Genomic DNA, 70,751 nt, shown 5'->3' with positions numbered 1-70,751 from the left:
CAGGCACGATGGCTCCTGCCTGTCATCCCAGCACTTTGGGAGGCTGAGGCAGGAAGATTGAGCTCAGGAGTTCAAGACCAGCCTGGTCAACATGGTGAAACCCTGTCTCTACAAAAAATACAAAAATTAGCCAGGTGTGGCGGCACGTGCTTGTGTGTAGTCCCAGCTACTCGGGAGGCTGAAGTGGGAGGACTGCCTGAGCCTGGGAGATCAAGGCTGCAATGAGTCAAGATTGCACCACTGCACTCCAGCCTGGGCAACAGAGTGAGACCCTGTTTGAAAAAAAAAAAAAAGACTGATAGAACAGACTCTTTAAGTCTGATAAGAAACATTTTCCATGGATTCTCTCTGAAGCCTGCTACCTGGCCTCCACAACCCCTTATCACAACCCAGACATTCCCTTCTATTGATTCTCAGATAATAACTTTTTCAACCACCTGCCAATCAGAAAATCTGTAAATCCAGCTTTGACCAGGAAGTCCCCCCTTTCAGTGGTCTTGCCTTTCTGGACTGAACCAAGGTACGTCTTACACATATTGATTGATGCCGTATTTCTCCCTAAATGTATAAAGCTGAGCTGCACCCTGACCCCCTTGGGTACATGTTCTCAGGACCTCCTGAGGACTGTGTCACGGGGTCACTGGTCACTCATATTTGGCTCAGAATAAATCTCTCCAAATATTTTACAGCATTTGACTCTTTTGGTCAACTCCAAGATACCACCAATACAAAACACAGAATGAACAGACACCACCAAGAGGTTGCCGATGGGCATGCTTTTTTAAACATCGTGCCGTGTGTGTGTGTCACATAATAAAGATGTTGGGGAGAGGGAAATGGTGAGACTCAGTGATGACAGAACCCCGTCTATGTAGGAGGAAGCAGGGCTGTCACTAGCATCTATGGGCATTGGCATCTTGGAGGTTGATGGCTCAGCAGTGCAAAGGATGCCCTGCAAACCAAGCAATTGCTCTATCCCTGGAGGCCACTGGTCACTGAAAGTCAAAATGATATAAACCGCATGGTCATCTGTAGCTCTGAAAATGCAGACTTTGAAGACTGCTGTAAACTGAAAAGTATCTGAGGCAGCTCTCAATCGATTTAGAAAGTTTATTTTGCCAAGGTTAAGAATGCACCCAAGACACAGCCTCAGGAGGCCCTGATGACATGTGCCCACTGTGGTTGGGGCAAAGCTTGGTTTTGTATACTTTAGGGAGACATGAGACATCCATCACTATATGTAAGATGTACATTGGTTTGAGCTGGAAAGGTGGAACAACTGGAAGTGGGGAATTTAAACATATTCCGATTGGTAATTGATTGAAAGAGTTATCAGCAGAAAGGAATGTCTGGGTTATGATAAGTTGTGGAGACCAAGGTTTTATTACGCAGATGAAGTCTCCAGGTAGCAGGCTTCAGAGAGAATAGACTGTAAATGGATCTTATCAGAGTTAAGGTCTGTGTGGATGTTCATGTTGGAGGGGTAGAATGAGGCAAGCCCAATCCCCTCTTCCCATCATGGCATGATCCAGTCTCTCGGGTTAAATTTTAGGGTACCCTGGCAAAGGAGGGAATCCATTCAGATGGTTGTGGGGGGCCTTTGAATTTATTTTTGGCTTACACTGTGAACCAATCCCGCCCTATCACTGTGCTTGTCTCAGGAGATACGTTCAGATTCTGCAAGGATTTTAACATCTACACTCTCTTAAGAATCTGCAGCCTCGTCGGTCCTCTCCAGGGTTTCTTCAAGGCCATAGACGGAAGGTGACGTCTCTGCATGGTCCCAAACTTTATTGCTTTAGTCTCTGTAACTTCTAATGAGGACGTTAAGTCGTTGACTGTGTAGAAGGTTGACAATATGGTTTGGATGTCTGTCCCCACCCAAATCTCATGTGAAATTGTCATCCTCAGTGTTGGCACCGGGGCCTGGGGGGAGGTGACTGAATGATGGGGGCAGAGTTCTCATGAATGGTTGAGCACCATCCCCCGCTTGGTGCTGCAAAGTGAGTAACTTCTCTTGAGATCTGGTTGTTGAAAAGTGTGCGGCTCCTCCCCTCCTCTCTTGGTCTTGCTCCTGCCACAAGACACCTGCTTCCCCTTCGCCTTCCACCATGAGCAAAAGCTTCCCGAGGTCTCCCCAGAAGCAGACACCGCCATGCTTCCTGTGCAGCCTGCAGAACCGTGAGCCAATCCAACCGCTTTTCTTTATAAACTACCCAGTCTCAGGTATTTCTTTGCAAGAATGGACTAATACAGTTGATTTTGTGCAAAATTAGACTAAGTAATCAGAAATACTGAAGGACCAAATAAATGATATGAGAGAAGTTTTTCTCCCTATACTTCGTCTTTTATTTCTTTTTATTTTGGAGACAGGGTCTTGCTATGTTGCCCAGCCTGGAGTTCAGTGGTGCAATAATTATAGCTCATTGCAGCCTCAACCTCCTGGGCTCAAACAATCTTCCCACCTCAACCTCTGGAGTATTTGGGACCACAGGTGCACACCACCACGCCTGTCTAATTTTTAAAATTTTTTCTAGAAATGGGGGAGTCTCACTATGTTGCCCAGGCTGGTCTTGAACTCTGGCCTCAAGCCAATTCCCTGCCTCAGCCTCCCAAAATGCTGGGATTAAAGGCATGAGCCACCTTGTCCCACCTGAAAATGCAGACTTTTAAGACTGTGAACTCTATCACTATGCTTGTCTCAGGAGACACATTCAGATTCTGCAAGACTTTTAATGTCTACGCTCTTTTAAGAATCTGCAGCCTCACTGGTCCTCTCCAGGGTTTCTTGAAGGCCACAGAAGGAAGACAGTCCTTCCAGATCATTGTCCTGAACGTTAACTTTATTGCTTCACTTTCGGTAACTTCTGATGATGACATGAAGTCACTGGCTGTGTAGAAGGTTGATTTTGTGCAGAATTAGACCAAGTACTTGGGAATACTGAAGGAGCAAATAAATGATATGGGAGTGCGTTCTGCCCCCATTCTTCGTACTATTATTATTATTAAAGAGACAGGGTCTCACTCTGTTGCCCAGCCTGGAGTATAGTGGTGCAATCTCAGCTCACTGCAGCCTTGACTTCCCAGGCTCAAGCGATCCTCCTGCCTCAGCCTCCTGAGTACCTGGGACTACAGGCATGTGCCAGCATGCCTGGCTAAGCGTTTATTTTTGTAGAGATGGAGTCTCACTATGTTGTGCAAGCTGGTTTTGAATTCCTGACCTCAAGTGATCTGTCCACCTGGGCCTCCCAAAGTGCTAAGAGTAACTCCTATTCTTTTTTTGTTTGTTTGTTTGTTTTTTGAGATGGAGTCTTGATCTTTCACCCAGGCTGGAGTGCAGTGGTACGATCTCAGCTCACTGCAACCTCTGCCTCCTGTGTTCGAGTGATTCTTGTACCTTAACCTCCTGAGTAGCCGGGACTACAGGTGCGCACCACCACGCTGGGTTAATTTTTGTATTTTTAGTAGAGACAGGGTTTTACCACGTTGCCCAAGCTGGTCTCAAACTCCTGACCTCAGGTGATCCACCTGCCTTGGCCTCCCAAAGTGCTGGGATTACAGGCGTGAGCCACTGCCCTTATTCTTTATTGCAACCTGGTTCATATTCAGATGGCCAGTCTGTTACGCCCCATGTTCAAACCTGAGGCCGAGGGTGGAGTGAGGATCTGTGGTACCTTGACTTACCTATGAGCCAGTCCATCTCCTCCACATGATCACCGTATAAGCCATGCTGACTTTTCCCCAGGAAGGCACTTGTGGTCACAAGGGGAATGTGCACATGCAGCAAAGAAAGGAAGAGGAGAAATGGCCCATGCTTGTGTCTGAAACATGAAAACCTCCTTGAGAATACACAGAATACACAGTACATCAAAGGGACCCCTGCACCCATATGTTCACTCCAGCACTATTCACAAGAGCCAAGGCAGGGGATCACCTTCTGAGTCCATCAGTGGGTGAACACAGAAAAAATAGATGGTGGGCCAGGCGTGGTGGCTCGTGCCTGTAATCCCAACACTTTGGGAGGCTGAGGCGGGAGGATCACTTGAGGCCAGGAGTTCAAGACCAGCCTGGGCAACACGGTGAAATGCCATCTCTACCAAAAATAGAAAAATTAGCTGGGCATGGTGGCTTGAGCCTGTGGTCCCAGCTACTTGGGAAGCTGAGGTGGGAGATGGCCTGAGCCTGGGAGGTGGAGCTTGCAGTCAGCCGTGATCACACCACTGCACTCCAGCATGACCCTGTCTCAAAAAAAAAAAAAAAAAAAAGAATATATTGTATATGTCCACAATGGAATACTATTCAGCCATAAAACAGAATGGAGGCTGGGCACGGTGGCTCACGTGTGTAATTCCAGCACTTTGGGAGGCTGAGTCTGGCAGATCAGTTGAGGTCAGGAATTCAAGACCAGCCTGGCCAACATGGTGAAATGGTGAAACCCTGTCTCTACTAAAAATAAAAAAATTAACAGGTTGTGGTGGCAGGTGCCTATAATCCCAGCCACTCAAGAGATGGAGGCATGAGAATTGCTTGAGCCTGGAAGACAGAGGTTGCAGTGAGCCGTGATCACACCACTGCTCTCCAGCATGGGAGACAGAGCCAACCTTGTCTCAGAAAAAAAGGGAATACCTGGTATATGTACATGATGGAATACTATTCAGCCATCAAAAAGAATGAAATCCTGTCGTTTACAGATGAAACAGGACGTCGCTATGTTAACTAAAATAAGCCAGGCAGAGAATGACCAATACTGCATGTTGTCACTCACATGTGGGAGCTAAAATAATTGATCACATGAAGATAGAGAATAGAATGATAGAGACCTGGGAAGGGTGAAGGACAAAGAGAAGTGGTTTAAAGAGTACAAACATAGAGTAAGCTTAAAGGAGTACATTCAATGTCTGACAGCAGAGTACGGTGACCAAGGCTAACGAAATGTATTGTACTCAGGAGATGGATATTGTAAGTATGCTGACTTGCTCGCTATTCAGTGTATATACATAACAAAATTTCACACATACCCCATACATTTGTACAAATTTAAAAGTAAGGGCCAGGCACGGTGGCTCACGCTTATAATCCCAGCACTTTGGAAGGCAGAGGTGGGAGGATGGCTTGAGCCCAGGAATTCAAGACCAGCTTGGGCCATATAGTGAGACCTTGCCTCAAAAACAAAAACAAACAAAAAAAAAAACCAAAATGAGACATTAGAAAAAGGCCAGGCACAGTGGCTCACTTCTGTAATCCTAGCCCTTTGGGAGGCCAAGATGGGAGGATTGTTTGAGCCCAGAAGTTTGAGACCAGACTGGGCAACATAGTGAGACCCCATCTCTACAAAGAATGCAAAAAAAGAAGTTTAAAAAACTGTCAATAAAAATGTACAGAATCCAATGGCGTGTATGTCAATGCTATTTGAGCCATCACATGACATCCACAACGAGACTCTCATATGGGAAACCCAGTCATATGAAAAGGTTGGCTTCTGCATACCCATCTTCTCTGAGGGTTTGTGTCTGAGATCCCAAAGATAATAACGAGACTCTCAGATGCTCTGAGCAGTTACCGCCTTTTTTTAAAAATTAAATTTTATTTTTATTTTTTTAGCGACAGGGTCTCACTCTGTCACCCAGGCTGAAGTACAGTGGTGTGATCATTGCTTACTGCAGCCTCGACATCCAAGGCTGAAGCGAACCTCCCACCTTAGCCTCCTGAGTAGCTGGTATTGCAGGCACACACCACCATGCACGGCTAATGATTTTATTTATTGTAGAACCAGTCTTCCTATGTTGCCCAAGCTAGTCTAAAGCACCTGGGCTAAAAGATCCTCCCATCTTGGCCTCCCAAAGTGCTGGGTTGACGGGCATGAGCCATCGCGCCCAGCCCCATCTCCTCTTTAAGATGCGATGGTTGCTTACCTTTCAATATAGGAAACAGCTTCCTTTAGCATAAGACTCGTTGTTTTCTCCAGAACCATGGGTTGCTCCGTGACGTCGTGGTTTCTCATCAGGATACAGTTCCAGCGTCTCACAAACCCGAAGCTGGAGTACCAGGAGATGAAAAACAGGAAGAGCACGCAGGCCATGCCAGTGACCGCTCTCCCGGAGACAGAGATGAAACCGCAGGTCTTGCCGGCAGCCACGGTGAGAATCCCCAGCGCCAGGAACTGGGTGTAACCCCAGAGCTGCGCCCTCAGGGCGGCGTCCACTTCGGGGGGCCTGCCTGGGTCACAGTCGTTTGTGAGCGTGAAGGGCATGCCGTAGAAATAGTCGAATCCGTGGTTCAGGGGGTGGTGGCAGTGATCCCCGCGGGACGCACAATTCACGCCCTGGTGCCATTTTCCTAAAAGAAACGCAAAACGCTCAACAGAGACCCGCTTTGAAGCCGCCCTGTCTGCCGCAAAGAACCCTGGAATCATTCCGCGTCGGCAGCGAAAGAAAAGTCTGCAAAGAACAAAACTGGAAATGGAAAGGCAATGAATGGACTGGATACGGGTGTTTAAATGAACGCATTCTAACCCGTGGAGACGAATGAATGTATCCATGTCAGAACCGTTGGCAAATGATTAAAGGTTTAAGACTTTCCCCGTTGCGGTGGCTCACGCCTGTCATCTCAGCCCTCTGGGAGGCCGAGGCGGGCGGATCACGAGGTCAGGAGATCGAGACCATCCTGGCTAACACGGTGAAACCCCGTCTCTACTAAAAAAAATACGATACAGGTGACGGGAACCTGTAGTCCCAGCTACTCGGGAGGCTGAGGCAAGAGAATGGCGTGAACCCGGGAGGCAGAGCTTGCAGTGAGCCGAGATCGCGCCACTGCACTCCAGCCTGGGAGCCAGAGTAAGACTCCGTCTCAAAAAAATAAATAAATATATACAAACAAATAAAAAATAAAATAAAAAAGGTTTAAGACTTTCCAGAATGTTGCTCTTACAGGCTTGCAACCCTAGACCATTTTGCTATTAAATAATTTACAAAATATCATTTATATATATGTAATACATGTATTTATATTATAGGATATATATTACTTATAATATAGGTTTTATATATCTTATATATGTAATATATATCCTATATAAATATAAATATTTATAATGTGATAAATATAAATATTTAAAATGTGATCGTTACGTACCTTTCAATATAACAGTTGCATACATTTGAAAATATTTATATTTATATATAAATACAAATATGTATTATATACATTACAAATATACATTGTTATATATTACATAACATGTATTACATATTATATTATACTGAAAAAAGAAAATCTTTATAATGTAAGAATACACAATACATCAAAGGGGCCCTACACATACATTTATATAAATATATACAGAAATACAAATAGATAAAATATATTATATATAACCTGTATTCATATCTCAAAAAAGAGAAAATTATTTACCTGTATATATAGGTTATATATATTTATACATTACCTATGTATATATAAATATAATATAAATAAACTATATTAATATTTATACATAGGTAACATATATTATATATATAACCTGTATATATATAACCTGTATAACTATTAATATTTATATATACATAGTTAATATATAAATATATATAACCTGTATATACAGGTAAATAATTTTCTTTTTTTTGAGATGGAGTCTCGCTCTGTCACCCAGGCTGGTGTTCTGTGGCACGATCTTGGCTCACTGCAACCTCTGCCTCCCAGGTTCAGGAGATTCTCCTACCTCAGCCTTCTGAATAGCTGGGATTGGAGGCATGTGCCACCATCCCTGGTTAATTTTTTGTATTTTTAGTAGAAATGGGGTTTCTCCATGTTGGTCAGGCTGGTCTCAAACTCTTGACCTCAGGTGATCTGCCCGCCTCGGCCTCCCAAAGTGCTGGGATTATAGGCGTGAGCCACCGCGCCTGGCCACAAGTAAATAATTTGAAGTAACATATATATTACCTAAAATATATAAGTATATATTACATATATCATATAAAATATATACTTATATATTTTATAAGGTTATATAAGTTATATACAAGTAATATGTTACATATATAAGTAAATATAAGTATTATAAGTTATATATAAGTATTAAAGTATATAAAGTATATAAATACATATTAAGTGTATAAAAATATAATTATGTTTTGTATGTGTATAAATATATGTTGCTTAAAAGGTAACCAGTTACTAATGATAGTCGACTCCTGAATAATTCTGTAACATAGTAGCAGAAACTGGCTCTCTCCACCAACTTGTAATCAAAATGCCCTTATACAACGTTTCCTAAGGCAGTAACTGTTAGAACAATATCATAGAGGTAGTACGTGGGGAAGCCCACACCTCAAATTTCAGGAGAGTGTCCAAGAACTGGGCTGTCCATGTGGACCTTCTGTCCATCTCACGTCCAGACCATCCACCAACTCAAATTGAGGTACAGAACAGATGGGAAAGGCTTCAAGGCCCTATTTGCCCCACTTGAAACTAGAGGAGATCAGGCCAGGTGCGGTGGCTCTCGCCTGTAATCCTAGCACTTTAGGAGGCAGAGGCGGGTGGATGGCTTGAGTCCAGGAGTTCGAGACCAGCCTGGGCAACATGGCAAAACCCCATCTCTACTAAAAGTACAAAATTAGCTGGGCATGGTGGCAGGCACCTCCTCAGCTACTCAGGAGGCTGAAGTAGGAGGACTGCTTGAGCCTGGGAGGTAGAGGTTGCAGTGAGCCGAGATCATGCCACTGTACTCCAGCCTGGGAGACCCTGTCTCCAAAAAAAAAAAAAAAAAAAAAAAAAAGTGGAGGAGTTCAAGCTGGTTTCTCCCCACTTCCTCCTGACCACTCCTCACAAACTGTCCTCAGAACTCCAGAAGCTGTAAAAATGTATCTTTTTCCCAAACCCAGACACACTCCTATTCCCCCTTCTTATGTTTAAAGGAAAAAAGATGCTTGGATGTGGTGAGGAGTGTCTCTGGAACATGAACAGACTTTCCCCAAAACAGACTGAGTGTGTGAACCACAAAATGAAGACTCTTAGAAGAAATGCTAATGTTTACCAAGATGCAGAGGTCTGCAAGGTCTGCAATCTTGGTAAAGAAAAGTAAATCCACTTATATAGTTAACAAAAGAAAGAAAAATTGGCTGAGTGCAGTGACTGACACCTGTAATCTCATCACTTTTGGAGGCTAAGGTGGGAGACTCTCTTGAGGCCAGGAGTTCAAGACCAGCCTGGGCAACATAGCAAGACCCCATCTCTACAAAAACAAGAAATAAAATTAGCTGGGCATGGTGGCGCGTGCCTGTGGTTCCAGCTAGTTAGGAAGCTGAGGTGAGAGGATCACCTGAGAAGACCTTATCTCAAGAAGAAAGAAGGAAGGAAGGAAGGAAGGAAGGAAGGAAGGAAGGAAGGAAGGAAGGAAGGATCCACCCTCAGAATAGGAGATACACAGAGTTCTACAGTATAAAGCACTGGCCCTGTAATCCCAGCACTTTGGGAAGCCAAAGTAGGTGGATCACTTGAGGTCAGGAGTTCAAGACCAGCCTGGCCAACATGCTGAAACCCTGGCTCTACTAAAAATGCAAAAAAAAAAAAAATTAGCCGAGCATGGTGGCACATGTCTGTGGTCCCAGCTACTTGGGAGACTGAGGCAGGAGAATCGCTTGAACCCAGGAGGTGGAGGCTGCAGTGAGTTGCAATCACGCCACTGCACTCCAGTCTAGGGGACAGAGCAAGCCTCTGTCTCAAAAAAATAAAATAAAAAATAAAAGAAGAAAAAACTTTTAAAAAATTTAAAAATAAAAATAAAGTGGCAGGAACAATGGTTGTCCTCCTTTAGAAAACCACAGCTTTGACAAGTTGGGATGTTGCAGCTCCTGTGAATGGGACAGTGGCTTTGAGTGTGAGAAAAGCACAGAGAGGAACTGGGGACCCTGCACAGAGATCTCACCACCAGGTCAGGGCGGTGACCTCACCACACCATTGAGCTCCCATGTTCTCATGTATATGACGGGGACAGCACCTCTAAACCCACAGGCTGGGCAAGGAATGAAGGAGGTAACCAGCAGAGTGCCTGGGGCTTGGCGGCATAAACCAACATCTCCCTCCTTTCCTCTCCATGCAGAAAGGAGTCTAAGGGGCAGGCCTGAGCTAGTGCCCCTTACAAAGGCCAGCTTGTAAGATTCCCCGTGGCTGGTGTTTGAGATCTGGATTTCCAATGGAGAATTCACACTATTAAAATAATCAGCTGACTGTGCCTAAACTATATGCAAAAGCAGCATGGTTCATGCTAAGCACCTCTTTCGGTTCTGGGAGTCTGGAATTCGGGTAGCTGCCAGGCAGTGAGTGCCTGCAGAACCAGCCCCCAACAGAAACCCCTGGGCGCTGAGTCTCCGGGAGCTCCCCTAACGGACAGCATTCCATGCGTGCTGTTCAAACTCATTTCCGGGGGAATATGGTGCATCCTGTGTGATCCCACGGGGGGAGGATTCTTGGGAGCTTGTGTCTGGTCTGCCCTGGGCTTCATTCCATGTAATTCCCATCACTGATTCTGCCTCACCTCCTTTGACTGCCATCACTCACTCATGAGCACAACTGCATGCCAAACCCTCCTAGCAACTGTCTGAACTTAAGGGTGCTCTCGGAGGCCCCTGGCATGCTGTCTCTTATACTGGGTGCTCTCGGAGGCCCCTGACATGCTGTCTCTTATACTGGGTGCTCTCGGAGGCCCCTGACACACTGTCTCTTATACTGGGTGCTCTCGGAGGCCCCTGACACACTGTCTCTTATACTGGGTGCTCTCGGAGGCCCCTGACACGTTGTCTCTTATACTGGGTGCTCTCGGAGGCCCCTGACACACTGTCTCTTATACTGGGTGCTCTCGGAGGCCCCTGACACACTGTCTCTTATACTGGGTGCTCTCGGAGGCCCCTGACACACTGTCTGTTATACTGGGTGCTCTCGGAGGCCCCTGACACACTGTCTGTTATACTGGGTGCTCTCGGAGGCCCCTGACACATTGTCTCTTATACTGGGTGCTCTCGGAGGCCCCTGACACACTGTCTGTTATACTGGGTGCTCTCGGAGGCCCCTGGCATGCTGTGTGTTATAAAGAGGGTGTTCTGCCCTGCCAGGGCTTGTTGTCTAAAGGAAGGCAGTGTTTGTTAACTCTGGGGGTTTTGAGATGGTGAGTGGCCATGCAGAGAAAGATAATATCTGAAGAAGGTCGTGATAAATGGGGACAAGCTGAAGACTGATAGGTCCAGAGAAGAAAAGAGGGCAATCTCCTAGGATTTTGAATTTAAAAAGAAAAAAAAAACTCATCAAAAACTGGGGACAATCCGATAGGCCTGAGAGGGACCAGGCACCAACTTCTGATTCAGAGGACACAGCATTGTTTTCCTTTGCAGGAAAACAGGATTTTCTTTTTTTTCTTTGAGATGGAGTCTCGCTCTGTCACCCAGACTGGAGCGCAGTGGCGCGATCTTGGCTCCCTGCAGCCTCCGCCTCCCGGGTTCAAGTGTTTCTCCTGCTTCAGCCTCCTGAGTAGCTGGGATTACAGGCGTGCACCACTGCACCCAGCCTGGGATCTTTTTTATCACGAATCTTCTCAACCACCGTATACTGTTAGGCTCCCACATATCCACACCTATGAGGCCAGTTGCATAGCCGCGCTGCTGCAAGATTCTTGCAAAAGTGGTTTCGTTCTCAGGGAGACCACCTGAGCCAGCGTTCCACTGAAGGGCCCGGTATCCATTGCTGGCTTCCATGCCTGTGGGGCAGGGAAAAGAGGAAGAATTTACTTTCCCTTCTCTAGATGAGCACTTCTCAACCAGGGGGATTTGGTGTCTGAGATCTGGATTTGTGCACCCGAGCCAAGCTGCTATTATCTATCATCCATCTATCATGTATGGAGCTATCAATTATCTACCCATCTATCATCTGTCATCTATCTACCTACCTACCTACCTATCACACTATTCTTGAAATAATAAGCATGGCCAATGTCTGGAGATGTTTGTGGTGTCACAACTCAGAAAGGGTGGGGTGTGGTGCTACTCGCTATCGGGAGCGTGGAGCCCAGAGATGCTGCTCAAGACCCGACATACAGTGCACAGAACGGCCCCACCAGAGAATCACCTAGCCCCAAATGTCCATCATGCCAAAACAGAGACGCCCTACCTTAGGATGACAGACTCTACGTGATCTATCATATGTCTATCTATCTGTTTACCTAGTTATCACCTGTCACCTGTCTATCTCAATATGTATCCATCATCTATCATCTATATCTATCCATCTATGTATCTATTATCTATCATTACCATTAATCATCTAGCTATCAATCAGCTATCATTATCTATCATCTATCTATCACTTATCTATCATATATCATTATCTATCAGTTAGCTATTATCTAGCTATCAATCATCTATCACGTCATTATCCGTCATCTATCATTATGTATCATCATCTAGATATCTAGCTATCAATCATCCATTATCTGTCATTATCATCCATCTAGTGTGTATCTAGCTATCAATTATCTATCTATTATCTATCTATCTGTCTATCTATCTATCATCTAGCTGTATCAGAGTGACTCTCAACTTGGGGAAACTTTGCTCTCTCTAAGAGACACTTGCTCTTGTGATCAGTCGTACTGGGTCAGAATAAACCTCTTTAAAATATTCCAGACTTGGTTTTTCTGTTCACATCCTAATGATCACAACTTTTATATGTATGCACACAATACAATATTCCTTACATAAATACAAGGAAGATGATGAATTGCAGATGATCTTTGTACTATGCCCCTATATCTTCACCATCAGTACTCAACTGTTACAGATGATAGAATGAGTGCACACAGATGTACCCATTTCTCCATCATCTCCATGACACCAACCTGATCTGAAAGAATGTCTCCCCGTGAGGAATGCAGCTCGGCTCGGGGTGCAGAGCGGGGCGGCCGCCAGGTGCTGAGTGAGCCTCACACCTTCCTCTGCAAGTTGGTCAATATTCGGCGTTCTGAGCAAAGCACACAAATGTCATTGTTGAAAGGGAGACGTGCATTTGGCTTAAGCAGATCCCTGCTCTGAAAGGCAGAGAAATAGACTGCAAAGACTTCACCGGATTTCAGAATTAGTAGCATTATGGTCTGCTGTAGAGGCAGATCGACCCCTGTCCTAAGTTTGGTGTTGATGTTGAGATGGATGACGTCACACACACACACACAAAGTATATGAGACAATTTATGACTCATATAATGAGGCTTTCCGGGGAGAGTAGGGCAGGCCTTCCAAGCTCATGTGAAATTAAGGAAGCAAGGAAAGGAGATTTTTGTTTTTAATTGTGGTGAGGGTGTGGGGCTGGGATGAGGGCTCCCATGCAAGGGTGGGGGCGTTTATGGTCTGAATCTGCCATCAGCACTGAAGGAGATAGTACCTGTGCTTTCTTATCTACTTGTCCAGATGTGGAGCCAGACAGAAGAGGCCTAAAAGCTTTCAGCATCAGATATCAAAAAACAGTGAGGGCCAGGCGCGGTGGCTCATGCCCGTAATCTCAACACTTTGGGAGGCCTAGGCGGGCGGATCACTTGAGGTCAGGAGTTCAAGACCAGCCTAGCCAACATGGTAAAACTCCATCTCTACTAAGAAAAATACAAAAATTAGTCAGGCAAGGTGGTGCATGCCTGTAATCCCAGCTACTCAGGAGGCTGAGACAGGAGAATAGCTTGAGCCCAGGAGGCGGAGGTTGCAGTGATCCGAGATCACACCACTGCACTCCAGCCTGGGTGAGAGAAAAGAGTGAGACCCTGTCTCAAAAAAAAAAAAAAAAAAAAAAAAGGAAGGAAGGAAGGAAGGAAGGAAGGAAAGAAAAAGAAAGAAAGAAAGAAAGAAAGAAAGAAAGAAAGAAAGAAAGAAAGAAAGAAAGAAAGAAAGAAAAAGAAAGAGAAGTCAAAAGAAGCATCCACATAGAATGGAACCTATGGAATATGACTTAGCCACTGCAAGGGGTGAGGAACAGTACTGACACTTGCTGCCACGGGGAGGAGCCCTGAAAACACTGTGTTCTGTGAAAGCACCCTGACATAAAAAACCACAGGTCATATAATTCCATTTGTATGAAAGGTCCCTAACAGGGCAGTCTAGAGAGATGGAAAGTATATTAGTGGCTGCCAGAGGCCGAGGGTTAGGGTGCTGAGAGAGTTGGAGGAGTGTTAGCTGGGGCTGCCGTAACAAAGTCCTACAGAGCTGGCAGCTTCAACACCAGGTATTGGTTGGGTGCAGTGGCTTCCGCCTGTCATCCCAGCACTTTGGGGGGCCAAGGTGGGTGGATCACTTGAGGCCAGGAGTTCGAGACAAGCCTTGGCAACATAGTGAAAACCTGTCTGTACAAAAAAATACAAAAATTAGCTGGGCATGGTGGCATGTGCCTGTAGTCTCAGCTACTCAGGAGGCTGAGGTGGGAGGATTGCTTGAGTCCAGGAGACGGAGGTTGCAGTGAGCTGTGATCACGCCACTACATTCCAGCCTGGGCAATAAAGTGAGACCCTGTCTCAAAAAACAAAACAAAACAAAACAAAACAGAAAAACAAACCCAGTAGACATTTATTTGCTCACATTTCTGGGAGCTGGAAGTCTGAGATCAAGCGTGGGCAGGGCTGGTCACTCTCCTGGGCTCATAGACACCATCTTCTCCCCGTGTCCTCAGGTGGTCATTGCTCTATGTGTGTCTGTGTCCTTATCTCCTCTTCTTATGAGGACCCTAATCTTACTGGATCAGGGCCCACGCTAGTGACCTCATTTTACCTCAATCACCTCTCTAAAGACTCAGTCTCCAAATAGAGTCACAGTCTGAGGTCCTGGGGACTAGGACTTCAACGTAGGCATTTAGGAGACACAGATTTGCCCCTAGCTGAAGGTGATGGCTAAAGGGGTGCAGTTTCTCTGGGGATATGTAAATGCTCTAACATGGTTTGTGGTGATGGATGGACAGCTCTGTGAATAGACTAAAAGTCCCTGAACTGTACACTGTAAACAGATGAACCACATATTCTGTGAATTACAACCAGGCCTGCTCAGGGTGTTCGAAAGGGGATCCCTGGACAGGGGGCAGATTGATTGATTGATTGACTGATTTAGAGACAGGGTCTTGCTCTGTGGCCCAGGCTAGAATGCAGTGGTGCGATCTCAGCTCACCATAACCTCCACCTCCCGGGCTCAAGCCATCCTCTCTCAGCTTCCCGAGTAGCTGGGACTACAGGCGTGTGCCACCACACCTGGCTAATTTTTTGTATGTCTGATAGAGACAGGGTTTTGCCATATTGCCCAGGCTGGTCTCAAACTCCTGGGCTCAAGTGATCCACCTTCCTTGGCCTCCCAAAGTGCTGGGATGACAGGCAGGAGCCACTGCGCCCGGCCCACACAGGGCAGACTGCTGCACGTGCTGCAGTGTCCACTGCAAAGAAGGGAGGCCTTGCTCTTCGGGGACCACTCCTGAGGTTGGCAGCTATTGAAAAGCAGATGCAGCCTGCATTCTGGGGCGATCCTTCTAGGAGAAAAGCTCACTAAACGGAATAGGGAGGTTTCTCTCCTTTTCTCCTGTTGTAGAAGGCACATGAGCACCACTCAAGCACTCTGCTGGTAAGGCTGGCATAGAGGCTACTACTCTGTGTTTGCACATGCCACTGCAGTGGGCTGAATGAATGGGGGTCTGCCAACCGGTCTGTCCACGTGCTGACCCCCCAAACCTGTGTGTGGGACCTTGCTTAGAAAAACTGTCTTTGGAGATGTTGTTAGTTAGGTATCCCGAGATGAGATCATCCTGATTTAGAGAGGGCCCTAGATGCAATGACCAGTGTCCTTCTAAAAGACAGAGGAGGAAACACAGGCACAGAGGAGAAGGCCACGTGGGGACGGAGGCAGACACTGGAGTGATGTGGCCACAGGCCCAGAGATGCCTGGAGCCCCCAGGAGCTGGGAGAAGCAGGAAGGGTCCTTCCCTACAGCTTCGCAGGGAGCTCCGTCGGTGTCTTCATCTCCTCTTTTGGTAATCCATATCAGATTAGGGCTCACCCTAAGGACCTCGGTTTAACTCAATTACCTCTTCAGAGACCCCATCTCTGAATACAGTCACACCCTGAAGTACCGGTGGTTAGGGCTTCAACCTACAAATTTGGAGGAGACCAGAATTCAGCCCGCAACAGATGGTGTTAGCAAACGTACTCAACGGAAGACGAGACCTTTACAGTGGGCGGGCCTCGCTGCAGTGACCTGTGTCCTTATAGGACGAGGAGATTAGGACACAGACGCAGAGAAGGAGGCCGCGTGGAGACAGAGGCAGAGACTGGAGTGATGGGGCCACAAGCCCAGGGACACCTGGAGCCCCCAGGAGCTGGGAAAGGCAGGAAGGATCCTCCCATAGGGCCCCCAGAGGGAGCCTGGCCCTGCCCACACCTGAATTTAAGGTTTCTGGTCTCCAGACCTAGGAGAACAAATTCCCTTTGTTTTAAGCTACCCATTTTGTGGTAATAATACATTCACCCACTCACCGCAGTTCTGCATCGTTTAAAAGGGCCTTTTTACCTGTTGGTAGTTTTTTGTGGTGTTGAGTTCTGAGGTCCTAAGGAGTTTCCTAATTTCTCTAGGCAGATTTTAAATGCACCATTCAGTCAAACTCACATAACACCACCACCAATAACAACAGCCAACTGTACCTCAGGGTGTGGTTCCCATAGCAACCGAGATCCCCAATGCCTAGATCATCTGCCATGATCAGTAGGATATTTGGTCTAAAGGCATTTGCAGTTTTAGGTTCACACGTCTTCAGAAGCAAGCATAAAAACAGCAGCACCAGCAAAGAGTCCCTGGAGAGAAAGTGAAACACAGAAATGACCATCTACAATTTGGCACGGGAAGTAGGCATTTCAAGGCAGCTCGCTGGGAAGGCAAAGGTCTTATCACTGAATTAAGACGTTCAGCTTTATGGGAGGTTATTATCCTGGCCTGAATTAGTGCACTAGTGTCCCCGGACCAAACGAGGGTCAGACTGCTATTTCTCGTGGCCCAATAGCGAGATGCAGATGAACTGGGAAACAGGAGAGCTTTTAATTCTGTAACCAGTTACAGGAGGAAGGCCTGGAAATTCTCTCCCAACGAACTCAAAATTACAAAGCTTTCCAGAGCTTATATACCTTCAAAGCTCTATGTCTAAGGGTAAGTGTGCATTCATCTAAAGACATAAGTGATTAACTTCTCATCTGTAACTAAGGTCTGAGTCCTGAAGACTTTCCTCTGGAGCCTCAGTAAATTGACTTCATCTAGATGGGTCCAGGTGCTGGGGTGATGACCCTTATCTTGTCTCCCGCTAAGTCACAGAGTTTTGGGGAGTTCCTTTAGTCCCCAGTAAAGCTTGTTTGTGGAGGTCTAGGGAGTTCCTTAAGACCCACAATAAAACTTGTTTAATCCTAAATGGGTCCTGTTAAGAATTCCTTCATTATCTCCTCATGCTTCAAAGGCCCAGGAGAGGCCTGGGCAAAACTCTTGGGGGTCTTTTGTTACATCCCAGCCTTTGCATAAGGGCACTGGTTGTTTCAGCTTTTAAGATGTAACTTCACCACTCGGTCAGTGCTGAAACAGTTGTTACGGAGGCCTGCGTTAGTGAGACCTGGCCTGCCACGCTAGACCACACAGTTCAGAACAAACTGGAATGGAGTCACTCGTCCTAACTGCCACATCATCAAGCTGAACAGGGAAACAGGCCAGTTTTCCGGAAAACAGAAGATTCGAGCAAGCAAGAAGAAGATGTGTAGTTCACCTGAGCTAAGAAAATCTCCCATGCTTTAACCCTGTACGAAAAGTCACTTTGAAACAACCAGTCTGCTTTATCATTCTTTTTGTTTCTTGTTTTGAGATGGGGTCTTGCTGTGTTGCCCAGGCTGGAGTGTAGTGGCATGATGGTGGTTTACTGCAACCTCTGCCTGATTCTGAGGTGGGAGGACTGGCTCAAGCAGTCCTTGAACTGCAGTGGATGGATGGATGGGCGGTGGCTTAGTGCTGGGGGATGGTCCTTGAACAGCAGTAGGTGGGTGGTGTCTTAGTGTTGGGGGATCATGGCCGTGCTCTCTGGGGAGGGCACGAACGAGGGGTGTGTCTCAGGGTGCTTGGGGGGACACGGCTGTACTGGGGAGCAGGGGAGGAATAAGGCCATGGGGAGGGATCCCGTGTGGCCAGCAGGGTAATGGCCACGGAAGGGGACAGGATGGGGCGTGTCTCAGAGGGTGGCGAGAGGCAGGGCAGTGCTGCTGAGGCAGGAGAATAGGGTCTGGAGGCAGGGAACCTAAGGGTTTTCATGCCGACTTCCTAGAACTAAATTGAAAGGAAAATCCTAATTTTCCTTTTTGGTTCATTTTTAAAATTTTTATTATTATTATTTTTTTGAGACAGAGTTTCACTTTTGTTGCCCAGGCTGCAGTTCAATGGCATGATCTGGGCTCACTGCAACCTCCACCTCCTGGGTTCAAGCGATTCTCCTGTCTCAGCCTCCTGAGTAGCTGGGATCACAGGTGCCTGCCACCACGCCCGGCTAATTTTTTTGTATTTTTAGTAGAGGCCTGGCCTATTTTGTAGAGACGGGGTTTCACCATATTGCCCATGCTGGTCTCAAACTCCTGACCTCAGGTGATCCACACGCCTCGGCCTCCCAAAGTGCTGGGGTTGCAGGCATGAGCCACCTCTCCTGGCGGGAAAATCCTAACTTTCCATGCCTAAGTAACAAAAGGACTAGAGGCTTCCCTTTGACCTTTTCTGCTGGGCAGATGGTAGATTGGCTGTCTGCAACCAATCAGACTGATTTCGGGTCCAGTCTTCCTTGGCAACTTTGTGACTTCACCTTAGTCTCTGATTAGTTGGTTTTTGCAACCAATCAGATGTTTGCACAGGACTGTGAATTTTGTAACTTCAGCCTCTGGTTGGCTGCTGTCTGCAACCAATCAGACTAATCGCGGACCAACACTTCAGTTACATGAGGTGATGATGAAGTGGCCAATGGGAAACTTTTAGGGGGTATTTGGACCCAAGAAGATTCCGTACCGGGCTCCTGAGCCGCTGCTTGGTCGGCTCTCACACTGTGACGTGTCCTTTCGTTTTCAATAAATCCCTGCTTTCCTTCTTTTGTTGCTTCATTCTTTCTTTGCTGGGCGTTTTGTCCAATTCCTTGTTCAAAATGCCAAGAACCTGGACAACTTGCAGTCACGACCCTCTACCGGTGGTGGAGGACCCAGCAGGGCGTGACCGACCCAGTTTCCGCTCCCTCCAGGCCCCGGCCGGCCTTCCTCCGCCTTCCCTTCCAGTCCTCCTTTGTTCTCTTTCCCTGCCCTTCCAGCTTCCCTTCAGTTCGGTCTCCTCCACTCCCCCTCGTCCCCTCAGTCGCCCCCTATCTCTGGGCTCTGCTGTCTGGCGTCTTTCCCGGGCACAGAACGCGCCTCCAGCTACATTTTGGGGACTACAAGGCGCCGGACACAACCACGCCCTTTACAGGGGCCCAGGCTCGCCTGGGGCGCCCCTCGCCGTGCTCGCGACCCCCTCCCCAGGTCCCCACCCCAGGCCTTAGTGTGGGCCGCGTCCCGGGGTCCCTGGCACCTGGCGGCGGGCGCGGCGCGTCCCCTCCGCGCGGCGGCTCGCATGGTCGAGCGCTGTCCCAGAGCGCAGGACCTTGCCCTTCGCACTCCGCGCCTGGGCTCCGCTAGTGCCAGGGCTTCCGCCCTCTCAGCTGCGGGATCTGGGGTGTGCGCCCGCCCCTCCTTCATCCGCGTCATCTCCTGGCTCTCGGGACCTCCGGAACCTCCGCTTGGAAGCAGGTTTTCCCAGGTCGTCACACGCGGAGGCCGGGGCTAAGGAGGAGCTGATTAAACCCGGTTACGATTGACCGGGCGCGGTGGCTCCCACCTGGGATCCCAGCAATTTGGGAGGCCGAGACGAGTGGGTCACCTGGGATCAGGAGTTCGAGACCAGCCTGGCCAACATGGTGAAGCCTCGTCTCTACTAAAAATGCAAAAATTAGCTGGGCGTGTTAGGCGACTTACAGAGTGACACTCAGTCCCAAAGAATAAATAAATGAAAATGAAAAATAAACCCAGTTAGGTTTGAGCACAGGGAGCCCCTTTTCTTTTTGTCGGGGAGGGTCTTAGGACCTGCCCAGAGCGATCAAGCTGCGATTTCAGTTTCTCAAAACTTGGTGTTTGAAATGTCTGTTCCGGATGCTGGACTTGTTTTCTAAGTCTGGAACGGGAATGCTAGACGGGCCCTTCTTTCTTCTTTTATTACTATTATTATTGTTGTTTTGAGATAGTATCTCACTCTGTCGTCCAGGCTGGAGTGCAATGGTGCGATCCTGGCTCACTGCAACCTCCGCCTCCTGGGTTCAAGCGATTCTGCCTCAGCCTCCCAAGTAGCTGGAATTGCAGGCACCTGCCACCACGCCCGGCTAATTCCAATTGTTATTTTTATCTTTGTTCCTGAGACTGCTGTTAAAATTACTCCTTCTGATGAACCGCTGGGCCCTCGACCCCTCCCCATCTTTTCTGTGACTCATCCTTTTGTTTTTGAATGATGCAGTTTTGCTCATTACCCTCGCTCCCCTTTTGTTCTTTGTTTTGTTTTTAACTCTTTTGACCTCTAGAAAGGTCAAGGCTGAGAGTTGAGGCTGCAGTGAGCCTTTGTTTTTGTCTTTCTTGACCTCTAGTCACTGATTTTCTCAAGCCCCTTCATGTCTTACCTCACCCCCTCACATCCCATAGAAAACGCAAGATCTGGTCAAAGTATAAATTCGTATTTTGTAGGAAATGCTAGCTTACAGACCCACTTTCCCTCAAAGGGGGTTGCTTAGGTTCTCTTCCACTGGTCAGGGGCAAAATGATTCCATAGTCTTCAAGATAACAGTACTTTCTTCTTCGAAGGCTGAGGCTGTCAAGGGTGAGGCTGTCACCGCCTCCCAAGGAAGTGGAACTACAGGTGTGCACCATCACCCCGACACATTTCTGTTAAGTTATTTTTTTGGTAGAGACTAGGTCCCACTATGTTGCATAAGCTGTTCTCAAACTCTTGCCTCAAGCAGTCCTGCTTTGGCCTCCCAAAGTACTGGGATTACAGGTGAGCCACTGTGCCTGACCAGCCACAAGACTCTATGTTGGGTGTGTAGGTGGGAAGTATATCCAGGTCCTCCTCACCATTATTCTGCCTCCAACATTTATGCCATTTTTTTTTTTTTTCCTTTGCAACTCAGTTCTCTATGCTTACCAAATGGAATCAGTAAGGTCAGGGAGGTGGGGTGGAAGTTTGTGTTGAAAACATGGATTCAGAAGCCCCTCCTTAAATTCACTGAGTAAGGATTTTCATAAATGAGGGAGCTGCCCCACGCGCCCTGGGATGGGATGATGGGGGTGCCTGTTCACGACAATACAGTCAGGAGCCCCCTCCCTGAATTTATTGAATTGGAATCTCCCAAAATGGTGCTGGGAATTCTATTTAGAAAAGACCATTCACTTTTAATTGGCAAATTTAGTTCATTTACATTGATTACGCTGGCCATCTGTCTGGAGCTAGCTCTTGAGCACTGTTTATTGCTCCTCTCTTTGTCCTGTTACTCTAAAAGAGCTTTTATCAGACCGGCTTGGTGGCTCACACCTGTAATCCCAGTGCTTTGGGAGACTAAGGGGAAGGATTGCTTGAAACCAGGAGTTTGAGAACAGCCTGGGAAACACAGAGAGACCCTGTCTCTACCAAAAAAAAAAAAAAAAAAAAAAAAAAAAAATTAAGTTAGCCGGGCATGGTGGTGTGCCTCTAGTCCCAGCTACTTGGGAAGCTGAGGTGGGAGAGTCACCTGAGCGCAGGAATTTGAGGTTGCAGTGAGCTGTGATTGCACCATTGCACGCCAGACTGGGTGACAGAGCAAGACCTTGTCTCTAAAAAAATTTTTAAAATAACTTTTTTTTTTTTTTTAATCTTTGAGGGCTTCCCAACTGGGATTTCTTGCTGAGCCTCTATCGCACAGATGGAGAAGGCCAGGCCTAGGCCTGGAAGGAGGCGGGCAGGAGACAGCCCAGAAGCAGTTCTGCAGGGAGGTTTAACAGGGGTGGAGCAGAGATTTGATCCTTGGAAGAAATTCTATGCTGCTGGGAGTTGAGATTCCTGAGAACTAGCGAGAAAAGAGCTTTGGGTGCGCTTCGGTAAATTATGTAAACACACTGAGCTGTCTTGGGTGCCCAGGATTTGGAAATGGGGCCTGGGGGCAGTAGGAGCTGGTGCTCCAGAAGTCATATTTGCAGGAGGTTGTGGGGATGGAAAGGGTGGGTAAGCCCTGACCCGGAGGGTCTAACATGACTTTCAGCACATGGAGCCTCCATGGGGACTTTGGCTTCAAAGCCATCAAGGTCAAGAGTGTGGCCAAGTGTGGAGACAGAGGTGACTCTCCCCAGTGGATGCTGAAGAACTTAGGGGTGACTCTATGGGCTGGGAACATCCGGCACAGCTGACCCAAAGTACTGGGTCTTGTTCCATAAGCCATGGCGATGGGGAAGCCATAGGGGTTAACTGGTTCTCCCTGCCACCCCTTCCTCCCTTTCTTCCTTTTTCTTTTTGCTTCTTTCCTTTCCTTCCTTCCTTTCTTTTTAGAGATGAGGTCTCACCCTGTCGCCCAGGCTAGAGTGTAGTGGCACGATCATAGCTCAGTGTAGTCTTGAACACTTTGGGAGGCCGAAGGCTCAAGTGATCCTCCCACCTCAGCCTCCCAAGTAGGTGGGACTACAGGCACGTGTCACCACGCCTAATTATTTAAATTTTATGTGGAGGCAGGGTCTCGCTATGTCATCCCAGCTGGTCTGAAACTCCTGGCCTCAAGCCATCTTAGTGTCCTAAAGTGCTGGGACTACAGATGTGAGCCACCGCACCTGGCCTACTATTTCTTTCTTGACTCAAGAGAATTGGCTGGAGATGGATTTGACGTTTTTGGTCTCTACGCACAGTCTGAATTCTTGGAGGCTGATATGGATTGATAAATTGAGGACACGTTCTTGAGGTGGTGACAAGGTGGGGCATTGCTCATCACATACCGAGGCTTGGAAGAGTGGGAGGAGCGACCTGTTGCTTGAAGCCGGAGACAGAATGTGCTCGGGACTGAATGGTGTTGCCCTCAAATTCACAGGAATAAGGTTTTTATTCATCCTTTAAAATGAGGTCACAAGAGTGGGCCCTATTCCAATAGGAGCGGGGTCCTTATAAGAAGAGATTAGGGCCGGGTACAGTGACTCATGCCTGTAATCCCAGCACTTTGGAAGGCCAAGGCAGGTGGATCACTTGAGGTTGGGTGTTCCAGACCAGCCTGGGCAACATGGCGAAAACCCGTCTCTACTAAATAATACAAAAATTAGCTGGCCGTGGTAGTACATGCCTGTAGTCCCACCTAGGAGGGAGGCTGAGACAGGAGAATCGCTTGAACATGAGGCAGAGGTTGCAGTGAGCCGAGATCACACCATTGCACTCCAGCCTGGGCAACACAGCAAGACTCCATCTCAAAAAAAACCCCCAAAAAACAAGAATCAGAGGTAGGACACAGACAGGCGCAGAGGGATGGCTGTGTGAAGACATGGGAAGAAGGCGGCAGCTGTGCACCGAGAAACAGGTTCTCCCCAGACACAGACTCTGTCATGCCGTGGTCTTGAACATCCAGCTGCTAGAACTGCAATAAATATTCTTGATGATACCCAGTTTATGGTATTTTCATTCTAGCAGCCCAGACAATTAAGGCACAGCCTGATTATGCAATGACCTTGCAGCTCAGAGCTGGGGCGAACCCTGCCTGTACAGTACGGCTTCCACAGCCTGAGTTTGCCCACATCACCTGGGGCACTGGGGACAAAGGAAAACCACTTGAAAACAGTTCCAATGGGAAGCACAGTTCATCCTTGTGGTTTTAAACAATAAACAAACACTGTAAATGGGCACCACAGACAAAGCCACATCAGTGTCAGTTCTTATCTTTGGGGCCTCTCTCCTGTTCATGTGCAAATCTGTAAGTCACAGAGACACCTTTGCTGGGACTTGGGCTGTTTGGGGCTACAGGGCAGCCTCTTCCAGACCGAGCTGGGGTCCATTGACAGAATCCTCCCAGACTCCAGGAGATACTTTGCCTCTCCAGTTTGGGTGTCTGAGTGATCATTCAATGATTCATTATTAATGCTTGTTTGTTTGTTTGTTTATTTTTGATGAGACAGTCTTGCTGTATCACCCAGGCTGGGGTGCAGTGGTATGATCTCAGCTCACTGCAACCTCCGCCTCCCGGCTTCAAGCAATTCTTCTGCCTCAGTCTCCTGAGTAGCTGGGATTACAGGCGTACGTCACCACGCCTGGCTTCTTTTTGTTTTGTTTTGTTTTGATAGAGACAGGGTTTCACCATGTTGGTCAGGCTGGTCTCGACCTCCTGACCTCAAGTGATCTGCCCGCCTCTGCCTCCCAAAGTGCTGGGATTACAGGCGTGAGCCACTGCACCTGGCCAATGTTTATTGTTCATTTCTACTTTTTCTTGCCTTTTTCTTTGTTTTTTCACAGGGAGAAACTATTCATCCTTATGCAAATAGATATCTTAACATGACGCTGAAGTTTGTTTCATTTTTTTGTTTTCTTTCTTTTTTGAGACAGGGTCTTGCTCTGTTGCCCAGGCTGGGGTGCAGTGGTGCAATCATAGCTCAGTGCAGCCTCCAACTCCTGTGCTCAAATGATCCTCCTGCCTTAGCCTCCTGAGTAGCTAGGACTACAGGCGTGTGCCACCATGCAGGCTAATTTTTTTAATTTTTGTTTTTGTAGAGCTAGAGTTTCATCATGTTGCCCAGGTTGGTTTTGAACCCTGGCCTCAAGTGATCCTCCCGTGGTGGCCTTCTAAAGTGCTGGGATGACAGCCACCACGGTCAGCTGGTTTGTTTCAGTTTGAGTGACAAAATTTCGGAATTGGAGCTCCAGCTTGTCATTGCAGACATTTACTGTGGGCCGTCTTCCCTAAGGCACCAGCAGAGCGGGAACGGGCCACAGCAGGGCTGCAGCCATGGTCTCCAGATGTTGCCCAGCCTGTCCAGCTGCAGAGGAACCGGGCTGAGTGTCCGCTGGTGTTCCCGCACAGCCTGCTGGACTCGTTCCATCACCTGATAGAACACAGGCTCTGAGGCTGGTGTGAGGACGTGGGTCTCAGAAGGGTCTCTTGAGAGGTCAAAGAGCAAAGGTGGATCGTGGTGGAGTACTTTTTCCCCAAAGCATGGGCAGACTTTTCTTCCATAGCAGGCACCAGCTCCCTCTGGCTGGAACACCGGGGTCACAAAGTGGACTTTCCACGTGGTTCCTTCTGGTGGAAAGACAATAATTACCGAGTTGGTATAGAGAGATAGGGTGCAGTGCTGGAGAATGGCATCTTCATAAGGGCTAAAGGGTAGGAATAACACAAGCGTCCATTGGATGCATTGGATGGACAGATAAACAAAACATCGTACATCTTACGTGGAGTACTGTGTAGCTATGGAAAGGAATGACACACTGACACCGGCTGCAACATCAATGAACCCTGAAAATACTATGCTCAGAGAAAGAAGTTACAAAAGAGCACACATTGCGTGATTCCATTCATATTGAATGTCAAGGATAGGGAAACACATAAAGACAGGAAGTAGAGTAGTGGTTTCCAGGGTCTGTAGGGTGTGGAATGGGGAGTGACTGCTGATAGGAAGTGTCTGCTTTTGGGGTGATGAAAATGTTCTGGAGCCACACAGACGTGGAGGTTGCACAACACTGTGAAAGCACGAAGTGCCTGTGAATTGCACTTGGTCAGTTTTTTTTTTCTTTTCTTTTTTTTGAGACAGAGTCTTGCTCTGTCGCCCAGGCTAGAGTGCAATGGTGCAACCTCCGCCTCCTGGGTTCAAGCGATTCTCCTGCCTCAGCCTCACAAGTAGCTGGGATTACAGGAATGCGCCTGTAATTGTTCACAAAGAAGATGAAATCATTTTAAGGTCAGGTGATTAAAACATTTGGAAGCACATCTAGATGCATAAAATAGACTACAAAAGGCTGGACGTGGTGGCTCACACCTGTAATTTCAGCATTTTTGGAGGCCAAGATGGGTGGATTACTTGAACCCAGGAGTTGCCTGGGCAACATACTGAGACCTTGTTTCAATTTAATAAATAAAGAAAAATTGGAGGCCAGGCATGGTGGTTCACACCTGTCATCCCGGCACTTTGGGAGGCCGAGGAGGGTGGATCACTTGAGGCCAGGAGTTCGAGACCAGCCTGCCTAACATGGTGAAACCCCAACTCTACTAAAAATACAAGGAATTAGCCAGGTGTAGTGGTGGGCACCTGTAATCCCAGCTACTCAGGAGGCTAAGGCAGGAGAATCACTTGAACCCGGGAGACTGTGGTTGCAGTGAGCCGAGATTGCACCACTGCACTCCAGCCTGAGCGACAAAGAAAGACTAGTCTCAAAAAAAAATTACAAAAAAATAAGAAAAAGGAGACTAGAAAAGTCTTGAACACATGTGTGTGCAAGTATGTGTGTGTGCATGTGTGTATGCATGCACATACGTGTGTGTGATGATGACAAAAGTTGCACTTCATATAGCACAGGGAAGAAAGAATGAAATACAGCCCATACATGGTGTTTAAACTATGGGTAACAACTCTCCATCGTTTGAAGACGATTGACAGGTGATCTCAGAAGGCATGTCGCTGGAATGAGAGGGACACATACTGACAAAAACTAAATTTAAAAAGCTCGTGGAGAGGCTGGGCGCGGTGGCTTACGCTTGTAATCCCAGCACTTTGGGAGGCCAAGGCGGGCGGATCATCTGAGGTCAGGAGTTCGAGACCAGCCTGACCAACGTGGTGAAACCCCGTCTCTACTAAAAATACAAAAATTAGCTCGGCGTGGTGGTGGGCGCCTGTCATCCCAGTTACCCGGGAGACTGAGACAGGAGACTCGCTTGAACCCGGGAGGCGGAGGTTGCAGTGAGCCAGGTTCGCGCCACTGCACTCCAGACTGGGGACCGATCGAGACTCCACCTCAAAAAAAAAAAAAAAAAAAAAGCTCGTGGAGAAAAACGGAGGCGCAGAGACGTGGAGATGGACTCTGGAACGCAGCTCCACCCCCAGCCTGTTCTGGGGCATGGTGCTTCCCTCCACAGAGGGACTCTTTCCCGAAGGCTGTTAGGAAGGGGCTCCCCTACTCACTGTCCCGTTGATGCCACCTGGCTGCATGCAGGAAGCCCTCACAATAATGCATCAGGAACTCATGGTCTGAGTGCTGGGCTGTCCCCAGGAGCAAGGGCAGAAGGTCTTGGCCGTCAATCACTCTGCAGGAAGGAACATGGCATGGCTCAGGGTTGGAACAGGGACTTTGGACATTTGTCCCTCCAACATCCACCAGTCCCAACCCCAGGTGCTGCACCCTATGTTGTATCAGTGGAGGGACAGTCCGGGTGTGAGCGCAGATGGATGGAAGGCACGTGTGTGCATTAGCACGCTTAGAAGAAGAATGCAGCAGCGGCCCACGTTAGTCACCACCAAACGTCACCTTTGGCTAAAAAGTAATTAATTGGCCGGGCACGGTGGCTCACATCTGTAATCCCAGCACTTTGGGAGGTCAAGGCAGGTGGATCACCTGAGGTCAGGAATTCGAGACCAGCCTGGCCAACATGGTGAAACCCCATCCCAGCTAAAAACACAAAAATTAGCCAGGCATGCTGGTGCGTGCCTGTAATCCCAGCTACTCGGGAGGCTGAGGCAGGAGAATCGCTTGAACCCAGGAGGTGGAGGTTTCAGTGAGCCGAGATCGCACCACTGCACTCCAGCCTGGGCGACAGAGTGAGACTCAGTCTCAAAAAAAAAAAAAAAAAAAAAAAAAAAAGCTGAAAGAGCCAGCGCCCAAAGACTGGAAGGTAACAAAAGCCCACCAAGAGTTCTGGCCAGGCCTTTCCTGGGCCTTGAAGCATGACAAAATAATGAAGGATTCCTAACAGGACCCGTTTAGGATTAAACACGTTTTATTGGGGGTCTGAAGAAACTCCCCAGACCTTCACAATGAAGTTTTATTGAGAGTCTAAAGGAACTCCCCAAACCTCCATGATTTAGCGGGAGACAAGATGAGGGTCATCACCGTAGCACCTGGACCCATTTAGATGAAGTCAATTTACTGAGGCGCCAGAGGAGAGTCCTCAGGACTCAGACCTTAGTTATAGATTAAAGGAAGTTGAATCACATGTCTTTAGATGAGTACACACTTACATGTGGACATACAGCTTAGAAGATATAGAAGCTCTGGAAAACTTTGTAATTTGGAGTTGGTCTAGTGATCATTTCCAGCCCTTCTCCCCGTACCTGGTTACAGAAATAAAACTCCTTTCTTTCCTAGCTCATTTGCATCTCGTTATTGGGCCATGAAAATAAGTAGCCCGACCCTCGGATTGGTCTGGGAACAATTTCATGGACGCCTTACTGCAATGCCAGAGTGACATTTTCATTTGTCATAAGTGTTGCTGTGTCTGTGCAAAGCTGAATTGTTTCTTTGGGTTGTTCTGTACCTGTCCTGGGGCACCTCACCGCCCGCCAGCTGGACCACGGTGGGGAACACGTCCATCAGACTTGTGGGCTCGCCAATCACTTGGCCGGCCGGGAGCACCCCGGGCCAGCGGAAGATCCCGGGCACGCGGATCCCACCTTCCCATCCTCCCATGCCCTTCCCACCTGTGTTTGAACACAGACAAAAGAAAGTGGTTAAAAAACAGAAACAGATGCTCAGCCTGGGTGCTTTTCTGCATGTTTCACTTGTTTTAAGTTTCTCTCCCTGAGTCTCTCAGTTTCTCTCTCTTTGTTTTAGTGACATTAAAACATTCAATCTCATGTAGTTCCCCTGTAGAGGTTTGATTTTATATTTTTTATTAACCTTGTTATTGGTTAGTGTGCATGGGATTAAGTTAGGTCCTTCACTGCAAATGACTGTTGTCCTTATAAGAGGAGACACAGACACAGAGCAGAAGGCCACGTGGAGACGGAGGCAGACTGGAGTGGTATGTCCACAAGCCCAGGGACACCTGGGGCCCCCAGGCGTTGGCAGAGGCAGAAAGGAGCCTCCCCTAGGGCTTCTGGAGGGCACATTTCCCTGAGACACCTTGATCTCAAACTCCTGGTCTCCAGGGCCAGGACAGGATAAATTCCTGTTGTTTAAACTGCCCCAGTTTATAATACTGACGTTCTTCATGGCACAGAGAACCAGACTGGGTAGAGGATACATTAACATCAATGGCAATGAGATAAAGGTTTCTGAGGAGTCAGGCCTTCAATGTGAAGTTGTTTTGGGAAGGCATCAGTGGATGTAGCTGGCATTTATATATCCCGTTTTACATGTGTACTAGACTGATGGATCCATCTACTTCAAAGCAAATATACATCATAGGTATATTTGCCAACATCAGCCTACAAACGTTCTTTCAAGGACTGAAAAATAAAGCTCTGTAAGCAGAGAGATGACAAAATGTGTAAGCACAACAGTGTGAAGTCATGTACACAGGGCAGCACATTTTAGAATCTTTGTGGGACATGAAATAATGGCGTGCTTGGAAACAATGGAATCCAGGTTTGAATATAATGTGGCCAGCTAGGTGTCTACCCTTCTTCCTTTTTTTTTTTTTTTGAGACAGAGTCGTACTCTGTCACCCAGGCGAGAGTACAGTGGCACAATCTCAGCTCACTACAACCTTCACCTCCCAGGTTCAAGCAATTCTCCTGCCTTAGCCTCCTTAGCTGGGATTACAGGCGTGTGCCACCACGCCTGGCTAATTTTTGTATTTTTAGTAAAGATGAGGTTTCACCATGTTGGCCAGGCTGGTCTCAAACTCCTGACCTCAAGTGATCTGCCTGCCTCGGTCTCCCAAAGTGCTGGGATTACAGGTGAGAGCCACTGCGCCTGGCCTTATCCTTCTTGGATGCATTGTCTGAAGGTAAAATTCAAACGTGAGTCCATACAATAGAATATATTCAGCCATGGAAAGGAATGAAACATTTCCACAACACAGATGAACCTCAGAAACATCACGCTAAGTAAAAGAAACCATTCACAAGAAAACCCACATATTGCATGATTTCATTTACATAAATGTCTAGAGTAGGAAAATACACAATGATACAAAATAATGTTGTGGCCAGGCATGGTGGCTTACGCCTGGAATCCCAGCACTTTGGGAGGCCCAGCTGGGAGCGCTGCTTGAGTTCAGGAGTTTCAGACCAGCCTGGGCAACATAACAAGACCCTATCTTTACAAAAAATAATTTAAAAAATTAAATAGTAAACAAACCAAAAATAAGTTTTTGGGTGATGGATGTTAGCACGGGGTACAGGGAGTGACAGCTATGAGTACAGGATTTTTTGTGAGGTGGTGAAATGTTCTGAAAATAAACAGTGGTGGGCCACATGATGATGGTTACACAACTTGATAATCTAAAAACTCCTTAATTATGCACAAAAACGTGGCAGGCCAGGCCTCACTAACGCAGGCCTCCGTAACAACTGTTTCAGCACTGACCGAGTGGTGAAGTTACATCTTAAAAGCTGAAACAACCAGTGCCCTTATGCAAAGGCTGGGATGTAACAAAAGACCCCCAAGAGTTTTGCCCAGGCCTCTCCTGGGCCTTGAAGCATGACAAGATAACAAAGGAATTCTTAGCAGGATCCGTTCAGGATTAAACAAGTTTTATTGGGGATCTGAAAAAACTCCCCAGACCTCCGTGATTTAGCAGGAGACAAGGTAAGGATAATCAGCTCTGGCACCTGGATCTATGTATTTATTTATTTATTTTATTATTTTTGTTGTTGTTGAGACGGAGACTTCCTCTATTGCTTAGGCTGGAGTGCAGTGGCACGATCTCAGCTCACCGCAACCTCCACCTCCCAGGTTCAAGCGATTCTCCTGCCTCAGTCTCCCGAGTAGCTGGGACTACAGGCGTGTGCCACCATACCCAGCTAATTTTTTTTTGTCTTTTTTTTTTTTTTTTTTTTTTTTTTCCCTTTTTGTGGAGAACGGGGTCTCACTATATTACCCAGGCAGGTCTCGAACTCCTGGGCTCAAGCTATCCTCCCGCCTCTGCCTCCCTGAGAGCTGGGATTACAGGCGTGAGCCACCACACCTGGCCAACTAATTTTTGTATTTTTAGTAGAGACGAGGTTTCACCATGTGAGCCAGGTTGGTCTCAAATTCCCGACTTCAGGTGATCGGCCCGCCTTGGCTTCCCAAAGTGCTGGGATGACAGGCGTGAACCACCATGCCCAGCCACCTGGACCCATTGAGATGAAGTCAATTTACTGAGGCTCCAGAGGAAGGTCCTCAGGACTCAGACCTTAGTTACAGATGAGAAGAAGTGCATCGCTAATGTCTTTAGATGAATGCACACTTACACGTAGACATACAGCTTACAAGGTATAGAAGCTCTGGAGAACTTTGTAATTGTGAGTTGGTCAGGCAATAATGTCCAGGCCTCCTCCCTGTGACCGGTCACAGGAACAAACTCCCTCCTCTCCCAGGTCATCTGCATCTCAGTTTTGAACCACCAGAATAGCAGCCTGACCCTCAGTTTGGGCCAGGAACAAAAATTCAAGCTGGAGTATGTTGAATGATCACTTTTGCCCTGGAGAGGAAAATCACTGTCCTTGCGCAATAATACTGACCCTCCTGGAAGAGATGCCCTGTTGGGAATTGCGGGGAAGAGAGAAACTTGCAAGATGAGGATCTGGGAGCATCTTAGCCTCACCTTTATAAATTCCATTCCAGCCACCGTACTGGGTGTGTCCAAGCTGATTCTCTAGGGAACCCCCGTGATCTGATGTAAAATAAATGAGGGTGCTGTTGGTCAAACCTTCCATATCCAAAGTGTCAAGGATCTGTCCTGCAAAGAACAGATGTTTTTGAGGCCGTCAAAATAGAAAAATATCAGAAATGAAGCCCGAAGTGTATGCTTTAGTATTTGGAGGCTATCCACAAGAATGAATCCTTAGTTTTAACGCATAATGGAAGTCAGTTGTTTAATTTTGATATCATTTATTGGAGATTGATGTCTGACTTTATGTGCACCCCATCCTTTGCTCAGAATTTTAGGCAACCTACAAGGACAAAATATCAAAAACTTAAAAGTGCGGCATGTAGGCTGGGCGCAGTGGCTCACACCTGTAATCCCAGCACTTTAGAAGGTCAAGGCAGGAGGATCATTTGGGGTCAGGAGTTGGAGACCAGCCTGGCCAAGATGGTGAAACTACATCTCTACTAAAAATACAAAAATTACCTGGGCGTGGTAGCACATGCCTGTAGTACCAGCTACTTGGGAGGCTGAGGCAGGAGAATAGCTTGAACCCAGGAAGTGGAGATTGCCATAAGCCGAGATCACACCACTGCACTCCAGCCTGGGTGACAGAGTGAGACTTGGTCTCAAAAAAAAAAAAAGAAAAAAAAAAGAAAAAAAAAAAGAAAAAAAAAAAAGTGAGGCATGTGAACATTCCAGAGAAGAAAGCATAGGCTGAAAATGCAGACCAGTCCTCAACAGTGACGCTGAGCTTCTTGCAGTCACACACGAGGGCACTCATGTCATTAATGCCACTCACAGTTGGCCGGGCACAGTGCCTCATGCCTGAAATCTCAGCAATTTGAGAGGCTGAGGCAGGAGGCTAGTTGAGCCTGTGAGTTTAAGACCAGCCTGAACAACATAGCAAGAACTCGTCTCTACAAATAATAAAAAAATTAGCCAGGTGTGGTAGCGCACACCTGTGGTCCCAGGTACTGGGGAGGCTAAGGTGGGAGGATTGCTTGAGCCTGGGAGACTAGGGTGCAGTAAACCGTGGTTGCACCACTGCACTCCAGCCTGGGTAAGAGTGAGACCCTGTCGACTAGGCGCAGTGGCTCACGCCTGTAATCCCAGCACTTTGGGAGGCCGAGGCGGGCGGATCATGAGGTCAGCAGTTCGAGACCAGCCTGGCCAACATGGTGAAACCCCATCTCTACTAAAAATACAAAAATTAGCAAGGCATGGTGGCGGATGCCTGTAATCCCAGCTACTCCGGAGGCTGAGGCAGGAGAATCGCTTGAACCCGGGAGGCAGAGGTTGCAGTGAGCCAAGACCGTGCCATTGCACTCCAGCCTGGGCAACGGAGTGAGACACCATCTCAAAAAAAGAAAAAAAGAAAAAAAAAAGTGAGACTCTGTCACACACACACACAATTAACTTTTTGTCCTTCCTTGCCTATCTTGTTAAGGAAACAAAATGTTTTAAAAACACATCTTTCACCCAAATCTCTGACGGCAATTATTCTGAGGATCCTGGGATTCTCAAGCCCACCACCACCTAAACCCTAGGATTCCTAAGTTCTTTTTTGGGAGGCAGGGATGTGCTGTGCCCATATACAGGTACTCACCCAGCCCTGACTCACTCAAGCGATATTCCCCTTCCATCCTGTTCTAAACCCAGGAAATATGATGAGTGAATGAGGCAAAACAATCCAGACCCACAGGAGTTTACATTCTCCTGGGGGAACATGGAAAATCGACCCACCTAACACACGGTCATGAAGAGAAACAATGGCGGTGCTGTGTTAGGAAAAAAAGAAGAAAGAAGACAGAAGAAAGAAGAAGAAGAGGAAGAAGTGGAAGAGGAAGAAGAAGAAGGAGGAGGAGAAGGAGGAGAAGGAGAAGAAGGAGGATGAGGAGGAGGAGGAGAAATACGAAGAAGAAGAAGAACAAGAAGAAGAGTGGGAGGAGGAGAAAGGAGGAAGAGGAGGAGGAAAACAAAGGCAAAACAGAAAAGGACCACAGGAGAATGGGGGAGAAGATGATTGGGGAGGAGCTACGTTAGGGGTGAGTCAGGGCGGGCTCTGAAGAGGAGCCAGCGAAGCCTGAGGAAGCATTCCAGGAGGGAACAGCGGGTGTGGAAGCCCTGACAGGGGACAAATGTGAAAGATACTGTGTGGTGTCCACGTGGCCAGAATGCAGCAGGTGGGGAGGACAAAGGGACTGGGTGGAGATCAGACTAGGATCTGGGCAGCAGCAGGTCATGGGGCTTTCGTAGGCGATAGGAGGAAATTTAGTCCTATTTTCAGTGCAGGGGAGCCACTAGCCACTCTACAGCAGAGAGGAATTTTCTCTGCGCTTTCTTTCATTTGTCTACCACATGACGATAGGATGTAGACATCTTTGGGGCCAAAATTCTGTATGCCACTTGGGAATTAAGACATGGAAATCTCTGAGGTCATTATTGTATCTAACACATGGGGATTAAGACGTGGACATCTTTGGAGTCATTATTCTGTCTTCCACATGGGAATTAGGATGTGGACATCTTTGGGGTCATTATTCTGTCTCCCACATGGGGATTAGAAAGTGGCTACCTTTGGGGCCATTTTTCTGTCTACCGTATCAAGATTAAGACGTGGACGTCTTTGCAGCCATTATTCTGTCTAGGGAGTGGACAGCTTTGGGGCTATCATTCTTTCTGCACATGGGATTAAGACGTGGACATCTTTGGTCGAATAGCAATGCCTTCCATGCACGTGTTATGGAATTCACTCTCTGCTAATGGAGTGAAGATCTGTCCTATAATATTTTGGACTCTTAAAATCCAGTCGCACTGCAATCGCTATTCTGCATCTTCTGTCTTTAAGCTTCTCGTTCTTTGTTTCCTTTCCTGCTTCTGTTGCGGGAGGGGAAGCAGCCCGTTTTCCCTGGAAGGGCACTTACCTACCATCCAGTCCATCTCCTCTACGTTGTCCCCATACAGCCCGTGGAGACTCTTCCCGAGGAAGTTCTCCATAGTGATAAGAGGGATGTGGACGTGCAAAAAGGAAACAAAGAGGAGGAAAGGCCCATGCTTATTCCTAGAAATAAATACAAAGCAATTAAGGTTACTTTTTTGGTAAAACAGAGATTGAAGTCCTGTAGATACTAAATATGGATCTCACTTGTCACATCCTTACTCAAATGTCTTCTCAACTCTGTTCACCAAAAAGAAACACTCAAAACTCTTCTTCAACAGAAAAATAATTCTTATGTTTAACAATATTCCTTTTTTTGTTGTTATTTTAAAGACAGGGCCTTGCTCTGTTACCCAGGCTGCAGTGCAGTGACATGATCTCAGCTCACTGCAGCCTCAATCTCCCAGGCTCAAGTGATCCTCCCACCTCAGCCTCCCAAGTATCTGGGGCCACAGGCATGTGCTAACAGGCCCAGCTAATTTTTTTTTTTTTTTTTTTTTTTTTGGTAGAGACAGGGTCTCACTATGTTTACTAGGGTGGTCTTGAACTCCTCGGCTCACATGACCTGCTCCTGCCCATCTCAGCCTTCCAAAGTGCTGGATTACAGGCGTGAGCCACCATGCCTTTCTGGTCTGTTACCTCTCTCTCTCTCTTTTTCTTTTTTTTTGAGATGGATCCTGGCTCTGTCACCCAGGCTGGGGTGCAGTGGCATGATCTCAGCTTACTGCAACCTCTGCCTCCTGGGTTCAAGCAATTCTCCTGCCTCAGCCTCCCAAGTAGCTGGGATCACGGGCGTGCGCCACAACACCCATCCTGTTTAAGACTCATTAACATCATACATTTTCCCTTCCCTTCTGAAATCTATTTAAAAATCCACACTGGGCCAGGTGTGGTGGCTCACACCTGCAATCCCAGCATGTGGGGAGGCTGAGGCAGGAGCATTGCTTCAGCCTAGGAGTTAAAGACCAGCATGGGAAACAGCAAGATCCCATCTCTACTAAAAATACAAAAATTAGCGGGGTGTGGTGACATACACCTGTACTCCCAACTGCTCGGGAGGGTGGTGCGGGAGGATTGCTTGACCCTTGGAGGAGGAGGTTGCAGTGAGCTGAGATTGCGCCACTGCACTTCAGCCTCGACTACCGGAGTGAAATCCTCTCTCAAAATAAATAAATAAATAAATAAATAAATAACCATACTGATTTAGTGCATCCTTTTCCCCCTGAATTTTATAATGTTCTAACTCTACATACGTAATGCAAAGTTAAAAGAACTGCAGGTTACTGTCTGACATGACTTTTATTTTGTTCACTTATTTCAATATATATTTTTGACCTCAAGCCTTAACTTATAGAATAAGTGGTGTTGCACATTCAATTTTCTTTATAATTGCTATCATGTAGTGAGGATTAGGACATAAAATAGTTATAAAAAGCACACTTTAAAAATGAGGCATATTGGGTTATTAATATTATTTTCATTGTCCTCCTTGAAAGTAGTGCTTTAGCTTCTCCCTCCCTTCACCTGGCCTTCATGGTCTAATCTAGATCCTTAAAGCATAAGAGCAATGGTGAAGGTGTTAGCCTTAATTAGAACACATCAGGCTGGGCATGGTGTCTCATGCCTGTAATCTCAGCACTTTGGGAGGCTGAGGCAGGAGGATAGGCTGAGCCCAGGAGTTCGAGACCAGCCTGGGCAACATAGCCAGATCCTGTCACATTAAAAATCAAAAAGAACGCAACAGTCTTACCTGCTTTAATTTGCAAGCTAATTGTCAATGTCCTTTCTGTCATACATTAGGTATTGCCATGAAGAACTCTCTAAGAGGCTGGATGTGGTGGCTCACGCCTGCAATCCCAGCACTTTGGGAAGCTGAGGTGGGTGGATCACTTGTGGTCAGGAGTTCAAGACCAGCCTGGCCAACATGGCAAAACCCGTCTCTACTAAAAATATGAAAGTTATCTGGGCATGGTGGTGCATGCCTGTAATCCCAGTTACTTGGAAGGCTGAGGGACGGGAATCGCTTGAACTCAGGAGCAGAGGTTGCAGTGAGCCAAGATTGCACCACTGCACTCCAGACTGGGTCACAGCTTGAGACTCTGTCTCAAAAAAAAAAAAAAAAAAAAAAAAAAAATATATATATATATATATCTAAGAATGTAGGAGATGATGACAACCTCACTGTCACCAGGTAAGATGACTTTTGATGGTATCACCATCTTTCCTAGAATGTCCTTGGGGAGCATGAAAATAGCTGTGCAGTGTTGAGAGCCCTTTTTGTCCTGTTTCTCCTGGTCCCGCACAGGAAGTCTCCCTGCCATACAGTTGACTGCGGGCTACGTTCTGCCATAAGACATCTGACTTCTGATGACAGACATTTTAAACATTTCTAATTTATTATAAAGGCCTTCGGGTGATGCAGTTTACTTAAATAGTGCCTGTGGTGATCCGAGGATGCCAATGGAGTAAGACTGACCCTAGAGTAACAGCAAATTCCAGCTGACCTGTAACAATTTCTTTTTGAGACAAGGCCTTGCTCTGTCACCCAGGCTACCTTCATAGCCTCACTACATAGCCTCAACCTCCTGGGCTCAAGTGATCCTCCTGCCTCAGCCTCCCAAGTAGCTGGGCCTACAAGTGCATGCCACCACAGCCAGCTAATTTTTAAAATTTTTGTAGAAATGGGGTCTTGCTGTGTTGTCCAGGCTGGTCCCTAACTTCTGGCCTCAAAATATCCTCTTTCCTCAGTATCCCAAGTAGCTGGCATAACAGGTGTGTACCACTATACCCAGCTCAGCTGTAACAATGTTTTAATGGACACAAGGCAAGTCACAAGGCTCCACTGACCCTCATCTATGCCCCATTTTTACCAAAAAATTGTCCTTCTAGGTCATGGCTATCCCATTCTTCAAATGTCAATTAAAGAAGAGGCTTTTTTTTTTTTTTTTTTTGAGACAGGTTTTCCCTGTGTCACCCAGGCTGGAGTGCAGTGATGTGACCTCAACTCACTGCAACCTCCACCTCCCAGGTTCAAGTGATTCTCCCACCTCAGCCTCCAGAGTAGCTGGGATTACAGGCACGTACCACCACACTGGGCTAATTTTTGTATTTTTAGTAGAGATGGGGTTTCACCTTGTTGGCCAGGCTGGTCTCGAACTCCTGACCTCAGGTAATCCTCCCACCTCGGCCTCCGAAACAGCTGGGATTATAGGAATGAGCCACCATGCCTGACTGAAGAAGACTATTAGGATGCATTTTCATTCCAAAGCTGAGTGCTTGGAGGAAGCTGACACTTTTCTGCTGACCTTTTGAGAAAGGACGCGACCTCCTGCAGAATAAGGGGCGTCGTTTTTTGGAAGCGCATGGGCTGCTCCGTGATGGTGTGGTTCCTCATCAGCAAGCAGTCGGCATGGACAATCAGAGCACCCACAAAATAGGAGGCTGCGAGGAGGAGGACTGCCCAAAGGGCTGACCAGATGACCGGCGTCCACGAGACGGGTATCAGGTGTGTGAGCTTCCCTGCTACCAGTGTGAGGGCAACCAAGGCCAGGACTTGGAAGAGGAAGTTGAGTTTTTGTTCCAGGTTGACACGCTTCTCTGAGAGTTCCCAGCGGGCGCAATCACCCATCAAGGAGAAAGGCATTCCGTAGAAATGGTCAAAGCCATGGTGGAGGGGGTGGTGGCAATGATCGCTGGCGGACTCACAGTTCAGACCCAGATGCCATTTTCCTGAGAGGCAAAAAGGATGTTGATGTGACAAGCATCTGAGCACAACCGGACATGTCGATATTGACTGTTTGTTGCATTCCTGATACTCTGTTAGACACTGGGGGGCCGGGAGATTGCAGAGAAGTGTGGGCAGCACTAGCTGTTACTTGCACCCCGCAATCTGGCCTCATCGTTTCAGGGGAGTGAGGACCCCGTGTGTCAGCTTTAACCAAAATATGAGTTACCTGTGACAGGTGGAACAAATTACTGTAAAACTGTTCACTTAATACAACAGAAATTTATCCTATCCCAGTCCTGGAGACCAGGAGTCTGAGATCGAAGTGTCTCCAGGCCACACTCGAATTGGAGGCTCTAGGGGAGGATCCTTCCTGCCTCTCCCAACTCCTGAGGGCTCCAGGCCTCCCTGGGCTTGTGGTCACATCCCTCCAGTCTCCGTCTCCATGTTTCCATGGCGTTGTCCTCTGTGTGTGTCTGCGGCCTAATCTCTTGTCTTACAAGGATAGCAGTCTTTGCAGTAGGACCCACTGTAGAGACCTCATCTTTACTTGATTATATCTGCAATGACTGTTGTGAGCTGGATCCCGGCCTGCCTCAAATTCCTGAGTTGAAGCCCTAACACCCAGGACCTCAGAATGTGACTGTGTTTGGAGACAGGGTGTTCAAAGAGATAAGTAAGGTAAAATGAGGTCATTGGTTTGGCACCGATACAGTTTGGCTGTGTCCTCATGCAAATCTCACCTTGAATTGTAATAATCCCTATGTGTCAAGGGTGGGGCCGGGTGGAGATAATTGAATCATGGAGGTGGTTTCCCCTATACTGTTCTCATGGTAGTGAATGAGTCTCACAAGATCTGATGGTTTTATAAATGGGAGTTCCCCTGCACATGCCCTCTTGCCTGCCGCCATGTAAGACATAGCTTTGCTTCTCCTTTGCCTTCCACCATGATTGTGAGGCCTCCCCAGGTTTGTGAAACTGGGAGTCCATTAAACCTCTTTTCTTGATAAATTACCCAGTCTTGGGCATGTCTCTATTAGCAGTGTGAGAACAGACTAATACAGGCCCTAATCTGATAGAACTTGTGTCTCACAGGAAGAGGATATTAGGGCACAGACACATGCATACTCTCTCCAGAGGCTTTAGGGAGGATCCTTCCTGCCTCTCCCAGCTGTCAGTGGCTCCAGCCATCCCTTGGCTTGTGGTCACATCACTTTAATCACACTGCTTTCTCCTCTCTGTGGCCCAATCTTCCTCTACCTCCATGTTAAATGAAGCCTTGTCCTTGCACAGTGGGCCCAGCTGGATAATTCAGGATCATTTTCTCACCTCAAGATCGTTCACTTAATCACATTTACAAAGACTCTTTTTGCATATAAGCTAATATTTGCTAGACTCAGAGGTTAGGGCCTGACATCTCTGGGGACCATTATTTAGTCTATTGCACCTTGTTCTGCAGTGCAATGATGAAGGCCAGAAAGCACCATATGATATCATCAGCATGGGTCAAAGGCTTCTGGGCTTTGGAATTGTCCTCTCTCTGAGAAACCACTATCATAGTGGCCATGGTTGAAGTCGGTGGTGGGCTTCGCAAGGCGCACCTTTCAAATTCAGTCCAAGCATAGTCTTTGCTTCCATGCGGCCACTACTATGGTGTTGACAAAGAGATGTCAACCACTCCAGTGCTGTCTGCCATCTGGAAAACCTCATGATTGCCCAATGAATATCCCATAAGGATAGACTCTTCTGTTTTAGAAAAATTACAGTTGGCCGGGCATGGTGGTTCACAACTATAATCCCAGTCCCTTGGGAGGCCGAGGTGAGAGGATTGCTTGAGCCCAGGATTGCTTGAGACCAGCCTGGGTAGCATGGGAAGACCCTGTCTCTACAAAAAAAATAGAAAAAATTAACCAGGCATGGTGGTGCAAGCCTGTAGTGCCAGCTGCTTGGGAGGCTAAGGTGGGAGGATCACTCAAGTCCAGGAGGTCAAGACTGCAGTGAGCCATAACCGCACCATTGCCCTCTAGCCTGAGTAACAGAGTGAGTACCCTGTCTCAAAAAAAAAAAACATGTCTATTGGAAAAAATCCACCTTTGTTTGACAGTGATGACTGCATCTCCCCAGATTTTTTTTTTTTGGTAAAAAATTAAAGAACATTTTATAATTTTTAATTTTTAGAAATATATAATTTATTGAATTTTATATTCATTGTATCCACTAGTCATGTTGTTTGTTATCAATAAATGGAACTATTGATAAAAATCATTACTATAACACAATAATGATAATGGCAACTTGGTCTCCTCTCAAGGAACTATTGCCATTAATTTTGTTTTTCATCCAATACATAACATGCTTTGTTGACTTGTAGAAAAATAACCATGTTAATTATGGAAGCTGATAGGGAGGTATAATTCTAGTAGACATTTTCATACACACTGAAGGGAAAAATAGGTAGCATTACAGACCTTTTTGATAAAAGAATGTATTTTTTCTTATTTTTTTTATCATGGTCTATGAGAACATTGTGTGAGATGCCAAATATTTCATTAAGGTGATGTTCCTTTTTTTTCTTTCTTTTTCTTTTTTTGTAGAGACAGGGGTTCGCCATGCTGCCCAGGCTGGTCTCATACTCCTGGCCTCAAGCCATCCACCCACCTTGGCCTCCCAAAGTGCTGGGATTACAGGCATGAGCCACCGCGCCTGACCAGAGTCACTTTTGTAAGGGCACTAATCCCACATATGAGGCTCCACCTTCACGACCTCATCACCTCCCAAAGGCTTCACCTCCTGACTCCATTACCTGGGGGGTAAGAGTTTCAACACAGGAATTTTAGGGGGACACAAACATTTAGATCGCAGCACTAAACTAGCTAAATTGATCCATAAACCAACCATGAAAGAGCTGAAGGTGTTCAGTCTAAGACACTAATGTCTAAGACACAAAGTCCATGTGAAGGGCGGGAGAGGATCCCACAGAACAAAGAAGCGATTGCGTGTTGTGCAACGGAGCTTGGAGCGTATGCCATAGGCATGAGCACATTTTCTTTCTTTTTTAAATTTATTATTATAATTATTTTTTTGTAGAGGTGGGGTCTTGCTATGTTGCCCAGGTGGGTTTCAAACTTCTGGGCTCAAGCACTCTGTCCACCTTGGCCTCTCAAAGTACTGGGATTATAGGCATGAGCCACCTTGCCTGATCTGGTATTTCTTGAGTATCTACTTTGCAGTAAACAACCTGGAAAGTAACATGGTTCCTAGATATATGCAGCTTTCTGTCTAGTGGAAAATCCCACAGCACCTCACCCATTTTCCTTTCCAAACTTTTTAGCTGAATGTCCCTTCCACATAAAAGTCACGCGCTTACCACTTTAAAAAACGTACATACCTATGAGTCCAGTGGCATAGCCTTTCTCTTTCAATATTTTTGCAAAAGTTGTCTCATTTGTTGGAAGACCTCCAGATGCTCCAGTCCATTGAAGAACACGGTAACCAATGCTGGAAACCATCCCTTTGAGCAATTATTAAGAAAAAGAACTACTGTTATACATTTTTTTTTCTGTTTGTTATTTATTATTTATTTAAAAATAGAACGCTTGGTAAAAATCTCTCTTACTTAAAATTAAATTGAAAATGGACTTCCCATATGACTTTGCCTAGTGGATTGCATTTTTGGCAGCAAAGTAAATGATTAATTTGTTGAAAACGTTAGTGAGAAGATGGACTTTCCTGTTATGTGCAGGTTATAAGTAATATAATTCAGTGAAAAAGGAATGAAAACTTAAATGTTTTTTTTTGTGTTAATTAATTTATTTAGAGATGAGGTCTTGTTCTGTCGTCCAGGCTGGAATGCAGTGGTGTAATCAATGCCCACTGCAGTCTCGACCACCTGGGCTCAAACGAGCCTCCCACCTCAGTTACCTGAGTAGCTGGGACTACAGGTGCGCACCACCACACCTGGCTAATTTTAAAATTTTTTGCAGAGACAGGGTCTCACTCTGTCACCCAGAGTTGAGTGCAGTGGCATGACTATAGATCACTGCAGCCTTGAACTCCTGGGCTCAACTGATCCTCCCACCTCAGTCTCCCAAGCAGCTGGGACTATAGGGGCACACCACCATGCCTAGCTAATATTTTTAAATTTTTTGTAGAGATGGGATCTCACTATGTTGCCCAGGCTGGTCTTGAACTCCTAGACTCAAGTAAATCCTCCCACCTCAGCCTCCTAAAGTGTTGGGATTAGAGTCATGAGCCATTGTGCCTGACCTAAAAATGATTTTATAATTTCATCAAACTCTTGATATAATCCAAAGGTTCTCAAACTTGTCTGCCCATTGGAATCGTGTGGGGAGCTTCAAAATATTCTGATGGCTGGTTATCACCCCAGGGGTGCTAATTTTTATCAGTCTTGGGTGGAACTTGGGCTTTCGGATGGTAGGAATATCCTCTGGATGATTCTAACGTACTGACGAGGTTGGTAGCCACTGATAACATTTTATTCTGCTCTCTAGACATTCCAAATCTTTACCCAAGGGTTTGTTTGTATGTTTTGAGACAGCGTCTTGCTCTGTCACCCAGGCTGGAGTGCAATGGAGTGATCTCCGCTCACTGCAACCTCCACCTCCTGGGTTCAAGCAATTACCCTGCCTCAGCCTCCCAAGTAGCTGGGACTACAGGCACTCATCATCACACCCAGCTAATTTTTGTATTTTTAGTAGAGACGGGGTTTCCCCATGTTGACCAGGCTGCTCTCGAACTCCTGACCTCAAGTGATCTGCCTGCCTCGGCCTCCCAAAGTGCTGGGATTATAGGCATGAGCCACCACACCCAGCCTCTACCCAAGTGTTTTAAAATGTAGGTGTGACGTATCATTATTATTATTAAAGTTTTATCATTATTTAGCTATGGCAAGGCCAACAGATCAGGAGATGACTGTCATTGGAGAGAGAGTTTATTACTCACAGTTCTTGATAGTTTATTACTCACAGTTCAAGAGGAGGCAGGGGTGAGCCATGCTGTGTGATTATATGGGGAAGCTTCAGGGTTGGTCAGGAGGCAGAGGGAGTGAGGGGAAAGCATGGAAAAAGCCTTTCTTATTTATTGTTTTTCTTTTTTGGAAAGTAATTGGCAAGGTAGGGTAAGTCGGCTTAAGACTGGCCAGTTTGTACAATTTCCGTGGGCTTTCATCTGTGGGGGCTGTCCCTAGAAAGCTGGTACCTGATTCTGGGGGGATTAGGGCAAAGAGAGAGTGGCCCCATATATGAAAACCTCATAAAGGTGATGGTTAGGGGTGTGTGCTCTGGATTGATTGGTTTATCTATGAAAGGTGCACCCCCAAGTGACTTGTTTGCGGTCTCTAAGAACTGGCTAGCCCTGGGAGGGCCAGTCCTGCCAAGGTCAGCAAAGCCCTAAGATGTCAAAGCATCAGAATATAAAAGCTGCCTGGGCACGGTGGCTCACGCCTGTAATCCCAGCACTCTGGGAGGTCAAGGAAGGGGGATCTTTTGAGCCCAGCATTTCAAGATCAGTATGGGCAAGATAGAGAGAGACACTCCCGCCCCACCAATCTCTATTTAAATTAAAAATAAAAAAACTAATAAAAAAACCAAAATGTAAAAACTAAAAACTATGATGAATACACCAGGCTGCACCCTAGTGCAGTTGTAAGAGAGACTAACCTGATCGAACAGGGTATCTGCCCGTGAGGAAGGCAGCTCTGCTTGGGGTGCACAGAGATGCGGCAGAGATGTGCTGGGTCAGCTTCACGCCGTCCTCTGCAAGGCGGTCAATATTTGGAGTCCTATGGAGGGACAAATCAACAGCTTTACTTGTTAAAATTAGACAGGATTTTCATAAGCACAGCTACATGCTACTTAATAGAAGGTCTGCTGGTCGTTGTAGAGCGCTTCAAGATGTTCTTAGGAATGACCTAAAAGTAATGTCAAAGATTTCTAATGTTTTCTGAACCTTCAAGGAAACATCAACTCATTTAAATAGAAGTGAGTGGCTGGACGCAGTGGCTCATGCCTGTAATCCTAGCACTTCGGAAAGCCAAGGCAGGAGGATTGTTTGGGGCCAGGAGTTCAAGACCAGCCGGGCCAACATGGCGAGACCCTGTCTCTACAAAAAAAAACCTACAAAAATAGAAAAATTAGCCAGGAATGGTGGCGCATGTCTGTAGAACCAGCTACTTGGGAGACTGAGGAAGGAGGATTGTTTGAGCTCAGGAGTTCGAGGCTGCAGTGAGCTGTGATTGCAACACTGTACTTCAGCCTGGGTGACGGAGAGACAACCTGTCTCTGAAATAAATAAATGAATGAGTAGATAGAGTGACTAAGTTTCCATAAGGCACTATTGGTACTGAGAGAGCAACCTCAGAGGGAATGCAGAACTGAGAGCCCAGGGCACCTTCTTCGGGACTTACAGTGTTCATGAGAAGGTTTGACTTCATGGACGCCAACACACTGTAAGTGCTACATGAGGGTGGAAGGCTGGAATTCAGACAGGAGGATGGACTAGCTCTAGCTCATGACAGATGGACACACCAGATTTTGGCATTAAGGGGGTGTGGACCTTCCTAATGAAAAGCAGAGCTTTTCAGCAGGGAGGATTGAAATCCCGCGTAAGTGCTGGGCTTGGCTAGATGGATAGGGTTGGGAGTGAGATGGAGATCAATATTGGTCTTCCGCTTACAGGCAACGACACTGATGTCTTCTGTATGTTTGTTTATTTGTTTGTATTTTGAGACTGAGTCTCACTCGGTTGCCCAGGCTGGAGTGCAGTGGCACTATTTGAGGCTCACTACAACCTCTCCCTCCTGGGTTCACGTGATTCTCCTGCCTCAGCCTCCCAAGTAGCTGGGATTACAGGTGCCTGCCACCACTCCCAGCTAATTTTTGTGTTTTTAGTAGAGACGGGGGTTTCACCATGTTGGCCAGGCTGGTCTTGAACTCCTGACCTCCAAGTGATCAGCCTGCCTTCGCCTCCCAAAGTGCTGGGATTACAGGCGTGAGCCACCATGGTCAGCCTGTTTATGTTTTGAAACAGGGTCTCACTCTGCTGCCCAGAGCGCAGTGGTCTGATCACAGCTCACTGCAACCTCAAACTCCTGGGCTCAAGTGATCCTCCTACACCTCACCCTCTTGAATAGCTAGGATTACAGGTGCATCCACCATGCCTGGCTAATTTTTTTTTAATTAAAAAAATTAAAATGTGCTGGGAGTGGTGACTCACATCTGTAATCCCAGCACTTTGGGAGGCTGAGGCAGGCGGATCACGAGGTCAGGAGATCGAGACCATCCTGGCTAACATGGTGAAACCACGTCTCTACTAAAAATACAAACAAATTAGGGGGGCATGGTGGCGGGCACCTGTAGTCCCAGCTACTCGGGAGGCTGAGGCAGGAGAATGGCATGAACCCAGGAGATGGAGCTGGCAGTGAGCCAAGATCGTGCCACTACACTCCAGCCTGGGTGACAGAGCAAGACTCCATCTCAAACAACAAAAAAATTAATGTTTATATTTTGTAGATGTAGGATTTCACTGTTTCCTAGGCTGGTCTTGAACTCCTGGCCTTCAGTCATCCTCCTGCCTCAGCCTCCCAAAGAGCTGGGATTACACTCATGCCCGGCTGATAGCATTTCCAAAGCATTGTCCATTATGTACTGGGTGGATAAAAATCATATTTAAAAAATGAAACGAGGACGGGCACAGTGGCTCACACCTGTAGTCCCAGCACTTTGGGAGGCTGAAGCGGGTGGATCACTTGAGGCCAGGAGTTCAAGACCAGCCTGGCCAATATGGCAAACCCCGTCTCTACTGAAAATACAAAAATTATCCAGGCGCGGTGGCGGGCGCCTGTCATCCCGGCTACTCTGGAGGCTGAGGCAGGAGAATCACTGGAATCCTGGAGGCGGAGGTTGTAGTGAGCCGAGATGGCGCCACTGCACTCCAGCCTGGGCAACACAGTGAGACTCTCTCAAAAAAAAAAAAAAGAAAAAAAGAAAAGAAATGAGGCCAGGTATGGTGGCTTACATCTGCAATACCAGCACTTTGGGAGGCTAAGGCGTGTGGATCACTTGAGCCCAGAAGTTGGAGACCAGCCTGGGCAACATGGCAAAACTCCACCTCCATAAGAAATTTAAAAATTACCCAAGCATGATGGTGGGCACCTGCAGTCCCAGAATTACTCGGGAGGCTGAGGCAGGAGGATCACTTGAACCTGGGAGGTCGAGGCTGCAGTGAGCTGTGATTGTACCAGTGCAATCCAGCCTGGACCACAGAGCAAGACTTTATCTCAGAGAAAAATAAAAATAAATAAATAAATAAAATAAAAATAAAAATGAAATGAGCAGTCATATGTAGGATGGATTGAGGTGGGGTTAGTGCTGGCGTGGGAAGAAAGTAACATTAGGGAGTGTTAGAAAACGCAGAAGTGCAGAACTCTTGAAGTGTGAACTGCCAAGATCAAGGGTTATATGCATTTTCAGTGGCTTCTCTTTCTTCTGGTGTCTGCACTGGGGGCACCAGGTGAGTAATTCTCTGTCCCTTGCCTCATGGTGTTGTTGCCATAGCAGCCAATGTCCCCGATGCCGAGGTCGTCTGCCATCAGAAGAAGGATGTTCGGTCGGGAGGTGGAAATGTTGCTGGAAGCTGATGGCGCCAAACCTAGCAGCACAGACAGCATCCCAGCCAGCCAGCTCCTGAAACACAACCTGTCAGAGACTGCATCACGCTCCTGTCCATCTCGCTTGCAGAACTTGTGTATGGGGGAAGTTGGCATCACTATGTTAAGAGGTATTGATATTATCATCACATTTCAGAATAGCTTTGAGGACATCTCTTAGGCATTTGATTGTTTTTCTCTGGTTACAATTAACTGATACTGCTGATGACTTTATTTGGCCTTTAAGTGTTTGTTTTTGGATGCTCTAAAGTCTGTTGTTTTAAACTCACGATTAACAGAAAGCCTTGGTGGGGTGCAGTGGCTCACTCCTGTAAGCTCAGTATCTTGTGAGGCCGCAGCGGGTGGATTGCTTTAGCACAGGAGTTCAAGACTAGCCTGCGCAACATGGTGAAAACTCATCTCTACAAGAAATACAAAACTTAGCTGGGTGTGGTGGCATGTGCCTGTAGTCCCAACTACGGCAAAGGCTGAGGTGGGAGGATTGCTTGAGCCTGGGAGGTTGAGGCTGCAACGAGCTGAGATCGCAACACTGCAGGGCAACAGAGCAAAGCTGTCTCAAAACTACAGCAACAGCAACCATAAAAAGCAGAAACAGACAGAAAGCCTGCCTTAGTCATGGTTTCTTGGATGGATCCGGTCCCCAGAATAGCTATTGTCCCTTCTCCGTTGCCTCTTCTTCATTGTTCTTCCTTAAGCAAATTGTGTTGAATATAGGGAATGGGGGCTGGGGTTAGGGGTTGGACCACCCAGCAGAGCAAGGAAGAGACACAAGCTTGGGGCAAGGTGAGCCCACAGTGAGCTGCTACTTCTGAGTCTATGAAAACCCTCTGTGCATTGCAGCACGCAGATGAAAATACCCAGGACTGACTTCTTTAGCCCACTGGTATCTGATGAGAAGTGGGTTTGGAGGTGAAGGAGGTTCTAGCCTGGAGGAGAAAGCCCTGGTAGTTGCGTACCCTGAGGGAGCATTTCCACAGGGCTTGGTGACATACAGCCTGCCACTATCATTGCTGCCTCTTTCATCGATGCCACCCTGGGACTGCATGTGGACAGCAGGGCCATAGTGTCCCAATCCCCAGTGGGATGCAGTCAAGATGTAATCTGAGTCTCCAAGAAGATTTGCAGTAGGGGAAACCCTGATTTTCCCTGGAAAACCAGACACCTGGCCGATGGTAGAGGTTGATGCCCACCTGATTTGCAAAGAATTAAATACAATTCCCTCTGAGGCTGCCTGGGACAACATCAGATCAAGGGAGCATGGAGCACATCTATTAATCGTGGGTCTCATGCTTCATTCTCCAGATGCAGGATCAATCACTATCAGTGCATTCTGAGAAGGAACCATCAAGAGATCCAGAAGTGGTCAGGCGTGGTGGCTCATGCCCATTATCCAAGCACGTTGGGAGGCCAAGGCGGTAGCATCACCTGAGCCCAGGTGTTCAAGACCAGCTTGGGCAACATGGTGAGACCCTGTTTCTATATAAGAAAGGAAAAAAACATAAGAAGAAAAGGAAGGAAGGAAGGAAGGAAGGAAGGAAGGAAGGAAGGAAGGAAGGGAAAGAAAGAAAGAGAGAGAGAAAGAAAGAAAGAAAGAGAGAGAGAGAGAGAAAGAAGACTACTAATGAGTGCATATAATTGTATCTTACCAAGAATGGTGCAGATGTAACATGTTGTCTCTATCTCTACTTCCTGTAAGACATAAAGATGTCCACAATCACATTGACAGCAGAAATTGAACTGATTATAAATAAAACAGTAAGTCATTAGAAAGGGGAACTTTGATTCCCGTTCATGATATCAATAGCAAAAATATCTTAAAACAATGACCAAAATGTCATAAAGGAATGCTCTTCCTGAGTGAAAAGGCTTCGAAAATGTTTAATACTATGTTAAGAATGTAAAGCATGTTTCAATACACAGCCAGATGGAGTCTTCAGAGAAAGAGGAGGAAAGTGGTCACAGGGTCTCCATCCCCTTTACCAGCTTTCATAGCCCATGAGTGACGTGGTCAGGGCAGAAGATCGCCAAGTGAGGAGAGAATCCCAGTGTCCGGAAGCAGCTTCTTTTGTCTTCTGCTTCCTGAGCCCAGGGCGAGGGTGATTGCTAATGTCCAGAAACGCAGAGAGAGTCCTGATTTGGAAGGGGGAAGCGGGGCAAGATCAAAGCTTGGATGATACACGAAAGAATCTGAGTAGAGGGTATGAAGATCAGAAATACAATGAGAGGCTGGGCGTGGTGGCTCATGCCTGTAATCCCAGCACTTTGGGAGGCGGCAGTGGGAGGATTGCTTGAGCTCAGGAGGTGCGGACTTGAAAACAGAACTGGGAGTGTCAGTGTGAAGGAAAAAGACCGAGAGGACTCTGCAGGCACTGAGTGCTGCATGGAGAGACGCATTCGCCTTCTTTGCTGGGGGCAGGTGCTGCAGGAAGACGGGGCGACCATTGCCCACACTTGGAAATGTTCTGTCGACGGAGGGAAACGGGCGATCCCAAAGCACAGAGGGGCGGCCCCACAGTCTCTCCAAAAAGTGAGGGAGAGCCCAGGGTGTAGAGCCCAGGGTGTAGAGCAGGAAAGGAATGAGATGGAAGATAACAATTAGAGTTGCAGACAGCAAGAGGTCACCTTCAGGGTACTGCAGTGGTCTCACCCCATGTGGCTTGTGCATGGGACTGAGGACAAAGCTCGGATTTTTCTTTTTATCTTGCCCGAATTCCTATCTAAGGGGTCTGGAGAGTCGTGCACTACAAACCATAAATTCTCATCAGAAGGGTTTCATTTCACTATATATCGTGACTTACTTTCCAATCTGACTCTGGCATAACATGGGACAATTAAGAAAATCCAAACATTTTACCCCAAAACATGTTTCTTTGCCATATCTTGGAATGGTGCTGTAAAGCTGTCCTTTGTGGGGAAAAATTTGCATCTGTAAAGATGTAAATAATTTCTATTCACATAGAGATTCACATCTTTTTCTTCCAGACCTTTCCAATCCTGAAAAGATTAACTAAGACTCTAGAACTTTGTAAAGATCTGAATAGTATCATCTAGTGTCTCTGAGGGCAGCCACTATAAGACTCCAGAAGAACCTTGGTCTCCACAATCTTTTATCTTAACCTGAACATTTCTTTTCTAGGGATCCCAGGTTTGTTTGTTTGTTTGTTTGTTTTTCTTTTTTGAGACAGAGTCTCGCTCTGTTGCCCAGGCTGGAGTGCAATGGCGCGATCTTGGCTCACTGCAAGCTCCGCCTCCCGGGTTCAAGTGATTCTCCTGCCTCAGCCTCCTAGGATCCCAGGTCTTTAGACGAACTCAACCAATTGTCAACCAGGAAATGTTTAAATCTATGTATAAGCTGGAAGTCCCCTGGCTTTGACTTGTTCCACCTTTCTGAACCAAACCACTGTATTTCTTAAATGTATTTGATTGCTGTCTCATGCCTCCCTAAAATGTATAAAACCAAGCTGCACCCCGATCACCTTGGGCACATGTTCTCAGGACCCCCTGAAGACTGTGTCATGGGTCATGATCATTCCTATTTGGCTCAGAATAAATCTCTTCAAATATTCTACAGAGTTCGCTTCTTTTCGTTGAGTGGACGTGGGCATGCCTAGAAGATAAAGAGACAGGAGCATGCAGATGTGTTGGGTTTCTGCCTCTGAGTAGCCAGGGGAGTGACCTGGCCACTTTTGGAAGGGCCGAGCGGCCAGTGAGTGAGGACACACTGGAGCCAGCAGGCACTGAGAGCCTAGAAGTGGCCATGGTGGCTGTCCAGGTGAAACCTGACCAAGGATAGACACAGCTGGTGTGGGAGCAGGGAGGGCAGAAAGGAGGGGTGGGCAAGGTCCGAAGGGTTGCAAAACCCCAGGGTGTGAGTGGGAGAGAAGCCATTGGTTGAGGGATTTCCCCTCATCGCCTTTTAGGGGATGCTGGGAGGGGTGTTTGCTCCTAGCAGGATTCAGGGACAAAACCAGTCTTCTGAGAAAGACAATGAGCTTTCTGAAAGGAAAATAAATCTTGAGGCCCGCAAGTCACTAAGCTAAAGCTAAAAGTCAAGCTGGGAACTGCCTAGGGCCTCTGCCTCCCATTCTAGTCAAAGTCACCCCTCTGCTCACTGAGATGACACGTATCTGATGGCCTCCTTTGGAAAGGCTCATCAGAAACTCAAAAGAAGGCAACTGTTCCTCTCTCACCCGGTCTGTGACCTGGAAGCTCCCTCCCTGCTGACAGTCTTCCTGCCTTTGCTTCAAGCTGTCCCACCTTTCCAGACCGAACCAGTGTGCTTCTTACATTATTGATGGATGTCTAACACTGAATTGCTACATCTCCAGTAATTTTCTGTCTGTTGAAGAGAAAAAGAACTCAGATATCATTTGTGCTTTGTTTAGAACACAGAAGGAAGGGATAAGGTGTACGCCCTGCTCGTGAGGTTTTTTTGTTTGTTTGTTTGTTTTACCCTAGAGAGCACACACAATTCTCATATTCTAAAAGCAATAGCAAAAGACGCAATTACTTTTCACCAACCTAATGGCACCTCCACCGGGAAAGAGATTGATTTAAAATTGTACGTAGAGAGAAAACCAAAATGAGCATTTTAACACCCTCAGCTTTGCTTTCTGACCTACAACGCCACGCTGCCGATGGCCAGAAAACTGAATAGAAGCAAAATACTGTACAAATGTAATGAGAAAACCCCAAACCACCACCCAATAGGGGAAGACGGTTTGCAGCAATCCTGCCCAGCAGCGGTTTCTCTCTGGGTGTGGAGATTTAGTTAAAGTGTTCTTTTTCTAATTTTTCTTTTCTTTTCCTTTTTTTTTTTTTTTTTTTTTTTTGAGATAGGGTCTTGCTGTCTCACCTAGACTGGAGAGCAGTGGTGCGATCATAGTTCCCTGCAGCCTCAAATTCTTGGGCTCAAGCGATCCTCCCACCTCAGCCTCCCAAGTAGCTGAAACTACAGGCACCTGCCACTATGCCTGGTTATTGATTTTTTTTTTTTTTTAAAGTAGAGGTGGGATTTCCTCTTTTGCTCAGGCTGGTCTCAAACTCCTGGGCTCAAGCGATCCACCCGCCTCGACCTCCCAAAGTACTGGGATTACAGATTTTAGCCACCGTGCTCGACCTAATTTTTCTTTCTTCCACAATGTTATGTATTTATAAGTAAAAAGATGAAATTTTTTCTTGGAGAAAAACGTTAAGTAAATAAAGAGATGGTGATAAAAGCCTTGAATGAGTTTAATTTTGGAAGCTGTGACATTGAGGTGACCCAGAGCCTGGGGCCTGCCCAAGGCCTCTCCTGCAGATTAGAAAACAAATCCCCTTTCTCCAGGAAAGAGCTACATTCCTAGGCCTGTAAGTCACTGGTACGCTTCTGCTTTATAAAAACAAACTGGGCAATTATTCAGAGACAGAAAAGGGAACGGGGAACTCTTTGTTCACCACACTACCTGGGGCTGGAGCCCCATTCCAGCACAAACGAAGCTTCACAGGACTCACCTCTGCTCCTGGGTTCCCTCCTGAACCCCCGATCAAGAAGAGGAAGGTTCTCTTCCAAAGGAAGCAAGCGTGAAGGCAGAGAGCACTCCCACAAGGCTTTGAGCTGGGAATGATTGACTTCGAGTTTGTTTTTCCCATGTCAGAAGATCAGAGAGAGTGAGGACAGACCGAGCGAGCACAGACTCCCCCCACATCACAGCATGGGGAAGTCTCAAAGCCACGCCCACGTCTACCAATCCAGTGGTCGGTTTCCTTAGGTTTTTATTTTGTTTTATTTTTTGTAGAGACAGGGTTTCGCTATGTGGCCCAGGCTGGTCTCAAAGTCCTGAGCCCAAGTGATCTGTCCTCTTTGGCCTCCTGAAGTGCTGGGATTACAGGCGTGAGCCACCACGCTCTGCCAGTGTCCTTAGGTTTTTAAGTGACTGCCTATGCTGTTACACAGGGTGCTTGCTATAATATGATCATATCCAGCCTGGCATGGTGGCTCATGCCTGTAATCCCAGCGCTTTGGGAGGATGAGGCAGGAAGACTGCTTGAGGCCAGGAGTTTCAGAGCAGCCTGGGCAGCAAAGTGAGATGCTGTCTCTTCAAAAATAAAAAAAAATTAGGCTGGGCATTGTGGCTCATGCCTGTAATCCTAGCACTTGGGAAGGTGGAGGCAGGAGGATTGCTTGAGCCCAGGACTTGGAGACCAGCCCAGGCATCATAGCAAGACCCTGTCTCTACAAATAATAAAACAATTAGCCAGGCACGGTGGCATGTGTCTCTAGTCCCAGCTACTCAGGAGGCTGAGGTGGAAAGATTGATCCTGGGAGGTTGAAGCTGCAGTTTCACTCTAGCCTGAGTAAAGACCCGGCCTCAAAAAAAATTGTTTTTCAAGAAGTTATTTGTTTAGTGGTAAATGAAGTAAATGAAAAATAATAAAGATAAGATAAAAAAGAAAAAAATTTTTTTAAGTAAACAAACAAACAAAGAAGTAAAAAGGCCAGGCACAGTGGCTCATGCCTGTAATTCCAGCACTTTGGGAAGATGAGGTGGGCCAATCACTTGAGCCCAAGAGCTCGAGACCAGCCTGGCCAACATGGTGAAACCCTGTCTCTACTGAAAATACAAAAATTAGCCAGGCATGGTGTTGCATGCCTGTAATCCCAGCTACTCGGGAAGCTGAGGCAAGAGAATTGCTTGAACCTGGGAGTTGGAGGTTGCAGTGAGGCGAGATCGCAGCATTGCCCTCCAGCCTGGGCAATGGAGAGAGACTCTGTCTCAATAATAATAATAATAATAATAATAATAATAATAATAATAAACACAAGATAAAAAGAAAAAAAAAGAAAAAAAAAAAAGTGAAAAAATGATTATTTTCAAGCAATGCTTGATTTTAAAACCGAAAAGATGGGCTGGGCACGGTGGCTCACGCCTGTAATCCCAGCACTTTGGGAGGCGGAGGCGGGCAGATCACCTGAGGTCAGGAGTTTGAGACCAGCCTGGCCAACATGGAAAAACCCCATCTCTACTAAAAATACAAAAATTAGCTGGGTGTGGTGGCATGCACCTGTAATCCCAGCTACTTGGGAGGCTGAATAGGAGAACTGAACCCAGGAGGTGGAGGTTGCAGTGAGCTGAGATTGTGCCACTGCACTCCAGCCTGGGCGACAGAGTGAGACTCCATCTCAAAAAAGAAAAGAAAAGACAAGACAAGATCAAGGGGGCAGGCAGCAGTTTCTGAGGCACTGCATGATCATTGTGGGGAAGCTACTCTATGGAATGGAACCCTACACAACGGTCCCTATTATTCAACCATCCTTGACCTACAAGGACGGGGTTCCATAGAGTTCCACCTGCTGTCTCTTCACAGCTTCACATGCAGCCACATGCTGGGTCTGTGAAAAGTCACACAGGCCGCCTGACCTCACTTCCTCCTGACGTGGCTGTGGAAACCACCCTGCTTCCGGGATGAGGAGCTGAAACGCTGGCACGCTCCGGCCTCACTCATTTTTACGAGTAAACGGTTTTGATGGCATGTCTCCAAATGAGTATTAGGAGGGGTGTCAGAAACGTGTTCGTTTCCTGCCACAGGTGTGTGCCCTAATGGTAATTGCTTTTACTTTGTGATTTTTGGCAACAAATCTTAAGTCATTTCCTCGTAGGGGGCCTAAAGGGATATTTTCATCTATATTTCAATTTATATATTCATATTTATTACATATAATATATTATAACTTTTGTATATCATACATAGTATAAATGTATGTAAAATGTGTAAATAAGGCTGGGCATGGTGGCTCACGCCTATAATCCCAGCACTTTGGGAGGCGGAGGTGGGAGGATTGCTTGAGCCCAGGTGTTCAAGATCAGTCTGAGCAACAAAGTGAGATCCTATCTCTAGAAAAAAAATCCAATAATAATAATAAAATAAAATTTATAAATATAATATATAATATATAAATATATAATAAAGCATAATTTTTCTTTATTAAAATATGCATGTTTTTCTTTATAAAAATAATATATACTTTAAAATATATATGTACATATATGTATAGATACATAAAATATGTACATGTATGTACACATATACATAAAATACATGTTATAAAATGCACATATAAATATAAACATAAAACATATGTAAACATGTAGATATAGACATCTATATACATGTTTATATGTTCACGTCTTTTTATATATGTACATGCATATAATGTATATATGTACATGGATGTATATATAACATACATATATACATAACATATATACATATAAAGCATGTACATCTATACATTAATATATGTACATTTTTTAATAAAATGTTTATATGTGTATGTATAGTACATATACACATATAAAACAAGTACATGTATACATATAACATACATATGTATATGATTTTTCGAGGAAAAAGCATATTAAGGGCTGCTTCTGACTTGCCTGGGGAACATGGTTGTGTTTGTTTTATCTGGCTGGTTATATTGGTGTCTAAATATGGGACCCTCAATCATGGTTGAACAGTCGTATGACGTACGGTTATGTATCAAGTCTGGGCCTACCTCTGAAGTGATGTATTTATGTATTTAGCGACACAATAAAAGCAGATTTTTCTTTTCCAAAGAACTCTGCACTTTAACCCTTAGAATGTTAACCATTTTGGTCCAGATTGAGTTTTTACTACTGAATAAGATTTTCTATTGTTTCATTTTAAAGATACAAGATATCTTTAGAAAGAGACAGGAGGCTGGGCGCGGTGGCTCACGCTTGTAATCTCAGCCGGCACACTCTGGCCTTTGGGAGGCCGAGGTGGGAAGATCACTTGAGGCCAGGAGTTTGAGACCAGCATGGATAACATGGCAAGATCCTGTCTCAATTTAAAATAAAACAAAATAATAAAATATAGACTACAATAAAATATAATACAATACAATACAAATAAAGACAAAAGAAAAAGACGAGGAAACGCCCATGCGAGACTGACAATGTAGCCTTTGATTCTCTTCCAGGGAGACGGAATCACAACCCGCCTTTCCCGCCCTGATCTCCAGCCCCGGGCTGCGAGCCTGTGTTCAGCGTTTTGCCTGGGCCCTGTTCCCAAACCCAGTTTCGCTTTTCACCTCCAGTATCTCCTCAATGTTCAGTGCATGTGCCTTCAGCAGCGCTAAGATAAGAATCTCGTGTGGATGCCATGTCTCCCATTTGGTATATCTTCCCTTGTTGCTTTTTCTTACGCATTACGTTTCGAAATCTCCCATGTAAAATCTGTTCTTGATATTTGCACTGATTATTATCATTATTATTTTGAAAGGAAATTACTTTGAAAACACTGACAGGGACTTGTTTGAAAAGACGCAGTTTGGCACAAAAGAATACGCCCTGGAGCGTCTCTGCACGTGCAAAAGCCGGCCTGTGAGAAGAAGCCCAAGGAAGGCCAGTTACCTGAGATGCAGTTGTGTCAGAGCGACAGCGGCTGGATTCAGCAGGGAGGCTGTTCCTTGGAAGAAACGTCTTCTGCTTGCCAAAACCGACACGCACAGGCTGTCTCGGCAGCACCGAACGGCTGGCTCACGCATGTGCGTAGCTGATTCACTCTGAAAAGCAGCAACAGGAATTCCGCAGAAACCAAGTTAGGTTGTCCCAGGAACAGATCAGGCAAGTCCCCTAGGAATGTACTGCTGGCTCTTTCAGGCGTCCACAAAAGACCTTCTGTTCTATTTGCAGAACCTCACTCTCAGGGAAGGAGCCCAGACATCTGGTGCTGAACACGGAGTTTTTCAATGGCAGGAAGGTGGAACCCCTTCTGGCTTTTGATCTAGACAGAGTGCATTTTCCAAGATGGAAAAGTGCTTCTCTTGAAATTCATCTTGAATAATCACTCCATAGCCCTTAAATTTCATGCCTTTTTCTTTCCTTTTGCTATTTGCCTCAAACAGAAAAAGAAGACAGAAAACGATTCAGGTTACACTTGCAACTATGGCTGTGTGTACATAGCCGCAACTATTACCGTATGTATACAGCTGCTGACCCATGTGACTCTGTCACTATCACTTCTGTTCAGCTCTGGGCACCAGTGTGTGTTCTCATCGATTTGCCAGGGAGCGCCATTTCTTTTTTCATATTGAGGCAGAGCATACATTGCAGGCAACGTTAGATGTAAAATGAATCACTTCAAGGACTTTTTTTCAAATAAGAGCTGTCTGCACACTTCTACGTCTTGACTCACAAAAATATTCATCCTAATGCATTTATAGTCTCCACAGCCTGAACATTGCAGAGTTTTGATTTGAGACCCCCGCTTGCCAAATAAGCCCTCTTACAAATCGGTAGCTGCATACCTTCTTTGTGAGTTTGGCACATGAGAAAGAACAAAGCACAGGCTCCGTGGGCTGAAGAACACCTAGCTCTCTAGGCCAAGTCTGCTAGACTATGTTGCTCTTCAGGGAAGGCTGTCAACACTCGTACGGTTACTTTTTGCACAAGTTGAACATCAAGGAGATAAAACCAGGATCCAAACTAGAACTCCCAGGTTACCTGACCTTCAGCCTGACTTTCTGTGTTCTGGGATGAGGCATGGTTACGCCACTACCCTACTATTGACATTTGAGGAGGACGATTCTTTATTGGAGGGGTCGTCCTGTAGAATGTTGAAAAACATCCCTGGGCTCCACTCCCTAGAAGCAGGTAGTGACCACCACCTTCTCCCCAGCTGGGACAACCAGAAATATCTCCAGTCATGGCACAGTGTCTCCCAGGGTGCAGAATCACTCGGGTTGAAAACACTGGTGTTAAGGACGTACTTTGCAGATGACTGGAGAACACTTAATTACGAGCATGCTGGGTAAGCAATTTCCATTTCTTTCTCATACTCCCGTGTCCTTCAGAGCTGGTAGCAGAATCAAGTTCCACGCCTGAATCTCTTAGCACGAACGTTATACACCAGTGCTTGCCAGCTGCATTCACAACGCGAGCATTCCAACAGAAATACTCTCTTAGCATCAAGTAAACTCATTTCTTCTTTTTTTGTTTTTTTTGAGACGGGCTCACTGTGTTACCCAGACTGCAGTGCAGTGGCACAATCACTGTCACTGCAGCCTTGACCTCCTGACTCAAACGATCCTCCCACCTCAGCCTCCTGAGTAGCTGGGACCACAAGCACATGCCACCAGCTGTGGATAGCTTTTTTTTGTTTTTTGGGAAAATGGGGTCTTGCTATGTTGCGCCCTCTAATCACTAACTCCTGGCCTCAAGCAGTCCTCCTGCTTCAGCCTCCCAGAATGCTGGGATTACAGGTATGAGCCACTGTACCCAGCCTGACAATACATATTCTTTAGCAAAGTTCAGATCCCTACCATAATCCTAACCTTGTCTTCTGCATGCAGCTTTCATCTCTGAACAAGGCGGATATTCACTTTCCCTTGACTCCAAGTTTAACTACAAAGTAAATTGATCTCATTGTTATCTTGGGCACCATGCTAGAATAAGCAAAACAAATACAACAAGACAACAACAACAACAAAAATGTAGCCTGTGAGGTTAGAAGCAAGATGGAATTGGTCATGTTCAATTTCTCTCATTATTTATAATTCTGTAAAGGTGGTTTCATCCATCTTTCCCAGACAGCCACTTCATATTCCACTCTAGCTGGAATGTATTTCTCCTGGGCTATGGTTTAAAGTGTCACTGTAAAGGGTGACCTAAGGAGCCACTCCTTTTGGGCAGAATTCCTTCTCTACCTGGCCACCATTTTCCATATTCCTTGCACAGGTAATGCTTGAAAATATTCAGCCATAACTTAAAATTTTCATATGGGTTGCATACAAGAAGACAATCTTGAAATCCGTGTTTCTAAAGTAGTTGCTTCAGCTTTGACATTATGAAGAAAAAGAAATGCCCATGCGGGTAAAATGGATGGTTTGCCCACATGAGAAAATGTCTTATATACGTTGATGTATTTTTAAGAAAATCTTTGAAAAGCTATTTTTATCTCAACTATCATCGTCTACTTTGAACAGAACCTGACTTAAGAAAAGGTTGGCTGGGTGCAGTGGCTCGTGCCTGTAATCCCAGAACTTTGGGAGGCTGATATAAGATTGCTTGAGCCTAGGAGTTCAAAACCAATCTTGGAACATAGTGAGTCCTGGTCTCTAATAATTTTTTTTTTTAAATAAAAATGTTGCTCTTACTATTTTATGTCATAAGTATCAAATCTTTTCTAATCTCTTTGGACTCCTAATCTCTCATCCATTCTGAAGATGTGCATGTCAGCATGCATCTAATTTTAAATAGCAATACATTTCTTACGTTGCACATATATTACATGCCCTAAATCAAGAGAAGTCGGTGGAGAGGTACAGAAATACCATTGGATAGAAGGGATAAGTTCTAGTATTTGATAGTACAGTTGGGAAATTATAGTGAACAATGATTTTCCAGCCTATGACACAGTGAGACCCTGTCTCAAAAATTAAAATGAAAACAAAACAAAATAATGATTTATGTTTCAAAATAGCTAGAAAAGAATTGTAATGCTCCAAACACCAAGAAAGTATGAATGTTTGAGGTGATGGATACCCCAGATTCCCTGACTGGATCATGACACATTGTATGCGTGTTTCAAAAGATTACGTATATCCCCAAAATTTGTACACAGCCAGGCATGGTGGTGCACACCTGTAGCCCCAGCTACCATGAGGCTGAGGCAGGAGGATCGCTTAAGACTAAAAGGTTGAGGCTGCAGTGAGCTATGATTGTACCACTGCACTTTAGCCTGGGCAAAAGAGTGAGGCCCTTTCTCATGAAAAAAATGTGCAATGATGATACATGAATTTTAAAAAATGAGATGGGATTTTTTCCCTTGACCCCCTTCATGGGCAGGAACTGGAGTGGCTCATTTCACTCAGCCTGCAGTCCATGGATGACTAAGTGTTAACAGCCCAGCAAAGGGTCAGGGTCACAGCCTTCTGCACCTGCCCTTTTTGACACCTGAGTTCTTGTTTGGCATCCAGGTGCTCACAGGAATGGATTGAAGGGTAGTGTATGCAGAGGATTTTACTGGGCGATGGATGTGGCTCTCAGATGGATGTGCTCTCAGCAGAATGGGAGTTGGAAAGGGGATGGTGTGGGAAGAAGGTGATCTTTCTCTGAAGCCCAGTCATCTCTGGCTGGGCTCCCATCTGAAGCTGCACCATCTGAAGTTAGCTTCTATTTGTAGTCTCCGACGCTCAGCCACTTGTATACCTAACGCTCAGCAGCTTGTATCCCTGACTGCTTGCATCAGCTGCTTGTGTTGCTCTGCCAGCGGAAGTCTGGTTTTCATGGGCACAGGATAGGGGTCAGGGTAGGCCAAAAGGGCAATCACTTGGGTTGAAAAATGGGTTCAGCTGTTTTCACTTAGGACCAAGTTTCCAGGCTTGAGGGTGGAGTTTAGCCAGGAGCCCAGGTGTTCTGTATCATCTCCCCCCTCTGGAGAGGCACATCTAACTGCCGTTAGGAAATGGATGACAACCAGTCTTAGCTACTTCCTGCTGAAAGAGGGCGCTGTTTGGGGAAAACGGCAGTCAGATTCCTCGCAGAGGTCTACCAATGGGTCCCCAGCAAAGGCAAAGCATCATCTGAGGCTCTGGCTGCCTGCCCATTTGGAGTCTTGATGGCCTCTAGATGAAAGAAGAAATAAGCTTTACAAGGTTAAGTAGGCATGGGTCAAACATGTGTATTATACAAAGAAAGAATCTAGTGCCAAACATCTCAGAAACAAGAAGTAAAACTTGCTAACAGCATTGTACCCCAAGCTGCCTCACCCTGGTGAAAGAAAGTAAACCTCGTATGGGTGCAGTTAAACTTTATGAGACAGTAAGTTCTCTTGCCACATCTGTAGGAGTTAACAGGTGAACCTTAGAAATTCTGAGGTTTATGGGCGTGCACGGTGGGCAATAAAGCTTCTGCCTCTTTCTTGTGTTTAAAAGACCAAGGTGGTCGTTCTCAGGATGTCCTCTAAAGTACTATCTGGTCCCAGGGTCTGTTTCTGAGTATAAACGGGAGGTGGAAAAGTGTGTTGGTTGCCCAGTCTGAAAGACAGGGAATTAGGCATCCCTCAATTCCCTTTCTTCTTTCAGTGATAACTTGGGGTATGAGGCAGAGAGGAAGTGGGCATCCCCCTTTCCTCTTTTATCTTTTCATCCCCAAGTCCCAGCAACCTTGACAGGTGCCACCCATGGGTGCCAATGTGGCTTGCACCCATGAAGCAGGGAGAGCCTAGAGAATAGGAATTATTTGCACTCACCTATGCCTCTACCTCCCTTACTGTTGACAACCTTTGAGTTTCCTGGGCCTCATTCATGCCATAGAGTATGGCCTCCTTCTGTAAAGTGGGGGTTTAATTGACAGGAATTGGTCCTGCCTATTTACACTGTGCCTGTTGCCTGGCTCAGATCTGGTTTTCCTTTCTAGGGCCTCGACCTGGAGCTTAGAATCGAGTTGGAGACCAAAAAAAAAAAAAAAAAAGTATTTCAGGGGCTGCAGAGATTTATTTAGGTTAAGTCCCAAACAGGCCTTGCCAAATTTACAGCTAACAGCCCACAGAGGATGCTCCTCTGTCGTTTCCCTATCATAAGCAGAGTGCTGACGTAGAAAGAGAACTCTCTTACTTGGAAAAGAAGAAAAACAACTTAAAGTGCATGGTGGGGGTGGGGAACATGGGGAAAGAGCCTCTTGCTCTTTGGAAATGGGTTCCTTTGATCACTGTATCCCTTCCCCGGTTCAGACTAGTTAGACTTTCATGAAGGGAAAGAGAGCCAACATTCATTTTACCTGAAGAAAAGAGAGAGGTAGCAGGGTCTCAGAAAAGAGACAGATCCAACAATTCCACATTTTAACCCACGCTTTGTTGTATCCTGGACAAGCCTCCAAATGAAATGGGATTGTTCCCTTGACCCCCTTCATGGGCAGGAACCGGAGTGGCTCGTTTCACTCAGCCTGCCATTCCTGGACAGCTAAGTGTTAACAGCCCAGTGAAGGGTCAGGGTGACAGCCTCCTGCACTTGCCCTTCTTGACACCTGAGTTCTTGTTCAGCATCCAGGAAACATATGGTCACACGAGCAGATTGAAGGGTAGTGTATGTGGAGGACTTTATTGGGCAATGGCTGTGGCTGTCAGCGGAATGGGGGGTTGGAAAGGGGATGGTGGGAAGATGGTGATCTTTCCCTGAAGCCCAGCTGTCTCTGGCCAGGCTCCTCTCAGAAGCTGCATTGTCTGAAGTTAGCCATGTCTATCTGTAGTCTCCGATGCTCAGCCGCTTGTATCCCAGCCTTCAGCAGCTTGTATCCCCAACCACCTGTGTTGCTCTGCCAGCTGAAGTCTGGTTTTTATGGGCACAGGATAGCGGGTGGGACAGGCCAAAATGGCAACTATTTGGGTAGAAAAAAGAGGTCAGTGGTTTTCATTTGTGGTCTGAGGTTCCAGGCTTGAGGGTGGAGTTTAGCCAGGAGCCATCCGTTCTGTACCAAAGAGACATAAAATAAGGTAGAAAAAGATTAAACAAAACTGAGAGAAAGAGAGAAAGAGAGAGAAAGAGAGAGAAAAGTGCCTGAACTCTGAGCGGCAACTTCAAAAAACCAGGTAAAGGGTCCCGTTAGGACAATAAAGAAGGAACCCAAGTTCATTGTAAACCTACAAATCAGGATGACTAAATGCTGCTTCTAAGGTCCAACGCTGAATGGTCCAACCAGCTCGGGTCCACAAAGAATAGAAGAGGAGACATAAATGGCAAGATAAAGGGTGAAATCTTCTTCCTTGGTGTGTGCTTTTTATCTCATCTCTAGCCTATCCCATCTTTATTTTATGTAGGGAAAAGAAAGAGAGATCAGACTGTTACTGTGTCTATGTAGAAAGGGAAGATATAAGACATTTCATTTTGACATGTACCCTGAACAATTGCTTTGCCCTGAGATGCTGTTAATCTGTAACTTTGCCCCAGCCACGTTGCCCCAACCTCTTTGCCCCAGCCTTGAGCTCACAAAATCATGTGTCGTATAGAATCAAGGTTTAAGGGATCTAGGGCTGTGCAGGATGTGCTTTGTTAACAAAATGTTTACAAGCGGTATGCTTGGTAAAAGTCATCGCCATTCTCTAGTCTCGATAAACCGGAGGCACAATGCACTGTGGACAGCCGCAGGGACCTCTGCCCTGGAAAGCCGGGTATCGTCCAAGGTTTCTCCCCATGTGAGAGTCTGAAATATGGCCTCATGGGATGACAAAGACCTGACCGTTCCCCAGTCTGACACCTGTGAAGGGTCTGTGCTGAGGAGGATTAGTAAAATTAGTAAAAGAGGAAAGCCTCTTGCAGTTGAGGTAGAGGAAGGCCACTGTCTCCTGCCTGCCCCTGGAAACTAAATGTCTCGGTATAAAACGCGATGGTACATTTGCTCAATTCTGAGATGGGAGAAAAACGGCCCTATGGCGGGAGGCCAGACATGTTGGCAGCAATGATGCTCTGTTATCCTTTGCTCCACTGAGATGCTTGGGCGGAGAGAAACACAAATCTGGCCGACGTGCACATCCAGGCATAGCACCTGCCCTTGAACTTAATTATGGCACAGATTCTTTCGCTCACAGGTTTTCTTGCTGACCTTCTCCCTGTTATCACCCTGCTCTCCTACCGCATTCCTCTTGCTGAGATAGTGAAAATAATAATCAATAAAACCTGAGGGAACTCAGAGACCGGTGCCGGCGCAGGTCCTTGGTAGGCTGAGTGCCGGTCTCCTGGGCCCACTGTTGTTTCTCTATACTTTGTCTTTGTTTCTTATTTCTTTTCTCAGTCTCTCGTCCCACCTGAGGAGATATACCCACAGGTGTGGAGCGGCAGGCCGCCCCTTCAATTTTATCTTTATCAAAGTGGGGCATCTCCTAAGGCGTGAGCCATTGGCATTGCCTTATGCATAGCTCCTCCAATCCCATCACAAGCCTTCACATATTAATTACATCAACTCCTGCTGGAACATTTCCTCTTAATGGCTTTATGGCTGACTGACATTCTGGATTTGCATTTTGATAAGCCATTATTTCTACAGTAACTTTTCGGACGTTATCATCTGCAATGGATTTTTGAGCGGCATCTTGCAACCTTGCCACAAAGTCTGGATATGGCTCTTTAGAGCCTCGTCTGATTGAATTAAAAGAAGGGCAGGAGGTTTCTGGGTCCTGAATTTTTTTCCCAGGCCTTGAGGCAAATAGCTGTTCAATAGCCTTAGTTGTTCAATAGCCTCATTCTGCATTATTGATTGTTGATTAATAGTGCTCCAATTTGGACCTGTTCCTAGCAATTGGTCTGCATCTATGTTAACAGCAGGATAAATGGCCTGATTTTTCCGTACCTGTTGTTGTACTCCATCAATCCACCAGATTTTAAACTGTAGAAACTGAGAGGGTGAAAGGGAAGATTTAGCCAAAATTTCCCAATCATAAGGAATAAGTCTATTTCCATGAGCAATGGAATCTAATAATGTTCTCATATAAGGAGAGTTGGGTCCATATTGTTTAACTCCTTCCTTCATGTCTTTTAACATTTTCATGGTGAAAGATTCATATCTAGGCTCAGTTCGGACAGACGCTCCTGCTTGACTCCCTTTCCCGGCTGGTATCGGTTGTAAAATCACCGGGTATTGCCATGCCTCAAGCTCTCTCTGTTTTCTGGCTGTATCAATGGCTTCTTTAGGAGGACAAGTTAGAACATTTGGGGGAAAATGTTATAATTGTGGTCAAATCGGTCATCTAAAAATGAATTGCCCAGTCTTAAATAAACAGATAAACATAAAGAGCCACCTGGCCTGCGTCCAAGACGTGGAAAAGGAAAACGTTGGGCTAAGGAATGTTGTTCTAAATTTGATAAAAATGGGCAACCATTGCCGGGAAATGGGAAGAGGGGCCAGCCTCAGGTCCCGCAACAAAGTGGGGCGTTCCCGATTCAGGATTCAGCCGTTTGTTCCTCAGAGTTTTCAGGGACAACAATCCCCACAGCAAATACCACCACTTCAGGGAATCAGCCAATTACAACAATACAACAGCTGTCCCCGCCGCAGCAGGCAGCGCAGCAGATTTCTGTTCCACTCAAATGATTTCTTTGCTCCCTGGAGAGCCCCCACAAAACATTCCTACAGGGGTATATGGCCTGCTGCCAGAAGGGACGGTAGGCCTTATTTTAGGAAGATCAAGTCTCAATTTGAAGGGAGTCCGAATTCATACTGGGGTAATTGATTCAGATCATAAAGTGGAAATTCAGTTAGTGATCAGCTCCACTGTTCCCTGGAGTGCCAATCCAGGCGATAGAACTGCTCAATTACTGCTTTTGCCTTACATTAAAATTGGGGATAGCAAAACAGAAAGAACAGGAGGATTTGGAAGCACCAACCCTGCCGAAAAAGCTGCTTATTGGGCTAGTCAGGTCTCAGAGAATAGACCTGTGTGTACAGTCACTATTCAGGGAAAGCCGCTGAAAGAATTAGTGGATACTGGGACTGATGTTTTCATGATCGCCTTAAATCAATGGCCAAAAAATTGACCTCAACAAAAGCCTGTTACAGGACTTGTCGGTGTGGGCACCGCCTCAGAAGTGTATGAAAGTGCTATGATTTTACATTGTCTAGGACCTGATAATCAGGAAAGTACAGTTCAGCCTATGATTACTTGTATTCCAATTAATTTATGGCGCCGAGCTGAGACTTGTTACAACAGTGGCATGCAGAGATTACTATTCCAGTCTCCCTATACAGCCCCACGAGTCAAAAAATCATGACTAAAATGAGATATCTCCCTGGCAAAGGACTAGGGAAGAATGGAGAAGGCATTAAAGTCCCAATTGAGACTGAGGAAAATCCAGAAAGAAAAGGAATAGGGTATCCTTTTTAGGAGTGGCCACTGCAGAGCCTCCAAAACCCATTCCATTAACTTGGAAAACAGAAAAGCCTGTATGGGTAAATCAGTGGCCACTACCAAAACAAAAGCTGGAGGCTTTACACTTATTGGCAAAGGAACAATTAGAAAAGGGACATATTGAGCCTTCATTTTCGCCTTGGAATTCTCCTGTGTTTGTAATTCAGAAAAAGTCCGGCAGATGGCGCATGCTAACTGACTTAAGAGCCGTTAATGCGGCAATTCAACCCATGGGGGCTCTCCAACCCGGGCTGCCCTCTCCGGCCATGATTCCCAAAGACTGGCCTTTCATTATAATTGATCTAAAGGACTGCTTTTTTACCATTTCTCTGGCCAAACAGGATTTTGAAAAATTTGCTTTTACTGTACCAGCCATAAATAATAAAGAATCAGCCACCAGATTTCAGTGGAAAGTCTTGCCTCAGGAAATGCTTAATAGTCCAACTATTTGTCAGACTTTTGTAGCTCAAGTTCTTCAACCAGTTAGAGACAAGTTTTCAGACTGTTATATCATTCATTATGTTGATGATATTGTAGAAATGAGGGACAAATTAATCGACTGTTACACATTTCTGCAGACAGAGGTTGCAAATGCAGGCCTGACAATAGCGTCTGATAAGATTCAGACTTCCACTCCTTTTCATTATTTGGGAATGCAGGTAGAGGAAAGAAAAATTAAACCACAAAAAATAGAAATAAAAAAAGACACATTAAGACACATAAATGACTTTCAAAAATTGCTAGGAGATATTAATTGGATTCGGCCAACTCTAGGCATCCCTACTTATGCCATGTCAAATTTGTTCTCTATCTTGAGAGGGGATCCGGACTCGAATAGTAAAAGAACATTAACTCCAGAGGCAACCAAAGAAACAGAATTAGTTGAAGAAAAAATTCGGTCAGCACAAGTAAATAGAATAGATCACTTAGCCCCACTCCAACTTTTGAAATTTGCTACTGCACATTCTCCAACAGGCATTATTGTTCAAAATACAGATCTTGTGGAGTGGTCATTCCTTCCTCACAGTACAATTAAGACTTTTACATTGTACTTGGATCAAATGGCTACATTAATTGGTCAGGCAAGACTACAAATAGTAAAATTGTGTGGAAGTGACCCAGATAAAATCATCGTTCCTTTCAACAAGGAACAGCTTAGACAAGCCTTTATCAATTCTGCTGCCTGGCAGATTGATCTTGCTGATTTTGTGGGAATTATTGATAATCATTACCCCAAAACAAAAATCTTCCAGTTTTTAAAATTGACTACTTGGATTTTACCTAAAATTACCAGACATAAACCTTTAGAAAATGCTCTGACGGTGTTTACTGATGGTTCCAGCAATAGAAAAGTGGCTTACACCGGGCCAAAAGAAGGAGTCATTAAAACTCAATATCACTCAGCTCAAAGAGCAGAGTTGGTTGCTGTCATTTCAGTGTTACAAAATTTTAATCAGCCTATTAACATTGTTTCAGATTCTGCATAGGTAGTACAGGCTACAAAGGATGTCGAGACAGCCCTAATCAAATATAGTATGGATAATCAGTTAAATCAGCTGTTTAATTTGTTGCAACAAACTGTAAGAAAAAGAAATTTCCCATTTTATATTAGTCATGTTTGAGCACACACTAATTTACCAGGGCCTTTAACTAAGGTAAATGAACAAGCTGACTTGCTAGTATCATCTGCCTTCATGGAAGCACAAGAACTTCATGCCCTGACTCATGTAAATGCAACAGGATTAAAAAATAAATTTGATATCACATGGAAACAGGCAAAAAATATTGTACAACATTGCAGTCAGTGTCAAGTCCTACACCTGCCCACTCAGGAGGCAGGAGTTAATCCCAGAGGTCTGTGTCCTAATGCGTTATGGCAAATGGATGTCACACATGTACCTTCATTTGGAAAATTGTCATTTGTTCATGTGACAGTTGATACTTATTCACATTTCATATGGGCAACCCCCTATATGGCAGGAGAAAGTACTTCCCATGTTAAAAGACATTTATTATCTTGTTTTGCTGTCATGGGAGTTCCAGAAAAAATTAAAACAGATAATGGGCCAGAATACTGTAGTAAAGCATTTCAAAAATGCTTAAATCAGTGGAAAATTACACACACAACAGAAATCCCTTATAATTCTCAAGGACAGGCCATAATTGGAAGAACTAATAGAACACTCAAAGCTCAATTGGTGAAACAAAAAAAGGAAAAAGAGAATAAGGAGTATAACACTCCCCAGATGCAACTTAATCTAGCACTCTGTACTTTAAATGTTTTAAACGTTTATGGAAATCAGACCACTACTTCTGCAGAACGACATTTCACTGGTACAAAGAACAGCCCACATGAGGGAAAACTGATCTGGTGGAAAGACATCAAAAAGAAGACATGGAAAATAGGGAAGGTAATAACATGGGGGAGAGGTTTTGTTTGTTTTTCACCAGGAGAAAATCAGCTTCCTGTTTGGATACCCACTAGACATTTAAAGTTCTACAATGAACCCATCGGAGATGCAAAGAAAAGCGCCTCCGCAAAGACGGAAAACCTGCAATCAAGCATCATCGACTCTTCAGGTAGACAAAATGGTGGTATCAGAAGAACAGATGCAGTTGCCATCCACCAAGGAAGCAGAGCCACCGACCTGGGCCCAACTAAAGAAGCTGACACAGTTAGTTGAAAAAAGCCTGAAGAGCACAAGGGTAACACAAATTCGAGAGAATATGCTGCTTGCAGCTTTGATGGTTGTATCAACGGTGGTAAGTCTCCCTATGTCTGCAGGAGCAACTGCAGCTAATTATACTTACTGGGCCTATGTGCCTTTCATGCCCTTAATTCAGGCAGTCACTTGGATGGATAATTCTATTAAAGTATATGTTAACAATAGTGCATGGGTACCAGGCCCTACAGATGACCAGGGCCCTGCCCGACCTAAAGAAGAAGAAATGATGATAAACATTTCCACTGGGTATCATTATCCTCCTATGTGCCTGGGGAAGGCACCAGGATGCTTAATGCCTACAACCCAAAACTGGTTGGTAGAAGTACCTACTGTCAGTGCCGTCAGTAAATTTACTTATCACATGGTAAGTGGAATGTCACTCAGGCCACAGATAAATAATTTATAGGACTCTTCTTATCAAAGATCATTAAAATTTAGGCCTAAGGGAAAACCTTGCCCCAAGGAAATTCCCAAAGAATCAAAAGACCCAGAAGTCTTAGTTTGGGGAGAATGTGTGGCTGACACTGCGGTGGTATTACAAGACAATGAATTTGGAACTATTATAGACTGGGCCCCTCGAGGCCAATTATATTACAATTGTACGGGCCAGATTCACTCATGTTCACAGGCCCATCTGTCTGGCCCACTAATCCTGCCTATGATAGTGATTTAACTAAAAGACTGGACCAGGTTTATAGAAGGTTAAAATCACCCTATCCATGGAAATGGGGTGGAAAGGAAATTTCATCATCTCGACCAAAGTTAGTTAGTCCTGTTACTGGTCCTGAACATCCAGAATTATGGAAGTTTACTGTGGCCTTTAGTCTGGAAATCAAGTTATGGAAACAAAAAATTGTAAGCCATATTATACTATTAACCTAAATTCCAATCTGACAATTCCTTTACAAAGTAGTGTAAAACCCCCTTATATGCTAGTTGTAGAAAACATAGTTATTAAACCAGATTCCCAAACTACAACCTGTACAAATTGTAGATTGTTTACTTGCATTGATTCAACTTTTGATTGATAGCACCGTATTCTGCTAGTGAGGGTAAGACAGGGCGTGTGGATCCCTGTGTCCATCGACCGACCGTGGGAAGCTTCCCCATTCATCCATATTTTAACAGAAGTATTAAAAGGAGCTCTAACTAGATCCAAAAGACTCATTTTTACTTTCATTGCAGTGATTATGGGTCTTATTGCAGCTATTGCTGCGGCTGCTGGAATACTTTACATTCCTCTGTTCAAATTGCAGAATACGTAAATAATTGGCAAAATAATTTCTCAAAATTGTGGAATTCTCAGACCCAAATAGATCAAAAATTGGCAAACCAAATTACTGATCTTAGACAAACTGTCATGTGAATGGGAGATAGGCTCATGAGCTTGGAACATCTTTTTCAGTTATAGTGTGACTGGAATACATCAGATTTTTGTATTACACCTTGAGCCTATAATGAATCTAAACATCACTGGGAAATGGTTAGACACCATCTACAAGGAAGAGAAGATAATCTTACTTTAGATATTTCAAAATTAGAAAAACCAATTTTTAAGGCATCAAAAGTCCAGTTAAATCTGGTGCCAGAAACTGAGGCAATGGTGAAAGCTGCTGATGGCCTCACAAATCTTAACCCCGTCACTTGGGTTAAAACCACTGGAAGTTCCACTATCGCAAATTTTGTATCAATCCTTGTATGTGTGTTCTCTCTGTTGTTAGTCTACAGGTGTATCCAGCAGCTCCAGAGAGACAACGACCAGTGAGAATGGGCCATGATGATGATGGCAGTTTTGTCAAAAAGAAAAGGGGGATATGTAGGGAAAAGAAAGAGAGATCAGATTGTTACTGTGTCTATGTAGAAAGGGAAGATATAAGACATTTCATTTTGACATGTACCCTGAACAATTGCTTTGCCCTGAGA

General features: G+C 45.8%; 3 protein-coding genes across 12 annotated transcripts in view; 1 reads left to right on the top strand and 2 right to left on the bottom strand.

The window, feature by feature from the left end:
• The window catches only part of ARSD (arylsulfatase D), a 28,878-nt gene extending 9,005 nt beyond the window's left edge, over positions 1 to 19,873 (bottom strand). The window contains exons 1-7 of one of the 4 annotated variants that reach the window (XM_037986295.2): positions 19,617 to 19,873; positions 16,694 to 16,843; positions 12,881 to 13,002; positions 11,621 to 11,743; positions 5,913 to 6,336; positions 3,685 to 3,821; positions 2,709 to 2,891 (exon numbers count right to left, since the gene is read on the bottom strand). In XM_037986295.2, the coding sequence (XP_037842223.2) occupies positions 2,740 to 2,891; positions 3,685 to 3,821; positions 5,913 to 6,336; positions 11,621 to 11,743; positions 12,881 to 13,002; positions 16,694 to 16,843; positions 19,617 to 19,792 (1,284 nt within the window). In that variant the 5' untranslated portion in view covers positions 19,793 to 19,873 and the 3' untranslated portion in view covers positions 2,709 to 2,739. Of the gene's footprint in view, positions 1 to 2,708; positions 2,892 to 3,684; positions 3,822 to 5,912; positions 6,337 to 11,620; positions 11,744 to 12,880; positions 13,003 to 16,693; positions 16,844 to 19,067; positions 19,175 to 19,616 lie in introns of those variants that run through there. The other 3 variants (XM_007990953.3, XM_007990952.3, XM_007990954.3) reach the window with 3 other exon arrangements.
• A 3,159-nt stretch (positions 19,874 to 23,032) lies between these two features.
• On the bottom strand, positions 23,033 to 56,734 carry ARSL (arylsulfatase L). Of its 7 annotated transcripts, none has more exons than XM_037986297.2 (11): positions 56,619 to 56,734; positions 48,846 to 48,888; positions 47,066 to 47,227; positions 44,192 to 44,313; positions 41,902 to 42,024; positions 38,095 to 38,518; positions 34,776 to 34,912; positions 31,807 to 31,941; positions 28,588 to 28,750; positions 27,239 to 27,360; positions 23,033 to 25,359 (listed from the first exon to the last, which is right to left on the bottom strand). In XM_037986297.2, the coding sequence occupies exons 2-11, from the start codon at positions 48,866 to 48,868 to the stop codon at positions 25,004 to 25,006; spliced, it is 1,767 nt and encodes a 588-aa protein (XP_037842225.1). In that variant the 5' UTR covers positions 48,869 to 48,888; positions 56,619 to 56,734; the 3' UTR covers positions 23,033 to 25,003. The 7 variants fall into 7 exon arrangements, with proteins under 7 accessions (XP_037842225.1, XP_037842226.1, XP_072869999.1 ...); XM_037986296.2 differs by having other exon boundaries at positions 23,034 to 25,362; XM_073013897.1 differs by having other exon boundaries at positions 23,034 to 25,362; positions 47,066 to 47,215.
• An 11,870-nt stretch (positions 56,735 to 68,604) lies between these two features.
• LOC140710807 (endogenous retrovirus group K member 104 Rec protein-like) overlaps positions 68,605 to 70,751 on the top strand; it is a 2,401-nt gene continuing 254 nt past the window's right edge. The window contains exons 1-2 of the mRNA XM_073013266.1: positions 68,605 to 68,865; positions 70,550 to 70,751. The exon at positions 70,550 to 70,751 is cut by the window's right edge and continues 254 nt beyond it. Of these exons, the coding sequence (XP_072869367.1) occupies positions 68,605 to 68,865; positions 70,550 to 70,606 (318 nt within the window). The 3' untranslated portion in view covers positions 70,607 to 70,751. The remainder of the gene's footprint in view (positions 68,866 to 70,549) is intronic.

The sequence above is a fragment of the Chlorocebus sabaeus genome, chromosome X (assembly GCF_047675955.1).
Source record: "Chlorocebus sabaeus isolate Y175 chromosome X, mChlSab1.0.hap1, whole genome shotgun sequence".
Lineage (NCBI taxonomy): Eukaryota > Metazoa > Chordata > Mammalia > Primates > Cercopithecidae > Chlorocebus > Chlorocebus sabaeus.
Note: the sequence above shows the minus strand (reverse complement) of the source record. Positions and strands in the feature narration are given on the sequence as shown.

Bases quoted from the DNA above. Each gene is read 5' to 3' on its own strand.
- ARSL (XM_037986300.2), bottom strand. From the start codon at position 48,487: ATGAGACCCACGATTAATAGATGTGCTCCATGCTCCCTTGATCTGATG. The intron at 42,025-44,191 runs GTTAGTCTCTCT...AATTGCTCAAAG, and splicing joins CAGATACCCTGTTCGATCAG to GGATGGTTTCCAGCATTGGT. The intron at 31,942-34,775 runs GTAAGTGCCCTT...TGTTCTTTGCAG, and splicing joins GGAGATGGACTGGATGGTAG to GACAGATCCTTGACACTTTG.